The following is a 61,902-nucleotide window of genomic DNA, read 5'->3' as shown; positions in this document are numbered from 1 at the left end:
TGTTTATAAACATTGTGTTATTAGGTGTTTAACCACAGTACTAGTTTTATTATTTTATTATTCCCGGCTGAAAGCTAAATGTCAAAAAAAAAATTTGCAAAAAAAACGGCGTGGGGTTTCCCCCCAGGTTCATACCAGGCTCTTCGGGTATGTATGGATTCGGAGGGGAACCCCCACACCATTTTTTTTTAAAAATGGTGTGGGGTCCCCCCCAAAATCTATAAAGACTCTTATCCGAGCATGCCGCCCAGTAGGTCAGGAAAGGGAGGGGACGAGTGAGCCCCCCTCCTGAACCATACCAGGCCACATGCCCTCAATATGGGGGGGTAGGAGCTTTGGGGCAGGGGGGGCTCTGCGTCCCCCTCACCAAAGCACCTTGCTCCCAGGTTGATGGTGACAAGGGCCTCTTCCCGACAACCCGGGCTGGTGGTTGTCAGTGTCTGCGGGCGGGGGGCTTATCAGAATCTGGAAGCCCACATTATCAAGGGGGCCCCCAGATCCCGGTCTCCCCCTCTATGCGAATGATTATGGGGGTACATCGTACCTCTACCCATTCACCAAAAAAAGGTGAAATGTTAAAAAAATACAAGAGCCGGTTTTTATAAATGAGAAGCCTGGAGCCATCTTCTCCCGGAACCGTCATCTCCCCGTGTCATCTTCTTCTTGTGCTGTCCGCCTTCTTCCTCGCCACCAACGTCTTTTTCTTCTTCCTCGCCGCCATCGTCTTTCTCCTCGCCGCTGGTTACCCCCTAAAAAAAGACGGTCTTGTCCTGAAGCTGTCTTCCTCTGTTGTGATGTCCCCCGCTGTCCGCCACCTTTTATATAGTCATGGGGCGTGGCCATCCAATGACGTCGCTCGGAGAGCCTGCCCCCTTGTGACGACACAAGGGACAGGATCTACGGGTGACTTCATTGGATGGCCAAGCCCCATGGCTGTATAAGAGATGTCAGACTGCGGGGGACATCACAACGGAGGAAGACAGCCTCAGGACAAAAGCGGCCTTTTTTGTTTTTAGCAGGTAACCGGCGGCGAGGAAAAAGACAGTGGCACGGGAGAAGACAGCTCTGGTAGAAGACGACGCTGGTAGAGATGGCGGCGGGAGAAGATGGCTCAGGGAGAAGACAGCACCGGGAGAGACGGCTCGAGGAGAAGACGACTCTGAGCTATTTTTTTTAATAAAGCGATGACAATAGAGCTTGATGGCTTCACAATCGGCCAACCAAACTCAGGCATTCCTTCATACAGGAGGAGTTATACAAATCTCAACCAATGAACAATGACTAGGGCAGTGTATGGGAGTGCCTATGCAGGGGCAGTGTATATGATTTCCCGCCCCAAGTCCCTCTAAGCCATGCTCCTCAGCTAGACAAAGAAAGCCACATGTCTGGCCTTAGAAATCATGAACGTTGTCACCGACCAAAACGCATGCAAAGACTCCTATATATCCGACATCGCATATCCGGATTATTCTACCATTCCTGAGGATGGGAGATTATCTGCAGGGACATGCCATATCCCCTCCATGTGCTGATTGGACACACAGAGAGACACGAGCGTACATCCCCCCATAACGATAATGTCTTCGCTGAGTGAACACACACCCCCCCAGAGGATTGTCTGTGCATTGCACAGGGCCCCTTCGCTGGCGGACATATCCCCACTCTACAAACATTTCACTACATCTTTCAGGAAGCTTTTAACTACCAATGGGTCCTAAACTGATGTCGGTCTGCCCCAACTCGCTCTTTAGACCGGGCTGCAGCAGAACTAACACTGGGAGACACTGTGACAATACATATTGAATACAAAAAAATCTACCCTGTTGGAATATTAATCAGTGTATTCCAACAGGGTAGAGTCCCCATTGTCAATACAGTGTCCCTGCATCCACATTGCTTGTGTAGGTTCAAGAACCTGTCAGCTTGCGATCTGAACAAAAAACCTCTGCACTTGTACCAACTTAAAGGATGTATTCACGTTTTTAGAACATGTTTCATGTTACATTAGTATATAGGGTGAAACATGTTCTATTTGCCCCCTCTCCTCCTCTGTGCCCCCCTCCCACACAGCATCATCATTAATTCAGAGTCTGTGAATGTATAAACTACATTCCTTTTCACCACTGCAGCAGACAGACTTGTAGTTTAAATGAACTTCAGTACACTGATCAGCACGCCCTTAGTCCATCCACACTGCCTACAGCTCTGCAATGACAGTCATACAGAGGTACAGGCACAGAGCTCTAAGCACTGCAGGGGCCTGCACTATACCTGCAATCTGCTGATCTCGAGTGCAATACTTTTCCGGCTCCTGTTAAAAAAATAAATAAATGCACATTTTTCACTGGCATAATATGTGCATTTATTATTTTCTAGAAAAAAGGTGAACGGTGAACCAATCCTTTAGGTATAAGGTTTAAGTTTTATACCTTAATCCTCTCCCCCTAGACTAAACCCCAGACTAAACCCATGCAGTATGGGGGGGCCTACTGCAAGGATAGATTTTTTTTATTATGAACAAGAATGTCAGAGAAGACACTTGGGTCAGGCAGGCACATTGTCACGTACCTGACAGTAGAGCCTGATGTGCAGGGAATGGCCTCTCTTGCTCCTCTGATTCTGGCCCCCTGATAGAGTAGACAGGAGGAGCAGAAGTGCAGAGTCGCACAAGTGCCAAACAGTTCATCTTCACTGTAATGTAGAACAGCGGCAGGTGGCACGGTGCTGGAGCAGGGTTCTCCAATGAGCGGAAGATGCAGGTCGGGCAAGCCGGGTCAAACACTGGCAGGAACATCAGGAGCAGAAGCGGAGGCAGGTGCGTAGTCTGGATGCAGGCAGGGTCGGCAATGGGCTGGCAGCGTGGTAGTAGAAGGAGCAGGCAGATGCGGAGTCAGAACAAGCCGGGTCAGATGCAGGCAGCAGGTAGCAGAGTCAGAGGCAAGCCGGGTCGGTAAACAGGTGCAGGTATCACGGGTAAAGAAGGCAGGAACACACGGGAACGCTGTAGAACGGACAGCACTGGATGCAAGCACAGACCAAGTTTAAATAGCCTCTTGGTAATGTGCACACAGGTGAACCCAAGGTGTTCTGACAGAGGCTGAGGTCACAGGTCGACTTCTCCGTCGGTCATCTTGAGTACTGGCTGGTCTTCCCTGACAGGCTGAGGTCACAGGTCGACCTCTCCTTCGGCCATCTTGAGTACTGGCTAGTCTTCCCTGACAGGCTGAGGTCACAGGTCGACTTCTCCTTCAGCCATCTTGAGTACTGGCTGGTCTTCCCTGACATTGCCCCCCCCTAACGGGCAGCCTCCGGATGCCCAATCTGGCTACTTTGTCAGGATAGGTCCTCTTAAAGGTTCGGATCAGTTCTTGGGCATGAATGTTGGTTTCAGGTTCCCACGAATTGTCTTCAGGACCGTAACCCCTCCACTTAATAAGGTATTGAACTTGGCCTCTCCTTCTCCTGCAATCTAAAATCGCCTCTATTTCAAATTCCTTTTCGCCATCTACCACCACAGGTTCGGGTGGCTCTGTATTCCGATCCGGAAAAGAGTTGGGGATGGCGGGCTTCAGTAAGGTTATATGAAACACCGGGTGGATCCTGAAGGTCTCCGGTAACTCCAGCTCATAGGCAACATCGTTAATTCGTCTCTTTACAGGAAACGGTCCCACGAATCTGGGACCTAATTTCCTTGAAGGACAGGTTAGTTTCAGATTTGTTGTGGCTAACCAGACTTGGTCCCCCGGGTTCAGGATCAGGTCCCCTCTTCTCTTCTTATCGAAGATCTGTTTGTTATAAGCTTGAGTCTTGGCCATTGTCTCTTGTAGCAGCTTGTTGTTGGATCTAAAGAAATCCAATGTTTCAAGTACAGCGGGTACCGGGCATTCCGGAATGTTATTAAACAGAAAGTACGGGTGAAAACCGTAGTTTGCGAAGAAGGGAGATTGTTTCGTGGCTGAATGAGAAGAATTATTGTAGGCAAACTCGGCTAAGAGGAGAAGCAATGCAGATATTGTTCCAGTGTCTGGTTGGTCCTTTCTGTCTGACCATTAGTCTGCGAATTCTCTGAAGAGAATGAAAGTTCAATACCCAAGGATTCACACAAGGATCTCCAGAATCTGGAGGTAAACTGGACCCCTCTGTCTGAGACGATGTTAGCCGGAACCCCATGGAGTCTTATAACCTCTCTGATGAAGATCCATGCCGTCTCTTGTGCAGAAGGGGTTCTTTTCATAGGAATGAAGTGGGCCATCTTGGACAATCGATCAACGATTACAAAGATAGTACTGTATCCCTCGGATGGGGGCAGTTCCACAATGAAGTAAATTGAAATCATTCTCCATGGTCTGTTCGGGACAGGTAATGGCTTCAACAGACCCCAGGCTCTGGATTTGCTGTTCTTATTACGGATGCAGGTGGTGCACGATTCCACATATCTCCTACAGTCTCTTGCCACCCCCGGCCACCAGAAGGTTCGCTGCACCAATTCAGCAGTCTTGCTGACCCCAAAGTGTCCTGCCAGCACGTGGTCGTGGCACATGCTCAACGTGGCAGTTCGTAGATCCTCTGGCACGAAGACCTTATCCTCATACCAGAGTAGCCCTTCCTGTGTCCGTAAAGTGATCCCAGATGGTGTAGAACTTCTCACAGAGGCTTGTTTAATCTGCGTCATTAAGTTCCCTTGTAGGAGAAGGAAATTTCCCAGAGGACAGGATCGTATCCGGGGGAGAGATGTCTTGGGATTTGCTAAACATGCGTGATAGCGTATCTGGCTTTATGTTCTTGGATCCAGGTCTCTATGTCAGATGGAAGGTAAATCTCGAAAAGAAAAGTGCCCACCTGGCCTGGCGAGGTCTCAATCTCTTTGCTGTTCTTAGATATTCAAGATTCTTGTGATCTGTGTAGATTAAGATTGGATGTGCTGCTCCCTCGAAAAGGTATCTCCATTCTTCTAATGCTGCCTTAATTGTTAAAAGTTCGCGATCCCCAACGTCGTAATTCTTCTCCGCGCTAGACAGTTTACGCGAGAAGAACGCAACTGGGTGCAACAGGGCCTTGGGGCCCTGTCTTTGGGACAAGATAGCTCCCACCGCAGTTTCCGAGGCGTCCACTTCTAAGACATACGGTAAGGCCGAGTCTGGGTGCTTCAAGACGGGTGCAGATGTGAAAAACCTCTTCAGCGTTTCAAAGGCCGACTGAGCCTCTGGAGACCAGCGGAATCGGGACCCCTGTTTGGTAAGCTGTGTAATGGGGGCAATGATTGCTGAGAACCCCCGAATAAATTTTCGATAAAAGTTTGCAAAGCCTATGAAACATTGAATACCTTTCTTGTCACATGGAGTAGGCCAGTCCAGGATAGCCGTTACCTTCTGGGGATCTATCCGGATACCTTCGGTGGAAATGACCAGCCCCAGAAATTGGATACTCTGGCGTTCAAACTCGCACTTCTCGGGTTTGGCATATAATCCGTGTTGTCGAAGGCGGGTTAATACACTTCTCATGTGTCTGCGGTGGTGTTCTAGGGAGGAAGAAAAAATTAGCATATCATCAAGGTATACAATGACAAATAAGTCCAGGAAGTCTCTGAGAACATCATTAATGAAATGCTGGAAGGTAGCCGGAGAGTTGCAGAGCCCGAAGGGCATCACGAGATACTCGTAATGCCCAAATCGTGTGCGGAAAGCAGTCTTCCACTCGTCTCCCTCCTGAATGCGCACCAAATTATAGGCGCCCCGAAGATCCAATTTTGTAAATATGGTAGCGGAACCAAGTCTTTGAAAAAGTTCGGGAACTAATGGAAGTGGGTAACGGTTCTTCACCGTCACCTTGTTAAGTTCACGGTAGTCCCCACAGGGCCTTAACGACTGATCCTTCTTCTGGACGAAGAAAATCCCCGCCCCAGCTGGAGACGTGGAAGGGCGGATGAAGCCTTTCCTGAGATTGTCGTTGATATAGTCCTTCAGTGCCACCAGCTTGCTTTCAGACAGAGGGAAAATCCTCCCAAAGGGAACTTTGGCTCCGGGGAGTAGCTCTATAGGGCAGTCATAGGGCCGATGAGGTGGGAGGATCTCTGCCCCCTTCTTACTAAACACGTCTAGGAAGCTGTGGTAGGCTGGAGGCACAAGCTGACTGGTTTCAGAGTCCGTATCTAGACACAGCAGAGCGGGAACATCACAGGAGGTCTGTAGGCAGTGCTGGGAGCAGTAAGAGGAGACAAAGTTAATGCTTCCTTTAGACCAGTCGATATGGGGATCGTGGGCCTTCAACCAAGGTATACCAAGGATAACTGGGAACAGAGGGGAAGTGATGGCGTCTAGTCGTAGCAGTTCTCGGTGGTCCTGGGACATGATGGTCAGCAGAGGAATGGTTTCGTGAGTGACTGCTCCGGACTTAATGGTGGAACCATCGGCCAAGTGAACCGAGAGTTTCTGTGCTTTAGGCTGCAGGGGGATATGATGTTCGGCAGCAAAGGACAAGTCCACAAAGCAGCTGCAGGCTCCGGAATCAATTATGGCGGTAGTCTGAAGAGTCCTTCCTGGCAGCTGTAGAGAAATGGGAATAGTAAAGTGAGCGGAGTTGCTAAGCGAGCTTGGGGTTAGCGAGGCAGAAGTAGTGAAGAGAGACTTACGAGGTTTCACTGGGCAGGACCTCACGTAATGTCCGGATCCCCCGCAGTATAAGCATAAGTTCTGTTGGCGGCGGCGTTGTCGTTCTTCAACAGTAAGAGAGGGCCGCAGCAGGCCGAGTTGCATAGGTTCCGGGGCGTCAGGAGCCAGAGTGGCTGGAGCAGGTGGAGCGGGATAGGACGAGCTGGGTACCCGAGGTAACATCCACACTGGACGGGATGGAGTGGACGCTCTCTCTAGTCTTCATTCTCTCAGCCGGCGATCGATCTGGATGGATAGATCAATCAGAGTTTCTAAGGTAGGGGGTACCCCTACCCGCGCTAACTCATCTTTGAGTGGTTCGGAGAGGCATATACGAAATTGGTATCGTAGGGCGGCGTCGTTCCAGTTTGTGTCAAATGCCCATCGTCGAAATTCAGAGACGTAGTCTTCCACCGCCCTACAACCCTGTTGAAGTGCATGAAGAGCCGCTTCGGCTGAAGCTGTCTGCTGAGAATCTTCGTACAGCTGGGCCATGGCACTGAAGAAAGAAGTTAAGTCGGATAATCATTCGGCCTTCTGTTCCAGAAGGCGGAGGGCCCAGGACTGTGGCTCCCCTTGTAGCAGGGAGATTACAAAGCCGACCTTGGTAGCTTCTAAGGAGAATGTGCGGGGTTGAAGGGCAAAATACAGTTCACATGCGTTCCGGAACGCTCTAAACTTGCTGCGTTCACCCAGGAACCGGTCTGGGGTAGGTACCCTGGGCTCAGGTGGGAGCATGACCATGGCAGGAGCAGGAGAAGATCCCTGAGAGGAGGCTGATGCTGAAGGTGGACCCTGCGGAGTTGCAGCGCCCGTCAGGGTCTGTAGGCGTCCCTCTAGCTGAGTGTAGCCCTGCTGTAGGTCTTTGACGGCTTGTGCCAAGCCGGCCAGGTGCTGGCAAAGTTCATCCATAGGAGAGGGTCCCTGCGCAGGCTCAGACATGGCTGTCCGTTACTGTCACGTACCTGACGGTAGAGCCTGATGTGCAGGGAACGGCCTCTCTTGCTCCTCTGGTTCTGGCCCCCTGATAGAGTAGACAGGAGGAGCAGAAGTGCAGAGTCGCACAAGTGCCAAACAGTTCGTCTTCACTGTAATGTAGAACAGCGGCAGGTGGCACGGTGCTGGAGCAGGGTTCTCCAATGAGCGGAAGATGCAGGTTGGGCAAGCCGGGTCAAACACTGGCAGGAACATCAGGAGCAGAAGCGGAGGCAGGTGCGTAGTCTGGATGCAGGCAGGGTCAGCAATGGGCTGGCAGCGTGGTAGTAGAAGGAGCAGGCAGATGCGGAGTCAGAACAAGCCGGGTCAGATGCAGGCAGCAGGTAGCAGAGTCAGAGGCAAGCCGGGTCGGTAAACAGGTGCAGGTATCACGGGTAAAGCAGGCAGGAACACACGGGAACGCTGTAGAACGGACAGCACTGGATGCAATCACAGACCAAGTTTAAATAGACTCTTGGTAATGTGCACACAGGTGACCCGAAGGTGTTCTGACAGAGGCTGAGGTCACAGGTCGACTTCTCCGTCGGCCATCTTGAGTACTGGCTGGTCTTCCCTGACAGGCTGAGGTCACAGGTCGACCTCTCCTTTGGCCATCTTGAGTACTGGCTGGTCTTCCCTGACACACATGCATGGGTGGTTAAATTAGATGTGTAACTTATGTCCCTAAAACACCTAACGGTTCTCCTTGCATTTTGGGCCTCTGTATGTATCCAGGCTGTGTAAAAGTCTCACACGTGGTATCGTCATACTCAGGAGAAGTATCAGAATGTATTTTGGGGTGTCATTTGTGCTATGTACATGCTGTGTGTTAGAAATATCTTATAAATGGACATCCTTGTGTAAAATAAAAAAAAAAAAGCGCTTTCATTTTCTATCCACATTTTCCAAAAACGTGTGGAAAAAAATGACATGTTCAAAAGACTCATTATTCCTCATAAAATATATGTTGGGGTGTTTTCTTTTTAAAATGGGGTCATTTTGTGGGCGTTTCCATTGCCATGATGCTCCAAGGCCTTCAAATGTGTGATAGGTAGTCAGGAAATTAGATGTGTATTTTATGCTCCTAGAATGCCTGAAGGTGCTACTAGGATGTTGGGCCTCTGTATGTGTAAAATTCTCATACATGTGGTAGCACCATACTCAGGGGGTGTAGCAGAATGTATTTTGGGGTGTCATTTTTTCTATGTACATGCTATGTTAGAAATATCTTATAAATGGAGAACTTTGTGTAAAAAAAAAAAAAAAAAGCATTTTCATTTTCTATCCACATTTTCCAAAAATGTGTGGAAAAAAACGACATGTTCAAAAGACTTATTATGCCTCCCGCAATATATAGTACGTTGAGGTGTTTGCTTGCCAAAATTGGGTCATTTTGTGGGTGTTTCCATTGTCCTGGTTCTCCAGGGCCTTCAACAGTGTAATAGGGAGTCAAGATAATGTGTAATTTATGTACCAAGAACAGCTGACAATGCTGCTTGCATGTTGGGCTTTTGTATGTGGCCAGGCTGTGTAAAGTCTCACACATGTGGTGTCGCCATACTCAGGAGGAGTAGCAGAATGTATTTTGGGCTGTCGTTGCAAATGTACATATGAGAAATGAGAGACATAATAACCTGTTAATATGGCAATTTTGTGAGGGGGAAAAAAATCTTCATTTTACAAAGAATTGTGGTACGAAAAAAATTACAACTTCAAAAAACTCACCATGCCTCTTACTAAATACTTTGGAATGTCTACTTTCCAAAAAAGAGTCATTTGGGGGGTATTTGTATTTTCCTGGCTTGTTCGTGTCTCAAGAAATGAGATAGGCCATCAGTACATCAGGTGTGATCAATTTTCAATGATTGGCACCATAGATAGTAGACTCTATAACCTTCACAAAGACTAAATAATATATGCTGATTTTGGTTATTTTTACCAAAGATATGTAGCAGTATAATTTTTGGCCAAAATTTATGAAGAAAAAACACTAATTTGCAAAATTTTATAACAGAAACGAAGTAAAATTAATTTTTCACGACATTTTTGGTCTTTTTTTATTTATAGCGTAAAAAATAAAAAACCCAGTGGAGATTAAATACCACCAAAAGAAAGCTCTATTTGTGTTTAAAAAAAGGACAAAAATGTCATGTGGGTAAAGTGTTGCATGACTGAGTAATTGTCATTCAAAGCATGAGAGCACTAAAAAGCTGAAAATTGGCCTGATTAGGAAGGGGGTACAAGTGCCCAGTAGGCAAGTAATTAAGTAAATATGATGTATTGCAGACAAAAGTATTTTATTATTTATTATTTTAAAAAGAAAAATTGTGCTCAGTGCTGAAATTTACACGTACAGGTGGGTGAGTGACTGGACAGCTTCGTCTGACGTTTCCATCAGTGACAGCCTGCCCTAAATGGAGAATGCTTCTGTTGTCTCTTTAGCCAACCCATAGTGTTCTGGGTATCCTTTTTCGTAATATACATATTTAGTTGTAAAATATTTTTTTGTAAGGTAAACCTTTCCTGTGAGAAACATGGAACCAACGATTGCTGACCTCCTGAAATTACCAGCCCTCTGGCTGTCCTTCTCATCTTCTGCATTTAATACCGTCTTTGCGGCTGACCTAGAACAAGTGCGCAGATTAGGAGTGTCGGGGAAAAGTCATCAACTCCTGCATGCTTATTCTTTGCTGGTGAATCAAGGTACTGAAACTGCATGATTGGAATGACAACCAGGCTAAAACTCAGCAATGGCATTAATTTTATTTCCTTTAAGCACTGCTAAGTCATAGAAGAAATTAAAGTAGAACTGCAGACAGCTGTTAAAACACAAATTAATTCACTTATTTATTTCAAATATCATTACATAAAGGAATGTGTAAGTAATCAGACTGGCGAGGGAAGCTCTAGGGGCCAGTGAGGCTCCATTAAATTGTAAGGTGCTCTCAGTCTAACACTGAGAAGATGCTCAGTGGAGGGAAGAGCTGAGGGGTGACCTTATCACTGTGCTGTTCCCCTATTGTTCAGTCATAGGATGGGCTGGACCCTAGACCAAGCTATATTGCCTGACTGCAGTGTAGTCTTCGGAGAGGTCCAGGAATTGGCTGTTCTGTAGATGGGGGGGTGCCTGGATCACAAGACCAACCGAGCAGAATTTAAAATCTGACCAGCCAAGCAGGAACAACACTTCCCATGTATGTATTTTAAATGTGCATTTAGCTGTTTGCCTGGAGCTCTTGGATGTAATATAAAGTATAGTATGATCAGTATAAAATATAAGAACGCTTGATACATAGATGATCTTTTTTTTTAAGATTTAATAAGGTGGAGAGGACACTCTTCCCAAGTTTGCTTATATATTTTCCACAGCATAAATGATAAACCTGGAGAATATATAACTTTTCCTGTAACAGCTAGGTGACGACATGCCATAGACTTTGGCGCTACCCCCTAAGTATTCTTGTGTTCTACAGGAGGGTACTATCTCCAGACATATTCGCAACTTCTGTATGATAGGAAGAGGCAAAGAAACACAATTTAGCAAAGATTTATATAAAATATAGGCTAGTAGTGCTTCAAAGGAGACCCGGCCGTGATGACTGCTATTTAAAAATGTTGCTTTCCACAATCTCCTGAAACGAGGGTCGGCTATTCAGGTTCTGGTGCCAACATCTCAGCATCAAACTGTAGATGTCACTAGTACACAGGGGAGGCTGGGGCAGTCTGTATCCTGATGTCAACTTTGTACGCACTCCCTCCAAACTTTTAAGAGCTAGGAAGACAAAAAAATAACATTACAAGTTACTTGCCATACACCCGGATAGTTCGAAAGATGGAACAAATCATAAACAGAGGATTTCCTTTGAAAACCATGCCTAAAATGTCTCAAAGCCTAGGCAAATGAAGTTATATTTAAATCTCCATTTTCCTGTAAAGGCTGAACTCACCTCCTGATCCTCCCAACAAATTCCCTTTCTAGTGGGACATGAATCTTGTGTCCAGGTCCCAAAAAATCGTAGCTCTGGTACTTCTTTCTTGCAAAGCTGCTGCCACATGTTTTCTCTCCATAGAGCCACATGTTCTGGGTTCCCCAAAGTTTCCCCAGGAGTTTGAGAGAGACTTCACTGAAGGTTGCTCCCTTCTCTGTGAAGAGCAATCACAGTGATGGCATAATTGCCTCTGATTACTCCAGTTTTTCAAGTACACACAGCACCCTTTCCTCCCTTTACTAGAATTCCCAGTCTCTCTCACTTCCAATTGTGTGCAGGTTTTTATTTTCTCAAAAAATACTTTCCAACTTTCAGCTATTAAAAGGATCTTGTGCTTTTCCTATTAACAACAAACCAACTGGTTCACTTTAGAGCAGGAGTAGGCAACCCTGGAGAGGTGGAGACCTACCTGTGCAATATGGAAGAGATTTAAGATAATCCAGTATGCAGCATGCCCAGAGTTCAGGGAGAGTAGTATGTAACACATAGTGAAGGGGTCAGGAGTCAGACTAGGTATTGTGGAGGGGTTAGGAGTAATTAACGCAGAGCTCAGGGGAGAGTAGTATGTAACACATAGTGGAGGTGTCCGTAGTCTGTAAAGCAGAGTGGAGTGGTCAGGACTAAGTAACACAGAGTTCAGGGGTTCGTAGTATGTAACGCAGAGTGGAGGGGTCAGGACTAAGTAATGCTGAGTTCAGGGGTCAGTAGTCTGTAAAGCAGAATGGAGAGGTCAGAACTAAGTAATGCAGAGTTTAGGGGTCAGTAGTATGTAATGCAGAGTGGAGGGGTCAGGAGTAAGTAACGCAGGGTTCAGGGGTCACTAGTCAGTAATGCAGAGTGGAGGGTCAGAACTGAGTAACGCAGATTTCAGGGGTCAGTTTTATGTAACACAGAGTAGAGGGGTCAGGACTAAATAACACAGAGTTCAGGGGTCAGTAGTATGTAATGCAGAGTGGAGAGGTCAGGACTAAGTAATGCTGAGTTCAGGGGTCAGTAGTATGTTATGCAGAGTGGAGGGGTCAGGAGTAAGTAACGCAGAGTTTAGTGGTCAGTTTTATGTAACGCAGAGTGGAGTGGTCAGGACTAAGTAACAGAGTTCAGGAGTCAGTAGTATATAACACAGAGTGGAAGGGAATACAGGAATACAGTGCCTTGAAAAAGTACCACACCCCTTGAAATTTTCCATATTTTGTCATGTTACAACCAAAAACATAAATGTATTTTATTGGGATTTTATGTGATAAACCAACACAAAGTGGCACATAATTGTGAATTGGAAGAAAAATGATAAATGGTTTTCAAAATATTTTACAAATAAATATGTAAAAAGTGTGCATTTTTATTCAGCCCCCTTTACTCTGATACCCCTAACTAAAATCTAGTGGAACCAATTGCCTTCAGAAGTCACCTAATTAGTAAATAGAGTCCACCTGTGTGTAATTTACTCTCAGTATAAATACAGCTGTTCTGTGAAGCCTTCAGATGTTTGTTAGGGAACCTTAATGAACAAACAGCATCATGAAGGCCAAGGAACACACCAGACAGGTCAGGGATAAAGTTGTGAAGAAGTTTAAAGCAGAGTTAGGTTTAAAAAAAATCCCAAGCTTTGAACATCTCACGGAGCACTGTTCAATCCATCATCAGAAAATGGAAAGAGTATGGCACAACTGCAAACCTACCAAGACATGGCCGTCCACCTAAACTGAGAGGCCGGGGAAGGAGAATAATAATCAGAGAAGCAGCCAAGAGGCTCATGGTAACAGCTCAGGTGGGAGAATCTGTCCACAGGACAACTATTAGTCCTGCACTCAACAAATCGGCCCTTAAGACCCCTTTCACACCAAGGGACTTATTGCAGGCACTATAGCGTTAAAAATAGTGCCTGCAATCCGCCCTCAAACAGCTGCTCCATTGTCTGCAGTGTGAAAGCCCGAGGACTTTCACACTGGAGTGCTGCGCTGGCAGGGCGGGAAAAAAAGTCCTGCCAGCAGCTTCTTTCGAGCGGTGAAGGAGCGGTGTGTTTACCACTCCTCCACCGCTGCTCCCCATTGAAATCAATGGGGCAGCGATGGGATACCGCCGGCAAAACGGCGCATTGCGGGCGGTTTTAACCCTTTCTCGGCCGCTAGCGGGGTGTAAAAGCGCCGCTAAAAATAGAGGCGTTTTACCGCTGACGCTGCGGGCGGCCCGGTGTGAAAGGGCTCTTATGGAAGAGTGGCAAGAAGAAAGCCATTGTTGAAAGAAAGCCATAAGAATTCCTGTTTGCAGTTTGTAAGAAGCCATGTGGGGGACACAGCAAACATGTGGAAGAAGGTGCTCTGGTCAGATGAGACCAAAATGGAACTTTTTGGCCCAAAAGCAAAATGCTATGTGTGGTGGAAAACTAATGCCGCGTACACACGGTCGGACTTTCTATCCTACTTGGTCCGGCACACTTTCCGACGGACTTTGTCCGCCAGGTGCGCCGGACTTTAAAACGGACGGACTTGCCCACACACACCCGGACTTTCTGGCGGGCTAAGTCCGCCCGTCTTTCCGACGGACTTTCGCCGGAGTTCCGGCGGACTTTCAGAATGAACGGACTTGCCCACACACGGACAAGTCCGTTCATTTTGAACGTGACTCAGGTGCGACGGGACTAGAAAAGGATGTCAATCTTGCCGCTTTTATCGGCGAGATTGACACCTTGCGAGCCCCGTCGCGGGGCATACCAGGCCCTTAGGTCTGGTATGGATTATAAAGGGAACCCCCTACGCCGAAAAAACGGCGTGGGGTCCCCCCTAAAATCCATACCAGACCCCGATCCGAGCACGCAGCCTGGCCGGTCAGGAAAGGGGGTGGGGACGAGCGAGCGCCCCCCCCCTCCTGAACCGTACCAGGCCGCATGCCCTCAACATGGGGGGTGGGTGCTTTTGGGGAGGGGGGCGCCCTGCGGGGCCCCCCCACCCCAAAGCACCTTGTCCCCATGTTGATGAGGACAAGGGCCTCTTCCCGACAACCCTGGCCGTTGGTTGTCGGGGTCTGCGGGCGGGGGCTTATCGGAATCTGGGAGCCCCCTTTAATAAGGGGGCCCCCAGATCCCGGCCCCCCACCCTATGTGAATGAGTATGGGGTACATGGTACCCCTACCCATTCACCTAGGGAAAAAGTGTAAGTAATAAAACACACTACACAGGTTTTTAAAATATTTTATTCAACAGCTCCGGGGGGGGGGATCTTCCTCCGGCTTCGGGGGTCTTCTTCCGGCTTCGGGGGTCCCTCCGCTTCATCTTCTCCCGGCGTCCGGTTGGTTCTTCTCCGCTCTCTTCTCCCGGTGTTCCTGTTCTTCGGCCGGCTCCTCTGCTGTCTTCAAGTAGCTCTCTTGCCAGCAGAGGTCCGGACTTCTGGGCTTCTGGGCTTCTGGGCTTCTGGGCTTCTGGGCTTCTGGGCTTCTCTTCCCCAGATGTTGACACGACGCTCTCTCCTGCTGGACTGCTCTCCGAGGGCTGCGTTGTGACTTATATAGGCGGAGACCCCGCCCCCTTTTGATGTCACAGTCCCTGGGCATGCTGGGACTGTGACGTTTTAGGGGGCGTGGTCAACATCACCCAGTGACCACGCCCCCTAAAACGTCACAGTCCCAGCATGCCCAGGGACTGTGACATCAAAAGGGGGCGGGGTCTCCACCTATATAAGTCACAACGCAGCCCTCGGAGAGCAGTCCAGCAGGAGAGAGCGTCGTGTCAACATCTGGGGAAGAGAAGCCCAGAAGCCCAGAAGCCCAGAAGTCCGGACCTCTGCTGGCAAGAGAGCTACTTGAAGACAGCAGAGGAGCCGGCCGAAGAACAGGAACACCGGGAGAAGAGAGCGGAGAAGAACCAACCGGACGCCGGGAGAAGATGAAGCGGAGGGACCCCCGAAGCCGGAAGAAGACCCCCGAAGCCGGAGGAAGATCCCCCCCCCGGAGCTGTTGAATAAAATATTTTAAAAACCTGTGTAGTGTGTTTTATTACTTACACTTTTTCCCTAGGTGAATGGGTAGGGGTACCATGTACCCCATACTCATTCACATAGGGTGGGGGGCCGGGATCTGGGGGCCCCCTTATTAAAGGGGGCTCCCAGATTCCGATAAGCCCCCGCCCGCAGACCCCGACAACCAACGGCCAGGGTTGTCGGGAAGAGGCCCTTGTCCTCATCAACATGGGGACAAGGTGCTTTGGGGTGGGGGGGCCCCGCAGGGCGCCCCCCTCCCCAAAAGCACCCACCCCCCATGTTGAGGGCATGCGGCCTGGTACGGTTCAGGAGGGGGGGGGGGGGCGCTCGCTCGTCCCCACCCCCTTTCCTGACCGGCCAGGCTGCGTGCTCGGATCGGGGTCTGGTATGGATTTTAGGGGGGACCCCACGCCGTTTTTTCGGCGTAGGGGGTTCCCTTTATAATCCATACCAGACCTAAGGGCCTGGCATGCACCGCGCTCACCGCAATAGGAAAATTTGTTTTTCCTATTGCAGAGAGCGCGAGATGCAATACCCTGCCCTCGCGTCGTATCTGGTCCGTCGGACCAGCCTACACACGAGCGGGCTTTCCGTCGGGCCAGCACACACACGAGCGGACTTTCCGCCCGAGTCCTACGGAAAGATTTAAAACTTGTTTCAAATCTAGGTCCGGCGGGCTTTTGGGAAGAAGTCCGCCGGAAAAGTCCGCCGCCGCCCACACACGGGCGGATTGTCCGGCACACTCTGGTCCGCCGGACCAAGTATGCCGGAAAGTCCGACCGTGTGTACGCGGCATAACACTGCACATCACCCTGAACACCACCATCCCCAAAAAAACAAAAATAGAAAATATACACCATCCCCACCGTGAAACCATCCCCATCATGTTGTGGGGATGCTTTTTTTTAGCAGGGACAGGGAAGCTGGTCAGAGTTGATGGGAAGATGAATGGTGCCAAATACAGGGCAATCTTAGAAGAAAACCTGTTAGAGTCTGCAAAAGACTTGAGACTGGGGCGGAGGTTCACCTTCCAGCAGGACAACGACCCTAAACATACAGCCAGAGCTACAATGGAATGGTTTAGAGTAAAGCATATACATGTGTTAGAATGGCCCAGGCAAAGTTCAGACCTAAATCCAATTGAGAATCTGTGACAAGACTTGAAAATTACTGTTCACAGACATTGTCCATCCAATCTGACAGAGCTTGACCTATTTTGCAAAGAAGAATGGGCAAAAAATTTCACTCTCCAAATGTGCAAAGCTGGTAGAGACATCCCCAAATGGACTTCTGCAATGTATTGACTCAGGGGGGGTTGAATACAAATGTACCCCACACTTTTCAGATATTTATTTGTAAAAAATTTTGAAAACCGTTTATCATTTTCCTTCCACCTCACAATTATGTGCTACTTTGTGTTGGCCTATCACACAAAATCCCAATAAAATACATTTACATTTTTGGTTGTAACATGACAAAATGTGGAAATTTTCAAGGGGTATGAATACTTTTTTCAAAGCACTGTAAGTAACACAGTAAGTAATGCAGAGTTCAGAGGTCAGTAGTAAGTAACATAAAGTTCAGAGGTCAGTAGTATGTAATGCCGAGTTTAGAGATTAGTAGTACATAACACAGAAAGCAGGGGTCACTAGTATGTAATGCACAGTGCAGAGGCCAGTAGTACTTAACACCATGTATAGGTCAGGAGTAACTAACACACATCTTCCCCCATGTATAAAAATACCCTTCCAGTACAAATATCTACCCCTTTAAGCTGAAATCATCCACAATCTCCCCCATCCCTATGTAAAATTCACTTACCAGACCTCAGATGCAGCAGTGCCTGTCAGAGTGAAGAAAGTCCTCCTAAGTCCCTCTGAGCTGTGTCTTGTGACCCATCAGAACTGAGGAGGAACCAAGGACTTCCATCAGCTCTGCCTATTGCTGTTCTGATCTGAGGTCTGAGAGGCAGCGACCACTTCTGACAGAGGGGCGGTATGGCGGGGTAAACATCTACCTGTCACATGCTTGCACCAATAACCTTTTTTACGTAACACATACAGAATGTAACACATATGGACCATCCAATCCCTCCCCTGCTGCCCTCTGTTTTCCCACTGAAGTTCCAGAAAAACCTGGTGCTCCGGGGTATGGGCGCACACATGGTTCTGTTCTTTTCCTTCTTATAATGCAGAGCTCAGAGCTTAAATGTTCAATCTCCGGGCCAAGAACTGTTACATGGGGATAGTGAAAGGCTTATTATCCCTGAGAAAGCTCGTGTTGAATTAGAGTTTACTCAGTGGTTTTGCAGGGGGCTCTGGGAGGCACCCCCTTAAAGTTTCATTCAAATTAAAAACATTCTTCTTGAGCCTGACCAGTACATGAGTTTGGTGGTTATTATGTATGAACATCTCGCTACTTCTTATTTCTATGGAAAAACGTTACCATCGATGGGAATTTTAGAACTGCAGAAGAAAATGATCTTACTTGTGTACGGGGTTTGCCCCAGGGTAAAAAACTCATACAGGACAATTCCGAATGACCACACATCTGTTTTGGAAGAAAATATCCCCCTCTCTAGAGCCTCTGGTGGCATCCACCGTACTGGAGCAATAACACCTTCTAGAGTAACAGGACGACCCTGTAGGATGAAGAAAAACTTTCTTGTTAATGAAAATACTAGCTTTTAGGCAAAAAAGCTAAAAAAAAATGAGACGTTTGCTCTAAAATTTCTACTTCAATCTGCAATCTTCAAATGTTTCTTCGTGCCAATAAGGTAGCATAGAAGAGATATACTGTATGCACTTATATATATATATTATGTGATTGGATCAATGCTTTTCCCAGAAACCAACACCGAGCTGCAAATACAATTGCTGGCATCCCCTGCAATGGAAGGTTTTATTCCATGCCAAGACTTTCTAAGGCTAATCTTCTAAAGGCACTGCATTTTTTCACTTAATACCACAGAGATTATTCAGATAGTAAAAGTAATCTATGCAAAAGTAACCTAAGAAAGGCAAGGTAAGGCAAGTTTGAATTACTTGCAGACAGGGAAAGGAATAAATCTGTTTAGGGATTTTTTTCCCCTTTGTGGGCAATAGCTTTCTGTTCTGACTTAGTCATCTTTGGGTCAGACCTGTTTCTGGATGGCAAATCCAAATTGGGAGATTTTGCAAACTAGGTTGTCATCAACCAGGATGCTGCTACACGTCAAGTCAAGATGCAGCACGCGTTTTACTTCCAGGTAGGCCATGCCGTCTGCCACTTGATCAGCAATGCGCAGGAGTTCTTGGTCTGTTAGGAGGCTTCCTTCTTCCTCTACAGAGAGAAAGTGGTAATTAGAATATTTATACATACATGTTTTTTCTGTCTAGTCCTCAGGGGCCACCAAAAAGTTTTATTTTCTAGGTCACGATTGCAACTAGGTCCAAGGGCTCACAAGAGCCTCCCTGTTTCATCCAAGTGTTTTCAGCAGAACAGCCATTTGATGTAAATCTAAACCCAAAAACAGAAGTGGAATTCCCTGATGTATGGCTCTTCAGGCATAGGTCATCTGTTTCTGATGGCCAGTGGGGACCCCAACAATAAAAAGTGCAGACCTTGAAAATTGAAAAAATCACGTTCTTTACTCAGTTAAAGCACTGTTACACACGTCTGACATTATTCACCAAATATAGAAATGGGTCACACACTGTTCAATAATAAGCCACAGTAACCGAGATCCAAAAACTGGATTCAGCCCAAGATGCTTCCATAAGACACGTCTCTCTAATGTGTTTCACACCGATAAGGCTTAATCGTAGAGCAGAGGTCTCTAAACTTTTTAAACAAGGGAATAGTTTAGGGGGGTTGGACTATGGCCATTGGGAATAGAAAAGGTCTCGACGTCAGTGGGTAAAAATAATGCCCCATCTTTGGTGTCAGTGGGAGGATTTGTGCCCTATTGTCGGTATCATTGGGAGGAAATGTAACCCATCATTGGTGTCATTGGGCCCAATTGTTGGTGTCATTGAGAGGAATTGTGCCCCATCATTGGTGTGAGTTGGAGGCATTGTGCCCCATCATTGGTGTCAGTGGGAGGAATTGTGCCTCATTGTTCGTGCCTTTGGTCCCAATTGTTGGTGTCGTTGGGAGGAATTGTGCCCGATCATTGGTGTCATTGTGCGCAACCATTGGTGTCAGTGGGAGGAATTGTGCCCCATCGTTTGTGTCAGTGGGAGGAATTGTGCTCCTTCATGGGGGTCAGTGGATAAAATAGTGCCCCAAGGGCGGATAAAGGCAAGCAAAGGGCCGCATCTGGCTCCAGGGCCACAGTTTGGAGACCACTGTCGTACAGGACCTCTTCGAGAGGTGCTGGCACTGCGAGGGAACTGTGTGCAAGTAAGGCACTGGGCTGGCAGATTCTCCTATCTAATTTCTTGTCCACACCGACAATGTAATGATGTGTGGCATTTCCTGTGAACTGGCTGGAGTGGTTAACTCTTTGGGGGGGGGGGGTTGGTAATCACCAATGCCAATGATCCGATTTCAGTGCGGGGGGAAAAAGTCCCTGCACTTTTTTTCCTGCAAATCCAATGTGAGTTCAGCCATACAACGGTATGGCTGAACTCGCATCTCACAGACATTGCATGTGAGCGGCACCGCAGGTGCAAGTCACATGCAATATCTGTGATCGCAGTAGTGTGAACCTGGGCTTAAAGTGGAATTCCAGCTTAAAGCTAACTAGCTAGCAGTTAAAATATTTGTCCTGTTTTAAGAAAAAATTGTTTGCATTTTTTTTTCCATAAAAAGGCCCACCAAAATACTCAGCATCAGGCCCATGATGCTCCTAATCTGGTCCTGCTTTGAAGACACAGCAAGGAGCTGGTGGTCCAATATGGTCTCATCTTATTCTGAGTGAATGAGATTAGGTTTTTTTTTTTTTTCGTCCAACCTGGCTAATCAAAATCAAGAAGTGCAGTAGGATCTCTAAAGGGAAGAACCAATCAGCACTTGTGGGCTAACACAAATACTGTAACATAGTGGCCTAAATATTACATATACGAGAGGGCTATGCTTATGTTTATTTTCCACTTTTATACCTAAAATCAGAGGCTTTTACTGACCACGTAGAAAGCTGAGAAGGTCTCCTTTCTCCATGAACTCTGTGACAATATAGACAGGATCGTTGGTGGTACACAAGGCATACAATTCAATTATATTCTTGTGATTCAGCTTCTTCAGAATCTCAATCCCGTTTGTTACGTTTTTTCTTTCAAAAAACTCTGTAATGAGATAAAGAAAAGGAAGAAGTATTGACAAGACATACTTAGCTATTGGAAGACATTTCAGTGTAGATTTTTGCCACTGGACTTAGTGCAAGTTGCCCATAGCCCGCTGGCTAGGGGAACTGGTTAAAATTCTTACAGTATTTGTCTTGGGGGCTCAGGTGACTAAACCTTTGGATCAGTACAGTTACAAGGTCATTTAGTATCCAAAGCAAAAAGGCCTTTTCTGAAGCTTCAAAGGTGGTTACCTCTTCAGCTCACCCCTTCGCCCGAACCTGCTTTCGACTATAGTTCCCAGTTCTTTTCCTGCCCACTCTGGTGTTTTCCCAGTCGTCCTATTGCATACATCATACTATAAGTTAAATTTAAAATTTCAGTGGGGATGGAGAGATCCTCTTGTAATGGGCACAGCAGGTTTGCAAACTTGGAGCTCGGGACCGATAGCTCACCTTGAGCCCTTAAAGAGATAAGAAACTGTTACATGATTAACTCTCTAGGCAAATGAGCTTAGATTTCTTCAGCAGCCACATATTTGTTCATGTGTGCTGCTGGACTCAAAGGACTGGGCAGAACACTTCATGGAGGCAGATTAAAAATCCAGTAAGCTACAATCCAGAGGACCTAAGCTGCGTTTTTTCCACTTTCTCCATTTTGGGTCATTTGGTTATGAAAGAACTCTGTAAAACCCGTTCTTGTACAGTAAATTTTAAACGTAATTGCCATGACTGTGGGGAAACTAAGAGTGCACCAATTTATTCTGCCAGTCAAAGTGTTTATTGTTATGCAAGACACATGCTAATGACATACTGCAGGCATTAGCCACTGGCAACATAGTACAGGTGTGGTTTGACTTGCTAGCATTTGGGAACCAGTATACAAGTTCTTGGCCCACCTTACTACATTATCGTTACATAGTCATCCACAAACCTTTAGAAAAGGTCTGGATAAGGACTTTTCTCTTTCCCTCTGTCCACTTCCCTTTCCAGAGAGACATTTCAGGAAATTTAATCCAGTACACTTTTTCCTCCAAGGTAAAGTCTGATGAGGGCCTCTCCCAGGTGTCCTGCATGTGGCTGGAATCCTATTAGGACAAAACATCCTCTTGTAAATAAATTTAAAGTGATTCAAAATGTAATATAGAACAGCTTTTCAATTTAGACACATTCTCATTTCAGTGACCAGCCTTGTGGTATTTAAGTTCTAGGTTGTAAGGCAGCCTGCACACTTACCTGTCCACCGGTGTCCCTCAATGCCTGCTCCCATCTCAGCAGTGCCCTATGTCTTGGTTGCAGCACTGCTGCTCCTCTGCTTGGCTAGAATCCCAGTGGCAGGGCCAAAGGACACAACCTCCCAGAACCCCCCAGCAGTTACTTGCTCCTGTCTTTCTTGTCAGCTGCGGGGTAATGAGTCTGAGATTGGTCTGTAGTGCAGCAGACACCTTATTTGAAGTGCATTGGCTTGTGCCTCTGTGCTTGCCATTGTTTTGCCATCCTGCTGACCAAGTGTGTCTGACCTGTTTGTTGGTTGCTGACCTCTGCTATGTTCTCATATATTTTTTCTGCTGCTGACTTTTGCTATGTTCTCAGATTTCTCTATTGTTTGCTGCCTGCCCTGGCCTTTGCTATTTTCATGGATTATGCCTGCTGCTACCCGCCAGCCCTGACCCCTCCAGAGTCTTCCATCTTGTTTCTCCCATGCTGTATGGTACATCCATTCTCATCTACCTTGGGCCCTCTAGCAATATTCTACAGCCAGAGCATATTGTTTTGTGTATTAAGCCCTGAGGGCAATATAGTATTATAGGCCTGCTTTTCATAAGGAAAGGGGGGCTGGTAAAGTTGATGCTACACTTGCCCACTGTTAACTCTGAGTGAAGTTGCCTGGTTTTTGTGTTAGCGAGCTCTTGTAGAAAGCCAACTCGGGGTTCCCCATGCCCCAGCCTGCTTTTTTACCAGGGCCCCAGATGGTGGAGATGGACTTGCAGCAAGCTGGAGCCAGGTTGCAGCTCCAGATTTGCCCAGCTGACGATGCAGAGACCACTCATAGTAGTAAGTGATAGTAGTAAGTGATAGAGAGGAAAGGCATATAATTCCACAGTAGAGCAGACGATGCCCGTAGATGAACACAGAAGCCAGCAGCACATGTGAATAAGATCACAGGTCTAGCAGAAGCACTGCAGCAAGGAGGTAGGAATTTCACAGTCAGGAAACTACAGGCTAAACCGTGACAGTACCGCCCCCCCCCCCTCTTTTGAGGCCTCCTCACCCGTTTAATGCCAGGCTTGAGAGGAAGCTTCAGATTAAACATCTATAGATGGAATCCGCTGTCTTTCCTCAGGACCATCCCTTCCAGTCAATTAGGTATAAAAACAATTCTCTGGAGTATTTAAAATCCAAGATTTGCTTGATTTTATAATGACCTGAAGCATTGACCATTATAGAAAGATGACTAAGAGGATGGGAAAACCTACTGATGATATACGGTCTCTGGAGTGAAACATGGAAGACAATAGGAATCCTTAAGTGTAAAGGGAGACAAAGCTGGAAAGCGACGGGATTAACCTGGCAGAGGATTGTAACGAGACCAATGGAATGAGGTGCAAATTTCATTGAGGTTACTCTGAGATGAATGTTCTTAGAACAAAGCCAAACCTTGTTGCCAGGAACAAATTTGTGACTCATGCATAAACTATAAAGATAAACGTTATGGGTCAGCGATCATAAAAAATATATACATCTGAATCCATTGTATATGCTGTTTGTTATATGATTCAGATGTATATATTTCTTATGATCATTGATCCATACCGTTTATCTTTATAGATTTATCCTCCTGAAGAAGTGGTCCTATGATTGCGAAACTGTTGAGGATTGTATAAGTATTGTATTGCTGTATTGACCTTCCTCTATTGCTTTGATAATTAAGGTTGTGATTTATGTTTTTATATGTAATAAATGAAAATTTTATGTTAATAAAAACTCTGTGGTTGGTGCCGAGATAGTCCATTTTTTTTGGAGGCCATAGTAGACATATTAGAGTCAAGGACCACCACTGCGCCCCCCTTATCAGCATTTCTCATGACTATGCTTTTGTAAACATTCAGGCTTTTAAGCACTGGTCTTTCTGAGCCAGTGAGGTTGTCCGACACACATCCTGCCCGACAATTGCGGGCCAAGCTAGTCTACGGGAGCGTCCTCTGACGAAACGCGTAGGGCGTGGCCTAAATCTGACGCCTTGTATCATCTCTCAGTGAATACAGCTTTTTGAATCTGACGCTTTTTCTTGATGACATTTGGTTGCCTGTTTTAAACTACTAAGATGTGAGTACCACTCTGTCATCTACGTTAAATAAAAAGTGTTTATGGTTTTACGCTATGGGAATCTCCTCTTTCCTTTATGTTTAAACGTCACCTTGATCCTGAAAGCGCTAAGGACTGCCGCACAGTGGCATACACTGTGACTGCGTGTTACCCCCGCAGGGGTTAAGGAAGCTGGTGAGTGTCTGCATGATCACAATATGAGACACAAGCACCCGGTCACCATAATTAATATACAAGCAACAGATGCGTGTGGGATATACCTGCTTAGCTTTAAAGAAACGCCAAGAAATTTATAAGGAATGTATATTATCACCTATGTTGCACTGAGCACAAGTCACGGTCTATTCATACAGCTCATTATAAAATGTTTGATAACAACAAAAATGTTTGATAACAACATAATTTTCAATGTTAAGCAATCTATAAGGATTGTATAAGCATCACTTTAGCCGCACTGTGCACAAGTCACGTATTATATGTGTTTGACATTTTATTGATTGTATGGAGCACAAGTCACTTTAGCTTTACCAGCTGTAATTTTTCCCCCTTCCTTCTCCCCCCCCCTCCCCCCCACCTATAGTGGATCACTCTTTATATGGTTTTTTATATATGGTTTTCACATGGTACCTTTATGGAATTAACTCACCCATTTTAGGACAGCGCCACACCCATATATTAACCCTTTATTCACCTTCCGTTTTCTCCACTCCGGTGGTGATTACGTTTGTGGTGGCAGCAGTCCAACACTTCATCTCTATCCACTCATTTCCGGATACATCACTAATTTCTGCCATTTATTATGTTGAAAGCTATCTTCCACTCATCATCCTTTCGGATCCTAATAAAATTGTATGATTTATGGACGTCTGACTTTGTGATGAGAGAAATCGGAAATTGTGGAGGCAATGTGGACTTTTATGGTACAGTATAGACTTACACAATCTGGTTACAAAACTATAAAATTATTACACAAAAACATACATTGTAAAAACATAGACAAGTAAATACTAAACACCGGATGCTACTTTTTAGGGAGCACCCAATTCTTTGACACAACACAAATGAGCCATGATCATGATCATTTATTTCAAACTGTACATGTTGGCTTATTTGTGTTTTCTTTTGTAGATCATTCTCTGACAAGTATACTCCTGAGGAAGCGGGTAACCGTGAAACATGTAGAGTTTGCAACAGGAGAACTGTTTCCGTGTACACTATCGTGGAATTTGTTTGATAGCTCTTTTCCCAGATTGCGTCAGAGAATTGGCACTCCCTAAAAAGTAGCATCCGGTGTTTAGTATTTACTTGTCTATGTTTTTAACAATGTATGTTTTTGTATAATAAATTTATATTTTTGTATCCCGATTGTGTAAGTCCATACTGTACCATGAAAGTCCACATTGCCTCCAAAATTTCCGATTTCTCTATTCAGTTTTAGGACGAAGGTACGTTATTTATTTCTTTATTAAGCAGCTTTTCATATAGCTTTGTGATGATTCAAGCATCCCGAAACCGATCAAGAAGTTCACAAATCAAGAGTAGCACATACCAATTCTTAATGGTGATGATATTGAGGCCTCTATAATCCATGCAGGATTGGAGGGTACCATTGTTTTTATGCACAAAGAAGAAGCCAATCCCAGTGGGTAAATTGAACTTTCGGATTAATCTTTTTGTAGATTTTCCTGGATGTACTCAGACATGGCTTGAGTCTCAAGAATGAAGAGAAGTTGGACTTGACCCCAAGACGGAGTAGTCCCAAGTTGAAGATTAATGGCGCAATTGTAGGAACCAGCAGGAGACAGGCGGTCAGCAGCTTTTTTACAAAAAACAACTTAAAAGGCCCGGAAATGTTGAGCGGCATTGGAGAGGTGGTGATCTCAGCCACGGGAAAGACGAGGCAGCGCCCTTGAAAGACATGTCAGATGGCATTGTGACCACACCCAATCAGAGTTCCAATCTAGATAGGGCGAATGTTTTTACAGTCATGAAGACCCAGAGTGATGGGACTGGAAGACTCAGGAAGGAGATCTCCTTGTGATGTAGAACACTGACATGCATAACTACAGAGGTGGTTCGGAATTGCAGGGGTTCTAAGGCCAAGGTAGAGCCATCGACTGCAGATAACGAGAGGGGTATTGCCAAGGGAAAGAGAGGAATGCCCAATTCAGCATCCAGGGACTGCTCAATTAAATTTTTGATTGCCCAAGAGTCTACATATTGGTATGAGTTTAGGGCCCAATGAATGGAGACAGGTATGACAAATCGAGGGAAGGTGGTGGAATTCAAGTTCAGGTAGAGATCACCTACCTCTCAGCGACCTAGATCCGAGAGTTTTCCTCAGAGAACAGGGCAGAACGTAATATGTGACTGTTGACCCCGCAGTAAAGGCCAGGTTTCAGGCGATGAGATCACTCTTGTGGCATGAGGCGTGCTTGCCCTAATTGCATGGGTTCTTCTGATGCCAGCATAGTTGCAGAGGTGGGTTGTTCATGTAAAGGCTGCAGTGTCTCTGAAGAGCTCATGGCCTGAGCAAACTGTCAGGTTTCTGTGGTAGTGAGCCATTGTGGAAAGGCAATTTGGAGTTCCCCAAGGTGCGGAATCAAAGCTCCAGGCTGCTTCTTCACCAAGGCCCCTGATGGTGGGGATGACTGGGCAAGCTGGAACCAGGTCTCACCGCTAGGTACACCCAGCTGACGATGGTGAGACCACCTGCATATGCAGATTATAGATGGCAGGAGACAGAAGAGGATCCGGAAAACAAGCTGTGGTCAGGGCAAGTGGCAAGCAAGCAAAAAAAGGCAGAAGAACCCCTGGTCGGTACACAGAAAGTCAGACACAGAATACAAGTAATGCAAGGAAAACCAGGCACTCAGAAAAACTAGGAAGTTGCTCAGGCACCGTGGGCTGCATAGAGCATGTCTTATGTAGGGAAGCAGTCTGGGAAGCAGGCCAAGAAGTGAGAAAATGGAAAGGGATATAAATCTACAGTGGAGCTGGCTAAGCCCATAGGTGAACACAGAAGCCAGCACATGTGAATAAAATCACAGGTATAGCAGAAGCACTGCAGCAAGGAGGTAAACATTTCTCAGGCAGGAAACGGCAGGCTATATCGTGACAGAAGTGCCTGTGTCCAGACCTTGAACAGTGCAGCGCTAAAATAATAAACAACTAAAATAATCAATGAATGAAAAGTCCACAAGCTCGTATGTAAAAACACACATGTAGATAGAAAACCAAAGACGTCAGCGGTGATAAAGGGTGCTTCATGCAAAGTCTGAAGTGCTCCTTAGTCCGTGCTTACACCATTTGTTAGCCAAACTGCTCACCTTGCATAATAGACCCCTGAACTAACAGGAAGGTCATAAGGGCATTCACCACCTCTGGTGGTTATGGTAAACTTGTAGATGGAAGCCGGGCACCTCTTAAACTCCACAGATAGAACTTGTATCTCTCCCGTGACAACATAAAGTATAAAGAAAAAATCTAGTGCTCTCTGTATAACTTAAAACAGGTATCATTTATTAAAGACAGGTACTCACATCAATAGCACTTAGTCCAAGTGCTAGGATAAAAAACATATAGTGACTGGTAACAGCAAAGCAGATAAGGTGGCTGCAGTGACATTCAGGGGAACTCCCGCACGCATATCGTCCGAAGGACTTCCTCAGCGGTGATGGAGTCCCATGATGCCACTGTGTCTTTTATAAGTAGCCCCTTATCACAATCATCTGTGTAATTAAAAAACGAGCGGTAAGCATCCAATCAGGACGCACCACTCAAAAGTAGGAAGTGTACATCTGGTATGGTTACCATAGTGATCCCTAGAGCACGTCATGCGGTGAGGGACATACATGTTAATCCGACTATGAGATTGGAGAAAAAGCGAGCGGTAAGCTTCCAATCGGAGCGCACCGCTCAGACGTGGGAGGTATTTGATAGGCTGTGGCTCCATAGTGGTCACTACGCCATGACGGCGCGACGGTGGGTCACATGGCCGTCCGCGTCAGAGAGCACCTCCCACCTCGGACGAAAATGAACTACATCTAAAGGATGTTTATTCATTGCCATGGTGATCCGGCGTCACATACACACAGCGGCAGGTCACATGACAGTCTGCGTCACAGCATAACGCCCACCTGGGACGGAGGAAACATGCAGCCTCAAGCGTGTATGGTTGTCACAGCAACCAAAAGGAGGCTGGGCACCCACCACGTCGCTAGTGCTAATCGAATGCCATTCCAAGTATATTTAAAACATAACCAGGCATACAGGTAACCAACCTACATTATAGAGGGGTCACCCTGGGAACTAGCCTGGCTTAAAACTCCCTATAGCTAAGAGGTATATTTCAATGTCTGCAAAGTCTGTGGTCACTCATGGTCACCCAAAAGGCCAGCACCATAAATGCATATTAAACCTCAAAGTTAAAAAACCGGAAGGAGACTAAAATATAATAAAATAATAGTCCCCAAAGCAGTCAAAATAAAAATACCTAAACAGATGTCAATCACAGACATCCTTCATTAAAAAATTTTTAAAAGATTACAAAATATATTAGTCACTGCAGCCACCTTTTACAATCGCCCAAAAAATACACAATCACCAATTGAATCAAAAAAAAAAAAAAAAAAAACTACCGGTCAGAAATAAAACAATTCAAATCAAACTCGACATTGAGCCCCGTAGGTACTCCCACATGTGTTTCATATACCCAGAAAGACTCTCGGCGGCTCAATTGTCTTATAAAATTGCCGCCCCTCCAATGGGGTGTTACTTTTTCAACTCCCCAGAACTTTAGTTTAACAGGACTACATTTATGAAAGAGTTTGAAATGTTTGGAGACATTGTGGGAATCCAGGCCTTTCTTAATATTGGTGATATGTTCACCAATACGTATATGCAGGGACCTGGATGTTCTCCCCACATATTGTAGGCCACATTCGCATTCCATAATGTACACCACTCCTGTTGTCGAACACGTAATAAAATCCCTAATTTGGTAAACCTTATTCGTGGCTGTAGCTATAAACTCTTTGCGTTTTTTTAATATTGCCCTTGGTTTGTTTACATGGTGGGCAACGCCCACAGGCATAGAAGCCTGTCATAATGTTCGAAATCCTGTTTTCAAATGAGAGTGGTGGGTCAATTACCCCCGGGGCCAATTTGTCTCTTAAGGACGGTGCCCTCTTATAAACAAACTTGGGGTGTTCTGGGAGTACAGGGCCCAAAGTTTTGTCCTGTTTGAGAATGGGCCAATATTTACGGACTATTTTTTCAAATTTTTTATATTGAACATTGTAGTCCAAGATAATTCTAATATTACCTGTACCATCTTGTTTGACCCTAGGGCCATTGGATACCAATGTCTTTCTCTCTAAAGCTCGAACAGTCTCAATATGTTTATCAATATCGGTTTTGTTATAACCCTTTTGAACAAAACGGGCAGATAAGACCTCAGATTGTTCAAGGAAGTGATGCTCATGCGTACAGTTCCGCCTAATGCGTACAAATTGCCCCTTGGGAATGTTACACAGCCATTGTAGATGGTGACAACTTCCAAGGGGTATGTACGCATTGCGGTCCGTGGGCTTAAAATGATTTTTTAACTCCAACTGATTGTCCTTCAAAAAAATATCTAGATCTAAGAAGGTGACATGATCTTTGTCTATATTCCAGGAGAGAACAATATTTCTATTGTTCTCATCAAGTTTCCGCATAAAAGCATCCAAGTTAGATCTATTTCCGTCCCAAACCATAATGATGTCATCAATATAACGTTGGTAACATATGAGTTCAGAGGGTGTGTTCTTGTAGATAACCTCTTCCTCCCAGTGTGCCATGAACAGATTGGCAACACTGGGAGCAAAGCGGGCGCCCATCGCAACACCCCTGGTTTGAAGAAAAAAACGTCTATTGTACCAAAAATAATTTTTGGATAAGCAAAACTTTAAACAATCTAAGATATAATTTTTATGTCTTCTGGTAAGATCCGATGTTCCAAAGGCCCATCGAACTGATGCTAACGCATCTTCATGACTGATAATCGTATAGAGGGAACTAACGTCCGCCGTTATTAACAGACAAGAAGAGGAGAAAGAGAGGGCTTCTAGAGTTTGGATGATATGTTTAGTATCCTTAATGAAGGAACGGGTTCCCATAACTAAGGGTTGCAAAAAAAAGTCAATGTATTGACCCAGTCTCGAAGAGACTGAGTCTATACCATTGACTATAGGGCGGCCAGGTGGATTGGTACTGTTTTTGTGTATTTTAGGTAAACAATAAATAATAGGGGTACGGCAAAAAAATGGATCTAAATACGAAGCTTCTTTAGTATTGAGGACTCCAATATGTTTGCCTCTTTCTACAAGAAAGTGTAACTCCTCTTTATATTCAAACATCGGGTCTTTGTTGAGTAAAACGTAGGTGCTATAATCATTAAGCATGTTCTCCATTTCGTTGTTATAATAGGTTTTACTCAGAACAACCAGGCCACCCCCCTTATCCGCTGGGCTTATAACGAGATCCTTCCGTTCTAGGAGTGACTCGATGCCCTTTTTGATATATATTGGGTCTTGTACCTTCCGGATCTTAAGTGTATCGAGATCTCTAGCCACCATGTTTTTGAAAACTTCTAAAAACTTAGTGTCACGATTAGGGGGATTAAAGACCGATTTGTTACGAAGAGACGAATGGGTACCCAATGATTTAGAATTATTTGATAAAGTACGTGTTAAAGGGTTAGAAAGATGGTACTTCTTAATATTCAAACTTCTGATGAATTTTTGTAAACCTATATAGGTCTGGAATTTGTTTAGGTTGCGAATGGGGGCATATTTGAGGCCCTTATCTAGAACCTTAATCTCATCCTCACTTAAGGGAGAGCCACTTAGGTTATAGATACCGGCCCCTATTGTGGTTTGACTCTTTTGAGTTCGCCTGCCTCCTCTCCTTCCTCTAAGAGTTTTTTGGGGACTATTATTTTATTATATTTTAGTCTCCTTCCGGTTTTTTAACTTTGAGGTTTAATATGCATTTATGGTGCTGGCCTTTTGGGTGACCATGAGTGACCACAGACTTTGCAGACATTGAAATATACCTCTTAGCTATAGGGAGTTTTAAGCCAGGCTAGTTCCCAGGGTGACCCCTCTATAATGTAGGTTGGTTACCTGTATGCCTGGTTATGTTTTAAATATACTTGGAATGGCATTCGATTAGCATTAGCGACGTGGTGGGTGCCCAGCCTCCTTTTGGTTGCTGTGACAACCATACACGCTTGAGGCTGCATGTTTCCTCCGTCCCAGGTGGGCGGTATGCTGTGACGCAGACTGTCATGTGACCTGCCGCTGTGTGTATGCGACGCCGGATCACCATGGCAATGAATAAACATCCTTTAGATGTAGTTCATTTTCGTCCGAGGTGGGAGGTGCTCTCTGACGCGGACGGCCATGTGACCCGCCGTCGCGCCGTCATGGCGTAGTGACCACTATGGAGCCACAGCCTATCAAATACCTCCCACGTCTGAGCGGTGCGCTCCGATTGGAAGCTTATCGCTCGCTTTTTCTCCAATCTCATAGTCGGATTAACATGTATGTCCCTCACCGCATGACGTGCTCTAGGGATCACTATGGTAACCATACCAGATGTACACTTCCTACTTTTGAGTGGTGCGTCCTGATTGGATGCTTACCGCTCGTTTTTTAATTACACAGATGATTGTGATAAGGGGCTACTTATAAAAGACACAGTGGCATCATGGGACTCCATCACCGCTGAGGAAGTGCTTCGGACGATACGCGTGCGGGAGTTCCCCTGAATGTCACTGCAGCCACCTTACCTGCTTTGCTGTTACCAGTCACTATATGTTTTTTATCCTAGCACTTGGACTAAGTGCTATTGATGTGAGTACCTGTCTTTAATAAATGATACCTGTTTTAAGTTATACAGAGAGCACTAGATTTTTTCTTTATACTTTATGTTGTCACGGGAGAGATACAAGTTCTATCTGTGGAGTTTAAGAGGTGCCCGGCTTCCATCTACAAGTTTACCATAACCACCAGAGGTGGTGAATGCCCTTATGACCTTCCTGTTAGTTCAGGGGTCTATTATGCAAGGTGAGCAGTTTGGCTAACAAATGGTGTAAGCACGGACTAAGGAGCACTTCAGACTTTGCATGAAGCACCCTTTATCACCGCTGACGTCTTTGGTTTTCTATCTACATGTGTGTTTTTACATACGAGCTTGTGGACTTTTCATTCATTAATTATTTTAGTTGTTTATTATTTTAGCGCTGCACTGTTCAGTGTATTTAGTCTAAAAGGGTTTATATATTTGCCTTTAGTGTTCAGCTGCTGATAGTAGTCATTGGGTTTTGCGCTGACTGTTTGTTTCTGATTGTGTCCAGACCTTACATAGGTTTTCTCTGGTTGGCTGATGAAGGTACTGGCCTGGATACTCCAAGAGCAAAGTCTTTCTACCATAATTCCCCGCTCTGCTTCTGTCCACCTAGAATTTTTGGTGTTCCTTACAACCTTTGTGTTTCTCAACTCACAGTAGAGATGTGTGGGCTATTAAATGGAACCACATAGATTTGTGGGTGACAGGGCAATCGACATATCCACTAGTGTGGAATGTTGAATATTTTACCGACAGGTTTCAGCAGTCTTCTTATACAGATTGGTTTTATTTTAATTTGTTTTGTTTTAATTTGTCAATTAGGAAATCTCAATCAATGGGACTGACCATTTAAACACTTGCCTAACTGTAAATATATGTCATGTTTTTGACGATAAATACCAGGATTATGTCTGCAGCTAGATGCTAAGTACCCCAGTACCTTTTTTCCAGTTAGGCAGCCAGCTTTCCAAGAATTCGACGCAAGATCACTTTTATAGGGGCGGGAGAGGTCCCCCCCACCCTGTGCCACTTTCCGGTTGCTTCCAAGCTTACCGGAGCTGTCGGTAAACCCAGAAGCGATCCAGTGCGGCCGATGGCTAGGCAGGAAGTCAAGTGAGGGCAAGGTGGCCCCCACTTGGCTCTATGCCTTTGGAGGACCGCAGCACATGTAAATGGTGTTTAAACCACACATGTGAGGTATCTCCGCGATTGTTAGAGAGAGAGCAATAATTCTAGCACTAGACCTCCTCTGTAACACCAAACAGGTAACCTGTAAAATATTTTAAAATGTCGCCTATGGGAGTTTTTATGTACCGTAGTTTGTCGCCATTCCATTAGCGTTTGTAGTTTTAAAGTATTACATGTTAGGTATCTTTTTACTCGGCGTAACATAATCTTTCACATTATACAAAAAAATGGGCTAACTTTAGTGGGTTTTTTTTTTTTTATTCATTAAAAAATTGCGTTTGAAAGACTGCTGCGCAAATACAGTGTGACATAAAATATTGCAAGGACCGCCATTTTAATAATATATAATATTTAGGGGCTCTAAGTGATTTTTTATTAAAAAAAAATATTGATTTTTACTTGTAAACAACAAATGTCCAGAAAAGATAGTATAATGGGTTGTATTAGGCAGCCTTATAGTGACAGATGTGCAGGCAGATTTTTTAGATACCTCTTACTTTTATAATCGGTGTGAGTGATGGACAATCAAGGTCTTTTAGGTGATGTTGATAGTAAATGACCAGATCGTGCACACAGGTAAAAGATCTTTTTTTAGAGATGAAAAATCTTCCTGTATCTTCTCTTTTAATAGCGTAGTGGGTGACCACCTTGTTCTTCTGCACTGGAGAAAGGAGAAACAGCTGTAAGATGTGAGCTTCTAGTACCTGAGTCTCATGGTTTATGGGGAACTAAGAATGGCCATAGCAAGATTGGTTACTGACCATAAAGACTATATTTGCATAATTCAAATGTTTAGGAAGTACCTATACCTCACTCTACACACCACATCAACAAAGCAACCTGTGCTCGACCCATTGGTGCTGCTGCTGCACATTTCTCACCAATTACCAGAGTAGGCTTATTTCCATTTGCAGAGGTGCCTGCTTATCCTCCTTTAAATGCTAATATTTTCCACAGTGCCGTGCAGTATAAATATAAAATAAACTAAATAAAACTATAATAAACCAAGTGACTATTTGTCTCCTGTGTACTGTATCTCTAAAAATAGGAAATTACCTACTAATAGCACTAGGAATCTTATATCCAAAACAAAAACAAACAAATAAAATTCATTTAAAAGTCCTTTAATTATCACTGTGCATGTCCATCACTATTATTCATCCACTTGTGCAAGAATAAGCACTTGGTGTATCATAGTTTAAAGGAGAAGTACAGCCAAAGCTCATTTGGCTGTACTTCTCCTGTGGATCACAGGAGTGTAGTTCGTTCTGCACTCCTGTGACCCATTTTCAGCAGACAGCGGGCTGAAGTCCATTGTCTGCTGATGTCACAGAGCCGGTCCAAGCTCAGGCAAGATTGTGGCAATGGAGTCGGGATCCGCCCACATGCCTGGACTGGCACCCTGCTCAGCCTCTCAGCTAGCTCTCTAGCTGAGAGCCTGGGCTGGCCGCTCCCACCCCCTCCACAGCCCAGCACTCCGGTGAGCGAGGGGGGGGGTCAGAGCAGAGAGCTGCTGACTAACAGTCAGCAACTCTCTACTCGGCGAGCTCTGAGAACCAAGCGATCTGTTGTATTAGATCGCTCGGTTCTCAGTCTTAGAGGCGCCGAGGCGGGCGACCGACGGAGGAGCGACCCTCAGACAGGCGTGGCCCCGGGAGGAACCAGGGACCGCCCCGTCTCGCCCGCCCTGCCGGGGAGGTGGAGCATGAGTGCACGTGGCAGGTACATCCCCCCTTATGGAGAATAGAAATGGGGAAGGTGTTTTGTAATAATGCACTTCTTTGTTCAATGCTGACAATGCTGCTTCTCCAAAGATACAGTACAGTGTTTTAATGGTGGCATCGTAAGATGAAAATACAGGGGAACAATCTAAAATAAGTATTACAATCACTATATCTAAGGACTTGTAAGCTACATTAGATAAAATTTTGTGTTATTAGCTACAGAGCCTAAGACAAGGGGAGTCAGTCCCTTCGGACACAGATAAAAAAGACAACCTACTCTGATTGACTGACAAATGTAGGAGGAGCGGAGAAACTAATCAATAGTACTGTATATACTCGAGTATAGGTCGATCCGAATATAAGCCGAGACCCCTAATTTACCACAAAAAAATGGGAAAAAAGTATTGACCCGAGTTTAAGCTGAGGGTGAGAAAAGCAGCAGTAAGTTGAAAAAGAGGGTCAACAATGCCCATCTGCAGCTGCATACCTCCCTGTGTCCTGTGCATGTGTGCCTGTGTCCTGTGCAACCTACCTGTGCATGTGTCCCTGTGTCCTGTGCAACCTACCTGTGTCCTGTGCATGTGTCCTGTGCATGTGTCACCTACATGTGTCCTGTGCATGTGTCACCTACCTGTGTCCTGTGCATGTGTCACCTACCTGTGTCCTGTGCATGTGTCACCTACCTGTGTCCCGTGCATGTGTCCTGTGCATGTGTCACCTACCTGTGTCCTGTGCATGTGTCCTGTGCATGTGTCACCTACATGTGTCCTGTGCATGTGTCACCTACCTGTGTCCTGTGCATGTGTCACCTACCTGTGTCCTGTGCATGTGTAACCTACCTGTGTCCCGTGCATGTGTCCTGTGCATGTGTCACCTACCTGTGTCCTGTGCATGTGTCCTGTGCATGTGTCACCTACCTGTGTCCTGTGCATGTGTCACCTACCTGTGTCCTGTGCATGTGTCCCTGTAGCAATCTGCATCGTGTGCCGCTCTGCATCCACCAATCAGCGTGTGATAATAACATTCGGCGGCCATTCCACTGTTCAAAAGCCACGCCTCCTCCTCGTCTGTGATAGGCAGAACACTTAATTTCCCAGCAGTCAATGGTCAGCCTATCACGGACGTCCGCGCATCCTCATACCACGGACGAGGATGAGAGGATGTCCATGATAGGCTGAACGCTGAATGCTGGGAAATTGAGTGTTCTGCCTATCACAGACAAGGAGGAGGCGTGGCTTTTGAACAGTGGAATGGCTGCCGTCTGTCTGCATGACACGCTGATCATGTAGGCAGACGGCGATAACTCGAGTATAAGCCGAGGGGGGGCACTTACAGCTTAAAAAAAGGGCTGAAAATCTTGGCTTATACTCGAGTATATACAGTATACTGGTCTGACTCTTATCTGAAAGTCAGACCAGCTAAAAAGAGAAAGCATCCGTTTGTTGCAAATAAATTATATTCAAAATTACAATCTAGGTCTAACAGATCATTAGTATATTTCAAAAGCCGCAAACATCTATCCTTACCTGAAAGACAATAGTGTAAATCTGTGCTTGGCCTGACAAGAAAAGAACCGTTTGGTCCAGGCAGGAGGAGGATCTCCGTCTCTGCATCATCTACATCAGAAAACCAACTGGGAGGAGAAAACAGTAAATGACCAAAGCGTACCAACAAGAAATACAATGTGCATACTGGGGTCTGATACTCTACTACTAATCACCCGGCTAGCTCAGCTTTTGCTGTTTTTCTAAATTATCAACATGAGAGGTTGTTTCCTTTCAACAAGTATGATTTTTATCACATGTGCCTCTGGCTTCTTTAAGCAATAAATGTAATGCCAGGGGTGAATAGGAAGTATGCGAGAGGAGTCATGGTTTATTATTCTTTTTTGTTTAACTGGCACTGTAACCTTTTGAGGAGGACCTTTATTACTCCTGAGGAGGACCTTCATAACTTTTCAGGTGGACCTTCTTAATTCATGAGGTGGACCAGCATAACTTTTGAGATGAACCTTTATAATTTTTCAGGCGGAAATTCCTAATGTTTGAGGTGGACTTTCATAAGGTGTGATATGCAAATTCCTAACACTTGAGAAGGACCTGCATAACTTTAGAGGTGGAAGATCATAACCATTTATAATAGATGATCATAACCATTCATACTGTAACTTCTGAAGTAGATCTTTGTGATAGAACCTCTCAGAAATCTTAGTTTGCAGAGCCTTGCCAGTTTTATAATGAAATATTTTAATGTTACTTATTCAATCATCCTCCACCCCCAGGTCCAAATCTACATGCAGGACATACCTCTGCTTCTCCACTGACTTCTCTCTGATCAGATAATCACTAGGCACATATCCCCTTATAGCATCTCCTCCAGTCACATCCACCTTGCTCACCAGCCAGCGATTCTTTTTCATTGAATGGACTTGAAATCGTTCCTTGGCTTTAATACTGATCTCATCCTTACCCGTGGCTTGCCAGTCTTTCACACTCATGTATTTGTCAGAAATACCAAACCTTTTGTGATCACTAAATGAAAAGAGCCACAAAACAGTTAGATTGTTTGTACTGGTGGACCAAGCAGTAGAATCACAAATTAAACTTTTTGAGAAGTTGACTTTAGGAAGAATACAAAATAAGTATTTGGAAAGCTTGCACTGTAATGCCCCGTACACACGGTCGGACTTTGTTCGGACATTCCGACAACAAAATCCTAGGATTTTTTCCGACGGATGTTGGCTCAAACTTGTCTTGCATACACATGGTCACACAAAGTTGTCGGAAAATCCGATCATTCTGAACGCGGTGACGTAAAACACGTACGTCGGGACTATAAACGGGGCAGTGGCCAATAGCTTTCATCTCTTTATTTATTCTGAGCATGCGTGGCACTTTGTGCTTCGGATTTGTGTACACACGATCGGAATTTCCGACAACGGATTTTGTTGTCTGAAAATTTTATAGCCTGCTCTCAAACTTTGTGTGTCGGAAAATCCAATGGAAAATGTGTGATGGAGCGCACACACGATCGGAATTTCTGGCAACAAGGTCCTATCACACATTTTCCGTCAGAAAATCCGACCGTGTGTACAGGGCATTAGAGGTTTGATGAAGAAAATATTGTACAAACAAAACTGATCATATAGAGGATTGCCAAAAAGTAGATCAATGATCCCAGGACACCCCAACTGATACCTTTTAGCCAAATAAGTGCTTATTTACTGTGTCTGTACCCAGACCATCCATTGCATGATATTAAATAGAGTTGGACAAACAGTTCGGGTCGAGCAAAAGTGCGGCCCAAACATCGCCTGTTTGCCCGTTCAGAGAACACCTGAATTTGCAGGCCATTCGGCCCCCGCCGAACACCTTGCAATGCACTGCACACTGCACAGTGCATTGTAAGCCCTGATTGGGCAAAGTTTTGCCCAATCAGGGTGCAGTGAATAGCTGGTTGTTAAGGAGCGGTCCAGGAAGCCGGCCGTGATGTCCTTAACAGTTGAGTCATCAGCTGTCAAGGGGCTTCGCCCCTTGACAGCTGAATAATAAAAAAAAAACATTGCGGGATAAAAAAAGTTAAAAAATAAAAGGAGTGCCCCCCCAATCCATACCAGGCCCTTGGGGTCTGGCTCGAATTTTAAGGGGGAACACCACGCCCATTTTTTTAAAAAATAGCTTGGGGCCCCACAAAATCCATACCAGACCCTTATCCAAGCATGAAGCCTGGCGACGTCACCTGATGGCACCGCCCCCCTTGTGACATCACCAACTGGTGCATGTTGGGTCGGTGATGTCACAAGGGGGCAGTCTGCAGGTGGCCCCGCCCTTACCTATATAAGAACTGTCAAAAGGCAAGCCGGGCATTCGTCGGTTTGCCTTACCTTTTTTTCTTATTCGTGTCGGTGGCGTCGTGATTGACAATAGATTTACATCGGGGGGGACACTTTTTTTTTTTTTTGATAAAGGAATTGTCAAAAACTGTCTCTGTATTTTTATGAATTTTTGACACTTTTTTGGTAATGGGTAGGGGTACCCCCTACTCATAAAGTGGGCTTCCAGATTCCGATAAGCCCCCTGCCCGCATGCTCCCACAACCACAGCCCAGGGTTGTGGGGATGAGGCCCTTGTCCCCATCAACATGGGGATAAGGTGCTTTGGAGTGGGGTGGGCAGAGGCCTCCTGCCCCAAAGCAATCACCCCCCATGTTTAGGGCATGTTGTTATGGTTCAGGAAGGGGGGGCGCTGCCAGGCAGCATGCTCAGATAAGGGTCTGGTATGGATTTTGGGGGGACCCTACACTGTTTTTTTTTATTTTTTTAATGTGGCATGTGGCTCCCCTTAAAATTCATTCCAGACCCAAAGGGTATGGACTGGGGGGGGGGGGGGGGGCGCCACTCCTTTTTTCTATTTTCAGCAATGGTATTGTATTTCTGGCAATTTAAATGTCATTTCATTTATTTATTTTTTTTCTTTTGAAGTGTCGCTTTTTGCTGCAGCATGTTCTTTACATGCTACAGATGCGCCACTTTACAGGCAGACTAAAGGGACCCCCCAGGCACTATATTTAAAGGAATTTTTCATTTTTATTGTTGCAGTTTAAGCATCTTTAAAATCACTGCTCCTATAAAAAAACATCTTTAAAAAAAAATGTCATTGATACATGTCCCCTATGGCAGTACTCGGATCCCACATACCCTTTTTTTGGCCAAAAACTTGCATATAATCCTTCAAAATGGGAACATTTGATTTTTCAAGTTTGGGTCCCATAGGGTTCATCGTTCGGGTCAGAACTGTTTCTCTGATCAGGAGTTCTGGTGCAAACCGAACAGGGGGGTGTTCGGTCCATCCCTATTACTGATGCTTTTTCCTCACTTGAATGGCAACACCGAATAACCATAAGCAAAATGCTGGAGAAGGAGAGAGCTTGTAGGGGGTTCTGTTCAGGATTTCAACTCCCCTCAATGGCAAGAAATAGCAAATTAAGCAGATTCTTATTAACTAATTTGAAGACTGGCTATAATGAACGTTACTCAAATATTTTGCTTTCCACAATCTCTTGAAATGAGGGTCGTTTATCAGCGTCCTCGTTCCAACATTCCAGCATTAATCTGTAGATGTCATTGGTGCATAGCGGTGGCATTGGAAGCCTGTACCCCTTTACAAGCTTTGTTACCAGCTCCTTAGAAGGTAGACCTGCAAAAGTACAAGAGAGGAATACTGTTAAAACAGTCAGCCCCTAACTTTTTGTATTCTTCAATAGTGAGCTTGCTTTCCCTGCCATAATTCCAGCTTTGTGTGTCCCATCTGCTCCTGTTACATTCTCCATAATGTTAACGAAAAAATATAATTCACTGGGGATGACAAGATCCCCTCATATTGGGAACAGCAGGTGTCCAGACCTGGGATCTCAGCAACAGCAATGCAGAGATCCCGCAAAGAGAGTCCCCAAAAAGGAAGGAGAAGCTGCATACTGATGGGTCATACCTCTGCCCACTCTGTTTACAAAGATGTAAACATACAATAAAGATAAAATGTTAACTGAATCTACTGTAAGAAAATCCAAATAAATAGCTTCATTAAAAAAAAAAAAATATTTCTGCTATTCCTATGACATTGTTTCCTCTTTGCCTTATTTGATGTTTTAACTTTTGTCAGGGTCTGAAGGAAGAGTAGCTTACCCCAGGGGCGATTTTGGGAAGATGCAATCATCATAGTTGGGGACTCTGCTGATAGATAGAAGCCTCTGAGCCAGGAGAAGTATATTACCTTTATACGGATGCTGCCCCAGTGTGAAAATCTCGTACAGGACAATTCCAAAAGACCACACATCGGTTTTATCAGAAAATTCAGAATACTCCAAGACTTCTGGAGGCATCCATCTTATTCCCTGAGGGGTAAAGAAACATTTTATTGGGTAAATCAGGTTTCCTTTTTTGGTCCAGTCTCAAAGGGGTGTACAGACAAAATATAAAAATATGGATTGCTCAGTATATGGAGGTAAAAGATCTTGTCTAAATGAGTACTTAAAAAGCCCCATGTCATCATTTTCATAACACTCTGGTAGTAACATGCAGGAACACCAGAGAGAAGTGAGTTGCAGAGAGATTGGCCAATAGTATATGGGAAACAAGAACTCCCTCCTGTAGAAGTCTGAGTCACAGAGAGATTGGACAATAGTATATGGGGGGTGGGACCTCCCTCCTGCATATATCTGAGACACAAAGAGATTGGCTAATAGTATATGGGGGGTGGGACCTCCCTCCAAAAGAAAGAATCCCTTTAGCATTTGAGGCTTATTCTTTTCTTTTTCTTTTTTTATGGATCTCTGCCTGAGTCAAACCTTTTTCTGGACGGAAAATCCAAACTGGGCGATTTTGCAAAGAAGGTTGTTGCCAACCAGGATATTGCGACCAGCTAAGTCAAGATGACGCACACGTTTCACTTCCAGATAGGCCATTGCGTCTGCCACTTGCTGCTCTATGTACATAAACTCTGCTTCCTCTAAATGAAGTCCTTCTTCACCTGTAGAGAAATGAGAGGAAGCAATATGGGTATAGAGAACATTGCTTTTCTTTAATCATCAAAAACAAATGTAAAAAAAAAAAAAAAAGAGTTTCCCCTTACAACCCCAGACCAGTAACATGACCCTTAGGCCTGATTCACACCTATGCAGTTTTAGTGCTTTTTGCATTTTGCAGATTTGCACTACAGTCCATTTAACATGCTTTTCTATGGAACACGTTCTGTAGTGCAAATCTGCAAAATGCAAAAAGCACTAAAAATGCATAGGTGTGAATCCAGCCTTAGGCTGGATTCACACCTATGCATGTTGCTTTTGAGCGTTTTTGGAGGTTTTTTTTTCATGCTTGCCACGTTTTTGAGCAGCTTTTTTGCAGCGTTTTTGCCGCGTTTTTGCCGCGATTTGCGTTTTGCGTTTTTTTTTTTTTTTTTTTATTACAGTTTTTTTTACAGTCTTAAAAAAAATAAAAAAAAAAAAAACAGCAAAAACGCATCAAAAACGCTGCAAAAACGCTGCAAAAACGGTGCACTTGCGTTTTTGATGCTTGTCCATTGAATTCTATTACATGCAAAACGCTGCATTTTGCATGAAAAAAAGTCCCTGACCCTTTCCAAAAATGCAGAGAAACAAAAAGGCATTGATGTGAACATGTTCCATAGGAACCCATGTTAAAAAATTCCCGTGCATTTCTGCAAAATGCAAAATGCATCAAAAAACGCGCTAGTGTGAATGGAGCCTTAGGCTGGATTCACACCTATGCATTTTTAGTGCTTTTTGCATTTTGCAGATTTGATCTAGAGAACTTGTTCCATAGGAAACCATGGTGAATGGACTGTAGTGCAAATCTGCAAAATGCAAAAAGCACTAAAAATGCATAGGTGTGAATCCAGCCTTAGGCTCGATTCACATCTATGCATGTTGCTTTTGAGCGTTTTTGGAGTTTTTTTTGTGATGCTTGCCACGTTTTTGAGCAGCGTTTTTGTAGCGTTTTTACAGCGCGTTTTTGCTGCGTTTTTGCCGCTTTTAGCGTTTTGCTTTTTTTTTTGTATACAGTCTAAAAAAAAACAAACAAAAAAAAACGCATCAAAAACGCATCAAAAACGCTGTAAAAACGCTGCAAAAACGATGCACTTGCGTTTTTGATGCTGGTCCATTGAATTCTATTACATGCAAAACACTGCATTTTGCATGAAAAAAAGTCCCTTACCCTTTCCAAAAACGCAGAGGTACAAAAAGGCATTGATGTGAACATGTTCCATAGGAACCCATGTTAAAAAATTCCCATGCATTTATGCAAAATGCATCAAAAAACGCGCTAGTGTGAATGAAGCCTTAAGGAGAGTGAAGATCAGTGGTGTGGATGGCAGGGCAGGTAAGTATAAGATCTCTCATTTACAGGTGGTATTATTTTTCTAAAATTTACATCAGGGTTTCTTTTACCACTTGAACACCAGGCCTTCTCTGACACTTTTTGTTTACAAGTTTAAATCAATATTTTTTGCTGGAAAATTACTTACAACCCGAAAACATGATATTATTATTTTTTTTTTTAGCAGAGACCCTAGTGAATAAAATGCCGATCGTTGCAAATTTTTATGTCACACGGTATTTGCACAGCGGTTTTTCCAAATGCAATTGTTTTTGAAAAAATACACTTTAATGAATTAAGAAAAAAAAAAACACTAAAGTTAGCCCGTTTTTTAAATTTAATGTGAAAGATGATATTACCCCGAGTAAGACAATAAAAAACACAATATATACCCTAATTTTACTGTAAAATATGAAAGATGATGTTATGAGTAAATAGATTCATAACATGTCATGCTTTAAAATTGCACATGCTCGCGGAATGGCGACAAACTATGGTTCTTAAAAATCTCCATGAGCGTTGCTTTAAACATTTTAGCAGGTTACCTGTTTAGAGTTACAGAGGGGGTCTAGAGCTAGAATTATTGCTCTCCCTCTAACATTCACGGCGATAACTCACGTGTGTGGTGCGAACATCGTTTACATATGTGTGCGCCACTTACATATGCGTTCGCTTCTGCACACGAGCATGGAGTGATGGGGGCATTTTTTTATCATTTTTTTTTTTAATATTTACACTGTCCCTTATTTTTTTTTATGACTTTTTTTTCCTATTACAAAGAATGTAAACATCCCTTGTAATAGAAATAAGGATGACAAGTCCTCTTTAAGAAGAGATCTGTGGTCAAAATGACTCCAAATATCTCTTTTACTTGTAAAAGCAAAAGATTAAAAAAAAAAATATGATCTTTTGCTTTAAAAAAAAAAAGTGTTTACTTCCGCTCTAGACCGGAGTGACGTCATAATGTCACTCCAGTCCTACACAAGCCATCATGTGCTTAACAGTTATTCAAAATGACCCTTCCAACTCAGTCTGTATTTTTTATGGTTTTCTGAAGGTCCATACTTTGCAAACATGGCATTCATTCAGTGGTTGACCCACTGGCTTTCCCAAAATCCTGCAAAGAGCTTAAAGTCAATGGACAGGCATCCCTCAACAATAGCAACTTTACAGTTTGTAAGATACTTTTATGGGCTTTACTGTTCTACTAACCTCGCAAAAAGGTTTGGAGGTCTCCTTTCTCCATGAACTCTGTGACAACATAGACGGGATCCTGTGTGGTGCACAGGGCGTACAGTTTGGCGACATTCCTGTGACTTAGCATCTTGTGAATCTCAATTCCACTCATGAAGTTGTTGCTTTTAAAAAAGTCTGTGGGATAAGATGGAGAACAGGATAGTGGAATGAGAATGTGTCTCAGAAAACTTTTACAGTCTCTGACCTTCTCCTGTAATTTGTCTGTAGACTCTGACCATCTCCTCTGATCATTTCACAAAGCGCAAATCTACAGCAAACTAATTTTCAAAACACCCAACACACTCCAGATGACCTTGTTTCCCCATTTAGCTTTCCTTCCCCTCTGTAGCATGCGCTCTCTACCTCTCCTCATGGTTGTGTCCTCTCTCCTTGCACTCTTTCCTTCACCCCTCTTCCCCACCCCACAGCCTGTATATATCACCCTCACTTCTGTCCTCTCCTTATTAGTACACTCATCAACGCCTCCTAATTCTTAACCCACATGTTAATAAAACCCCCAGGATGCTGAGACATGTCCCTTCATATAAACCGCAATCCCATATTACCTACCTCACCCCTCTGCTTCTCCTGACCTCTGGAGAGATATGGGCTTCCATCATTTAACTGTACCCGATGTACCCATCACCCCACACCCTCTGGCAGCAGCCGCAATCCACACAATTTAGTTTCCATTCCTCTTCTTCGCAAAACCAGCCTCCCCTTCTCCGGCACTCTTTAGCTAGCCCACTCGGTCTGCAACAAACTCACCTCTGTCCATGACCTCTTTATCACTAACTCCTATAATCTACTTGCTGTTACTGAAACCTGGCTTCATAAATTCAACACCGCATCTCCTGCTACCCTCTCCCACGGTGGACTTTTCTGGACTCTCCGAGACCCAGCGGACAGAAGGGAGGTGGAGTTGGAATCCAATGCCCACAAAGCATATCACATACCTGGTAACAGAGCCTGATATTATTATTATACAAGATTTATATAGCACCAACAGTTTACGAAGCGCTTTACAATATAAAAGGGAGACAGTCCAGTTACAATACAATAAAATACAAGAGGGTTAAGAGGGCCTTGCTCATAAGAGTTGTGAATGGCCTTTGTATGTTTTGTTAGTATTTTGAAATTAATTCGCTGGGCGATCAGAAGCCAGTGTAGGGATTGGCGGAGAGGGGTGGCAGACACTGAGCGTTGGTAAGGTAGATAAATTTGGCAGCAGCACCCATGATAGACTGAAGAGGGAATAGCCTATGGAGAGGTAGGCCTATGAGAAGGGAGTTGCAGTAGTCAAGGCGAGAGATAACAAGGGAGTGAATAAGAAGCTTGGTGGTTTCATTAGTTAAAAAGGGGCGAATTTTAGAGATGTTACAGAGGTGAAGTCTACAAGCTTTTGACAACAATTGGATTTTGGGCTAAAAGGACAGGTCAGAGTCTAGGATTACACCTAGTACCCTGGCATGAAGGGAGGGAGTGATGGTTGCATTATTGACCTTGATGAAAAAGTCATGGAGGGGGGCACAGGCAGGGGGGAATATTATCAGCTCGGTTTAAGGGAGATTTCGTCTAAAGAAGTGGTGCGACATCCATACCGATATGTCAGTAATGCGAGAGTAGGCAGAAGGAGTGAGGAGTAGAGAGAAAGATTTGTGTATCATTGGTGTAGAGGAAGCTGTGGGAGGTTTTCAAGTGACCAAGGGAGGTGGTGTAGATAGAGAAGAGGAAGGCCTCTCTTACACCTCTGTGTCGGGGCCCCTGGTAATGTAAACAGGAGGCACAGGAGTACAGAGTGGTACGAGTACCTGTAAGTCTTGCTAGCAGAAGGGCAGCTGTCAACGCTGGGCAGGTGAAGTCGTTAGAAGGCTCCAATAAACAGGCAAGCTAGTAGGCAGCAGACTGAGGCAGGCTGGTACTGTGGAAAGCGGGCAGCTGAGACAGTTGCTGGTAGCAGACTGTAGGTCAGCCAGAACAGAAGGGTGCTAGGCAGGTACCGGTGACAGCAAGCAGAGTAGCAGAGTCAGGTAGTCCAGGTCATACACAGCCAGGATGGATCTGTTACAGGGCACAGACAGGAGCGTGGTCAGATCACAAGCCGGGTCTGGAACTGAACAGTGAAGCAGGAGCCAATGGATCAGACAGAAGTGGAGGTCATGGGACAAGCTGAGGTCAGTGCAGGTGGGGTTCAGAGAGTAGTCAAGACAAGCTGGGTCACCTCCTCCCCTGCTTGCCTCCAGGACTTCTCCCGAGCTTCTCCCGTCCTCTGGAACTCCCTACCCCAATCTGCCCAACTGTCTCCTACTCTGTCCACTTTTAGGTGATCCCTTAAAACTCTTTTCTTCAGAGAAGCCTATCCCACCTCCATCTAACAATTGTACTTTTTTTCCTCCATCAGCTCATCCCCCACACACCCCATATTAACTTATATCACTTGACCCTCCTTTTTAGATTGTAAGCTCTAACGTGCAGAGCCCTCTGATTGCTCCTGTATTGAATTATATTGTAACTGTTCTGTCTGCCCTAACATTGTAAAACGCTGCGCAAACTATTTGTGTTATATAAAACCTGTATTGAAAAAATCTCCTGTAGTATATGTGCAGTTTGTGCAGTACATCTACAGTCACTGACTATGTCCTGTAGTTTTCGTCAGTCTCTGGCCATCTCCTGTACTACATCTGCAGTCTCTATGTCCTGTAGTTTTCATTTGTCTCTCACCATCTCCTGTATTGGGCCTGCAGTCTCCGATTATTTCATGTAGTATGTCTGCTGTCTCTGACTGTCTCTTGTAGTGTGTCTGCGGTATTTGAACATCTCCTGTACTATGTCTGCAGTCTCTGACCATCTCCTGTAGTATGTCCACAGTCTCTGACCATCTCCTGTAGTATGTCCACAGTCTCTGACCATTCCCTGTAGTAAATCTCCAGTCTTTTACAATCTCTTGTAGTATCTCTACAGTCTGTGGCAGCTTTGTGTGACATTACATTTGCTAATAATTACATGTGGCCCTAGGGTGATGTCAGTGGCCACATTTGAGACCCTCTCTATTTTAGGTAAGTTGACCACCACAGGTGTAGGCCATGGATACAGTGGATTACACACGATGTGAAAGAATAAGCAATCAACACCTGGTTTCAAAGCATTGTCAGTGTTTATATCAATGACGTTGCTGATAACAGCCAATCACACACCTTCAGATATAGTCTGGATGAGGGCTTTCCTGTCTTCATCTGCCCATTTTCCCTCCCAGAGGCAAATTTCGAAAGTCTCAGCCTTATGGCTTTTCACTTTTTTCACCAATGTAAAATCTGACGAGGGCTTTTCCCAGGTGTCCTCGGTTTGGTTGGGAACCTGCCAAAACAAATGATTTGTGATCGTACAAATAAAGTTGATGGAAATCACAAAAATCTCATAAGATCTTTAACATGTTCATGTCGTTTCAAAAGTAAGTTTAGTCTTTTATAATCTGCAGCTTTCCATATAATAACATCTGGTGATCCTGCCATGAATGTGAGTTAGTTAGTTATATAGTTTGTTTGGTTGAAAAAAGTCCATCTAGTTCAACCAATAAAAGGGAAAAAAAGTACAATCCTATATACACAATCCTATACCCACAGTTGATCCAGAGGAAGGCAAAAAAGCCTGTGCGTGTTCCGGCATTTTCTGTTATGGGTTGGTAATGCTGTGTTCCTGTCTCTCAGTTGTGATGTCACTCTGTAGCACGAGTTTCCTATGCACACACAGATATGGTCCACTGTAGTCACCATCAGGAAACCCATCCTGCAAAATGCCATGCATGCCCTGATTTCCACCTACAACCCCAAACCCTACTGGTAGATCATTTCAGTTACAGGCAGGTATGTATGTCTAGTTGACTTTGACAAGGGCATAGTTGATTATAAGGTTCTTTTGATTCAGGGCTGATGTAAGTGGTTCCATGTGCTCTAAGATATGTCAGCCTCCTATTAAATGGTCAGTCAACACAATAATGTTATTTTAATTATTGATGGATCCTGGTGGGCAGAGTCAATCCTGGTTTCCTATATGTCTTGGATACACCAACAGTGAGAGTTTGGGTTTCTTCACCCACCGTTGTGTGTGTCCCAGCTCCTCCTATTACATTTTTCTTAATATAAGATTAATATAAAATTGAGCAGGTATGGTGGGAATCCCTTATAATGGGCACAGCAGGTGTACAGACCCAGGAAGGGATGGTGGGAACCCCTTATAATGGGCACAGAATGTGTAAAAAAATGGCAACTCAGCACAGAGATGGTGGGAACCCCTCATAATGGGCACAGCAGGTGTACAGACCCAGGAACTCAGCACAGGGATGGTGGGAACCCCTAATAATGGGCACAGCAGGTGTACAGATCTGGGAACTCAGTACAGGGATGGTGGGAGGTCCTCATAATGGGCACAGCAGGTGTACAGACCCAGGAACTCAGCACAGGGATGGTGGGAACCACTCATATTGGGCACAGCAGGTGTACAGACCCGGGAACTCACCACATAGATGATCTGAACCCCTAATAATGGGCACAGCAGGTGTACAGATCTGGGAACTCAGCATAGGAATGATGGGAACCCCTCATAATGGACACAGCAGGTGTGTAGACCTAGAAATGCAGGTTGACTCTCCAGCATCTATCTCAAATATACATTTTGGGTGGACTGATAATAATGAGCGGAAGTAAAGACAAAAAAAAATCTTCTCCCTGCAAGGTAAGGTCATAATGTGCTAGTATGCATACTAGCACACTATGAAAGACTTACTTTGAAACAAAGCCCTCCAGTGACACGCTGCCACCACTGACAGGGCTTCTATCTCCACCTGGTCTTCCTTTCGGGTTTGAGGGCTGCAGTCTTTTGAGTGGCCGTGCTGCGATGACGTCACTCCCACACATGCATGTGGGAGTGACTGTTTACGGCACAGGTCTCTGAAGGAATGGCACCGTTATGTCATTCCTTCAGAGCGCATGCGCTGGTGACTTCACCGGCTGCAGGGACATGGTGCATGTTTAGGAAATATTCTATATACCTACAAGTAAGCTTTATTATAATTGTCCAGAGGGACTTTACTACCACTTTAAGGGAATTGTCTTCGTATGTAGCATATTTTTGTGTTTAGATATCTCTTACTTTTAGAAACGGTGTGAGCGGTAGGTAGTCGTGGTCTTTTAAATGATAGCGGCAATAATGGACCAGATTGTGCATGCGGGTATAAGATCTTTCTTCAAAGATGAATACTTTTCCTGTATCTTCTTTCTTGATCATGTCATGGAGGACCTCTTTGTTCCTTCGCACTGAAGGGAGGAGAAGGAGATATAAGACTCGGCCATGACTTCTTGTAGCTGAAAATCTCACATTTTAGGCAAGTTTTAAAATGGGTGTTATAATTTGTGTGAAGTATTTTTTTTTTCTGTCTGTGACCGCATTGGGGAGATTTACTCTCACTATCTGTCCATGTGACATCCAAGGGCTCTCTAACTTAGACGTGTGACTATAATTTTTTTTAATCTAGTTCAACACACCTGAAAATAACTGTCACTTTTTTGAAAATAAGTGTCCTTATCCTTGTGATTTAGCTTTGTGAATTGAGCCACTGAGTGTTAAAAAGTCATAATCTGTGACAAACTGTTAGACAAGCACAAAGCAAGAGATTCACTATAAGCATCTTTACTCACCTGAAAGACAATATCCTGAGTCTTTGTTGGGTCTGACAAGAAAAGAACCATCCATGTTTGGTTCGGATAGGAGGAGGGTCTCTGCCTTTGCACCATCTATTTCAATAAACCAGCTGGGAAGACACAAACATGCATATCCTAAGCAAACTATCAGGAGTCACAATACTGAGTTTTGAAGTTCCATCACCAACTACCAAGCTAAGGAAATCAGCGCCAAAGCTAAGTGTAGCTAAAATTAAAAACAGAAAAATTAGCATAAGGGACAATATTTACAGTCAGTAGGATGTGTCCCTTGTGCTGATTCATCTTCTTTCAGTTGAAATCCTCTTATATCCCTGTCTCAGGCTCTCATCAAGAGAGCTCAGCTATGCTCACCCTTTCTGCCCAGCCGCTCCATTCCCTTACTACAGCTTCTATGAATGGAAATAACTATCCTGAGCAAACTATTAGGAGTCACAATATACATGCAGGGATCTGATGTTCCATCAGCAACCACCCAGCAAAGGAACCTGGATGCTAAGCTAAGTGTAGCTAAAATTGCATACAGAAAAAAAAAATCAACGTAAAAGACAAAACGTACAGACAGTAGGATGTGTCCCTTGTGCTGATCCCCCCCCCCCAAGGGGCTGTTACAGGCTCTCATCTTTTGCTCACACTTTTTGCCCAGCTGCTCCATTCCCATACTACAGCTTTTATGAATGGAACACAATATTTGAATTTAGGGGAGCAAAGCTATCAGTCACATGCCTGTCCTCCATCCTTGGATCCATTTTCTATTCACAGAAGCTGCAATGAGAGCTTCTCAGGAATGTGTACTATGCATTTTTTAGGCTAAACTAATTTACAATATGTCAGTAAGCCTGGCATAATGGGCTGTTGCTTTGAAAATGGCAGACTTATGGATGTTGATTGATATAATTATTTAGGCCTGGAAAACTAGAATGTTTTCTATACATCCTTTAAAATAGCCAATATTAGTTAATAATTAGCAATGAACTTGAGTTTGGCCAAACTCGGTAGGCAGCTGTCATTACTGAGCCAATGAACTGAGTCCAGGACATTCCCCACTCCACAGCTGCACATAAAGGGAAGGGAAGCTTATGACATAATTGACCTGGTGACCAGATTAGATCAATGATTTCTCAAGCATCCCTGCCCCTTGGTGTATGTGCAGCTGCTGGTAATATTCAATTTAGTCGATCACTGACAGCTGACTTCCAGGTTCAGGCCAAAGCCATATTTACAATGGGCTTCTAACCTGGTTGTACAGACCTGCTATAGTATTTTGTAACTTTTTTATTTTTGTATTAGAATCCTCATACAGTTTTGAGGTAGAGATTTAATAAGGGTAAACCATATCAATTTACTAATTAGCAAGACCTCCACACCCCAATCTTCTCTTTCTGCTTGACTGACCTCTGCTTTTCCATTGGCTTCTCTCTCCCCGGGTGAACAGAAGGCACATATCCCGTCACAGTGTCCCTTCTCCCAGTCACCCTCACCTTGCTCACCAGCCAGCGATCCTTTTCCATCAAAAGGACTTGTAGCCATTCCCTGGCTTAAGCCCTGGTTTACACCGGTGTGGCTTTGAAATCGCACTACTTCAGCGCGATATTAAAGCTACACATCAGTGCGATTTGCACAGACGATTTCATTACAGCTTGTGACCTAATTTAACAGAAGTCTATGCAAGATGCAATGAAATCATCAAAAAGTATTGCAGGAACCTTCTTCGTAATCTCTTTGACATGAGTCGTGGCGACATGAATGGTTCCATTGTCGAAATTAGGCTGTGTCTTTGGAACTGGCAAATCGCATGACAAGTCGCACCGGTGTGAACGGGGGCTTAACTGTGATCTCGTCTTCAGCCATGGCCTGAAAGTCCTTTATATTGATGTATTTATCCAAAAGGCCACTTAATATGTCATTCCTAAGTGGAGTGTTTTCTCTAAGAGCCCTTTCACACTGGGGCGGGCGTCGGCGGTAAAACCCGCTATTATTAGCGGCGTTTTACCGCCGGTATGCGGCCGCTAGCGGGCCGGTTTTACCCCCCGCTAGCGGCCGAGAAAGGGTTAAATACCACCGCAAAGCGCCTCTGCAGAGGCGCTTTGCCGGCGGTATAGCCGCGCCGTCCCATTGATTTCAATGGGCAGGAGCGGTAAAGGAGTGGTATACACTCCGCTCCTTCACCGCTCCGAAGATGCTGCTGGCAGGACTTTTTTTACCGTCCTGCCAGCGCATCGCTCCAGTGTGAAAGCTCTCGGGGCTTTCACACTGGAATGAAAGTAGCGGCACTTTCGGGTCGGTTTGCAGGCGCTATTATTAGCGCAATAGCGCCTGCAAACCGCCCCAGTGTGAAAGGGCTCTAAGTGGAAACGGCAACCATAATCTTTTTTTTTTTTTTTTACAAGCTGTTTTATTTAGTTTTAAGACATACAAGATACAAAGCACACATCATCTAGATCTCACCATGTGATGTAAATGAAATTATATGGCATATGACATCAATACCTACTATTACTACTATCAAAGTATTTCAACAATACCTGTCATTAGAGGAGCATTGTGTCTAGCCAAAATAATATATTTGATGCTGGAGGAGCTTTGTAACACCATCACATTTTTTTTTTTTTTTTGAGAAATTGTTATGTGATGGTGTTATTATGCAGCATATTAAAATTGCAAATTGTTGTTATTAATTCTGGTACAACAGCATAAGGTAGGTTGTGTACATCTTGATTATGGACAAGCGTGCAAGATAGTGTTTTGGTACTGTCAAAATCCATGCCAGGTCTTCCAGACCTCCTGCTCTCAGAATCCCTGCCAGGACTTCCAATGGTACTCACAGAATTCCTGCAAGGACTGCCAGAGTTCCCAGTAGTGACCCTGGGCTTGTCCTCTAACTAGTAAGGGTATTTAAGTACCAGCCTTTGAAGTGGCAGGTGCTTTGTTTTTATAGCTAGCTACAAGCCAGCTATAATACTTGCCTGCCAGCTTCCTGTTTGTTGATGAACCCTCTGCTCAGACCTGTTTTTACTTACTTTCTGCCTTGACATCTTCTCGGGGACCTCACTACTCTCTCACCTTCTGCCTGTCTTGACCCCTGCCTTGACCTACTCTCTTCTGCAGCCTTAGTACACCTAGACTCTACATTCAGCCATTCCCTTGGTGGGGTGATCCTGAGGGCTTATGACTCATAGCAAAGTAAACCTGGACCACTAGAGTTTCTGGCTCGTCTCCATTATTAAGAGTTCTTGTGAAGATCAAATGCCATCTCATTGATTTTCCTGGCCCATATAAACATTAAAAATCCAGTTCTTCAGGCCAAAAAGAACTGGATTTTGGATAACTCTTATGCCCCGTACACACGGTCGGACATTGATCGGACATTCCGACAACAAAATCCTAGGATTTTTTCCGACAGATGTTGGCTCAAACTTGTCTTGCATACACACGGTCACACAAAGTTGTCGGAAAATCCGATCATTCTGAACGCGGTGACGTAAAACACATACGTCGGGACTATAAACGGGGCAGTAGCCAACAGCTTTCATCTCTTTATTTATTCTGAGCATGCGTGGCACTTTGTGCGTCGGATTTGTGTACACACGATCTGAAATTCCGACAACAGATTTTGTTGTCGGAAAATTTCATAGCCTGCTCTCAAACTTTGTGTGTCGGAAAATCCGATGGAAAAAGTCCGACAACACGCTCCGATCGCACATTTTCCGTCGGAAAATCTGACCGTGTGTACAGGGCATTAGAGGAGGACGAAGCTTATGAACCACTATGTCTGCTACTTTTTGTGTTTTTCCATAATCCTCACTTGTTGGAAATATGGATCTTTACTGTGTTGTCATGAGAATAGCATGGAATTCTGGTCACTAAATTCTATTTCCATGACTTGTGTTATGTAACAGTTAATTACCTTATCTGTGATACAACACATCAAGCATAGGCTATAAATTTCCTTCTGGTTCAAGGCTAGAGACCACAAGTATCTTTAGATGGAGCAGAAGAAAGGGCCAATGTCGCCAAGACTTTGAAGAGGCAGCTTAGTCCTCCAGTGGGCATTCTGCTGTGAACCCTCAGAGGTTGGAGCTTCATACTGTGACTACTACAGATGAGGCATCATTTAGTGTGAGATTCCTATGACTCTCTCATTCTTCCGGTATTATCCCATGAAAGGACATTCTTCCAGGAAAGAAAGTGGCTACACTTAGCAGGTCATATACTGACAATTTTCCCGTTTTAACAGAGTTAAAAGGGTTTCCTCAGTCAAATCCCCTTTTAAGCCCTTTCCAGGGGCAGTGGTCGAATAAGTGTATTGTTGGTCCCAGGCTGTTTGCAATACATGGTTCCCCCTACCAGTTTAATGGGATCATATATGAGGTCTGTAAAGCATTTCCTGGAACACAGAATCTGAATTATGAATTGGATCTTTTGTAGCAGTATGATTTTTGCAATTTACGTATGCATTGGTGGCAGATAATTTCAAAACGATGCTTCCAGGTATGGTTAAGTGGAAGTTTTGTGTTATAAAGTGTTTACAGAGAATAGAAAGACTGCCATTGTTAAACCTCTGCTAAAATTGACTAACTCTAAATGGCACTGAAATTAACATTTTTTAGCAAGCCTATGAGCCCCATCTGCTGCCCCTTGTAATCATTCACCGACCAGAGTTTTCCTTTCATGTCTATGAGCACACCTCTCGTTTTTATTGTGTGACAGAGAATAACAAGGTCAGCTTTAACTGATATGACTGCCTGAGTCCAACAAAATAGGTATTTTCCGTTGTTTGCTTTCTGTTACCTACTAGGATACAGCCGTACCAGCTGCCTATGCTGATAATGGCTGTTTACAGGGTTTTTTTTTTTTCTTCCCACATTGCTGAATGATGGGTGTGGTAGGATGGATGACGGGGAGGCAAAATTTGATTGAACGAAAAAAAACTTATCGTCCATGGCCAGTTTATAAGGGGATATTCCTTACAAGATTTTCTCCTACTTCCTATTGTGTATTCATAACAGCAAGTAAAGGGAAATCCCTTCAGTAGGGCTACAGACAACAATAAAAACCCAGCAGGGGTTTTAACATTTCCTTACTTTAGGCAAAACAAAAATCTAGATATTATCTTACTTCTTAATATGTAAAGACAATGCTCTTGTAGGACTCTCCCCTGCTCTGTCTCCTAGCCTTCTTTTTATTAGAGAGAACATGGGTCAAACTTGCTTGTGGCACACTCTTTGTATGTGAACCCAAAGAATCGAACTTTATATAATGTTTAACATTTAAATAAAAAAAAGTCTTTGTTGCAGACAGTTGCAAGTACCCCAAGACACCTCTGTAAAGTGTGTATTGTCTAGGAATATGTATGGTTGGAGACTACATCAGTGCTCATCCCCAAATTATTGAAGTACATAAATAAAACTATAGGGTGGCGGCTGCTGCATCCTGGATGGGTGGTGGCGATCGGCCATGCCACAGGATGGGTCCAGTGAAAAACTTGTTTGAGAACCCCAGGGATTTCTGCCTTTGTTTGGCCGGGTTCCCCCACCCACCCTGTGATGGGTCAGATGGAGCACATAAACTACCATGGTTTTAAATTTTGATTACAGATTATTCCCACTTTGAGCTTTTGAGTTATTTGCTGACTATAACACGGTGTCTGTCTGATTGAACCTGAGGAAGAGCAAGTCTTGAAATGAGTCATGCATTTGGGCAGGAGTCTATTTGTTGTATACAGTGCCTTGAAAAAGTATTCATACCCCTTGAAATTTTCCACATTTTGTCATGTTACAACTAAAAACGTAAATGTATTTTATTGGGATTTTAGGTGATAGACCAACACAAAGTGGCACATAATTGTGAAGTTGTCAGGTCACCTGAGTCCAGGTGACAGATGCACCCCGTTGGGGTCTGGAGTGCACGGCAAGGTAGTGGACACTACGGCTGACTGCTGCGGATGGAGCTCTAGGATATACACTAGAGCAGGTACCTACACGGATGACACTGGGAGCTAGAGCATGAGATTTCCCAGGGCGTGGAATCTAAGAGCCAGCGGGAGTTCACCAGAAGCCCCTAGTGGTGGGGATGGATTTAGCTGCAGTCTGGCTCCAGGTTACAACCCCTAGGGCCTCCCAGCTCACGGTAGACAACAGGGAGGTAGAGTGGGAACAGCAGACTGCGACAACAAAGGATAGTCAGGAGATAGCCAAAGGTCGGGGCAACAAGAGGGTAAGGATAGTCAAGAACAAGCCAAGATCGGTAACTGGAATCAGACAAAGAAGACACAGCAAGTCACACAATTAAGCTAAACACAATATTGATCAGCAGAGCTGGCTTGCAGTGCACAAGTTAATATAGAGTTCCCTGATAGGCGCTGTGGTGGAGCCATGCTTTGAGGAGAGATTACTTAAGCAGCCAGGTGAGAGTGGCTGGCCTCTTAAGCAGATCACATGGAGAGGTAAGCTGACAAACAAACATTACGGCATACCCATGACAGAAGTGGAGAGAAAATTATAAATGGTTTTAAATTTTTTTTCCAAATAAATTTGGGAAAAGTGTGGGGTGCATTTGTATTCAGCCCCCCTGAGTCAATACTTTGTAGAACCTCCTTTCACTGCAATTACAGCTGCAAGTCCATTCTTTTTTGTAAAATAGCTCAATCTCTGTCAGATTGGATGGCGAGCGTCTGTAAACAGCAATTTTCAAGTCTTGCCACAGATTCTCATTTGGATTTAGGCCTGGACTTTGACTGGGCCATTTTAACACATGAATATGCCTTGATCTAAACCATTCCATTGTACCTCTGGCTTCTGGTGAAATGCAAACAGGACTTCTTATGGCTTTTCTTCAACAATGGCTTTCTTCTTGCAACTCTTCCATTAAGGCCAGATTTGTGGAGTGCACCACAAATAGTTGTCCTGTGGACAGATTCTCCCACCTGAGCTGTGGATCTCTGCAGCTCCTCCAGAATTACCATGGGCCTCTTGGCTGCTTCTCCGATTAATGCTCTCCTTGCCAGTCAGTTTAGGTGGACGGTCATGTCTTGGTAGGTTTGCAGTTGTGCCATACTCTTTCCATTTTCGGATGACGGATTGAGCAGTGCTCCATGAGATGTTCAAAGCTTGGGATATTTTTTTTATAACCTAAAACTGCTTTATACTTCTCCACAACTTTATCCCTGACCTGCCTGGTGTGTTCTTTGGCCTTCAAGATGCTGTTTGTTCACTAAGGTTCTCTAACAAACCTCTGAGGGCTGCACAGAACAGCTGTATTTATACTGAGATTAAATTACACACAGGTGGACTCTACTAAATAATTAGGTGACTTCTGAAGGCAATAGATTCCACTAGATTTTAGTTAGGGGTATCAGAGTAAAGGGGGCTGAATACATATGTATAACACACTTTTCAGATATTTATTTGTAAAAAATGTTAAAAACCATTTATAAGTTTGCTTCCATGTCACAATTATGTGCCACTTTGTGTTGGTCTATCACATAAATTCCTAATAAAATACATTTACGTTTTAGGTTGTAACAAGGCAAAATGTGGAATATTTCAAGGGGTATGAATACTTTTTCAAGGCACTGTATATACTGTATGCCTGTCCAAACTGGGAAGTTTGCAATATTATGGAATATTGTGTATAGTCTGTATGGACATATAATTATATATAACACATGGGGTATATTACAAATATGTGTCCAGTATTGTGGATTTTAGCTTTGCATGAATAAAGTTTTGTGTATGCACCAGAAGAAAGTATCACTACACAGAGTGGCCCTGTGGATACATGAAATATATATACGTGCCACATCCTATGACTGATTTGACAGAGAAGAAAATTTTAGGAGGGACTTTGGACTTTGTAGGCACAGTAACATCACGTAAAAAAAAAGTGATGTTACTGTGCCTACAAAGTCCAAAGTCCCTCCCAATAAAGTTTTGTGTAAATTTGGTCTACTTGCTTTGGTGCCCTATAAAATCCGCACTACCCGATGGTTTTATTTTTATGTATTCTGTAAAATGGGGCTCTACACTCATTTATGACAGTACCCAGACTAGGTCATACATATGATCACTGGTTGGGGCGAAGCTGGTAAATACATAGAGGGCAGGTTGTTGCCAGCACACCTCAATCTTCTGCAATCAATTTTTTTTAATGAACATTTACCCACCATGTCCTACAGAAAGTGCAGCCTTTCGGGGCCACCAGGGTTCCATTCATCAGGAAGGGGGGGGAATTTTGCCTTATGAAGGGACCCCTGGTTATACCGAACGACTGAACTTTTCTGTACGACATAATGAGGAAAATGTGCAGTAATACACATACTTGTGCATTGGAAAATGTATATTGTGAACAAATGTGTGGCACAAAAAAAGAATCACTGTATGAACATAGTGGACAAAGGGGCCTTACAGCTTACCTGTAGGCTGAATAGAAGTTTTAACTGGCTCTTACATTGAATATCAGGAATGTCTTACACTTGCCTGGTCACATTTGATATGCAAATCGTGACTCACTTACAAAGTCATCACTCTGCCCCCACCCACAGCTCCATTTTAAGCAAGGAGAAGGTAGCTGCCCATTCGGGGAAAAAAACTCTAGCCTTCCTGGCCTTTCCATGAACCCAGTTCTTCTACTTACGTCTTGTTCTCCTTCGTCTCTTCCTCCGCTAGATAGTTGGATGGTACAAATCCTTTCTCACCCGTTTTGCTGCCATCAGAGTTTATCTTCTCGGCTTGCCACCATCCTTGGTCTGTTTTCACAACCTGAAACCGATCCCCAGCCTTGAAACTTAAGTCACCCTTCATAGGGCCAATGAAGTCATACAGAGCGATGTACATATGTACTGACTTGCTCATGACCACTTAGCCTTCGGATGACCAAGAGAGAACCAGATCTGAATGGAAGTTACAAGGCCAGGAAGAACAAGTCTCAGTAATACCAGATGGAAAAATCCAAATGTGGTATCACTCCCAAGAGAGAGGTGCATAGATTGTGTAAACGGCTGGGTCAGTCTTAAATAATTACCGGTTGCAATTCTGATTATACTTCCTCATTGCTGTAAGATTTAGATCTCTTGGCAAAACAAAGGACAAGCCAGTAGGAGAAAGGGGAAAGAATAGGGGACTTCTTAAATCCAGGAAGGGTATAGGCATTTGTTGTTAGGGATGAGCTGATTTAATTGGAGTTGATTTTCCCCATAATTAACAGGAAAAATTATACATTTTAAATAAGGAGGTTGAGTTTTTCAGGGTATATAATTATTATACGTGATTTATAATAATGATCAGTGTTGTTTACTTTGTTTCATTCAATTATCCTTATATTTTAGTTTTTTCCTTTTTTGTGTGTATTCAATTGTTATTTGTGTAGTTATGTTTTTATTTTTTTTCTTCTTTTTATTTTTTTATTTTTTATGTATTTGTATGTCACTCTGACCGGCTCTCAATGGAGCTGGCTCACACATCTCCGGGGCGGCTGCGCAGCAAGTTGCACAGGAGTCCTGTGTGTCTTTTGTTCCGTTTCAGGTCCAAATTCAGCCAAAAAATTCAGACCGAAATCGGTCCTGAAACGCTGAACAGGGACGCACCGGACCCCTGCTGTGAGCCGCTCCGCACAGCATTGTGAACTCAGCCTAAAGGGTTCTATTTACAAAACAACCGCTCATCAATGCCGAATTCTGTCTGTGTTGTTCCTAACACAGTGGTTTCCAATAGCTCCATCTAGTGGCCATAATAATGCAATATTTATTCTAAAATACCTCAATCAGCAAATCGCAGCGTTCCTAAACCTGCTTTTCAGTCATGACACCATTTCCCCGTCAGCAGAACACAATAACTCTGCAGGAGGGATTCCACCATCAACACAGTCAGTTTTGATTGGGAAATTGAGCAATTTTCTTTTCTTCCACTCGTGGTGGAAGGAAAGAAAACTGTATCATCTTTGGCCTGCCTAAAGCCTGGTGCACATGGGCCGAATATCACATAATTAGTACAGGGAGCTACTCAGTTTTTTTTTTTTTTTTGTTCAGCTCGCAGGGCAACCAGGGTTCTGTGGAAACCTAGGGTTCATCCAGAGATTTCCAGGTGTTCCTTAAATTGCATAGTTCCAGGGCCAAGTCTACTTGGCCAAGCCAATAGTATGACCCAATTATCTTTTTAGCTGACTGTTAGGGTTCTATTCTTACTACTGGCCATCAATGTTAGAGACATATTTGCCATTGACCCTTGATGAACTGGTTTTAGTAAAGTTTCCCTGAGTCTTGAAAATTATTTTAGGGGTTTCTTTGGGGTAAAAAGGATGAGAAAATATGCTTTAAACTTAAATTGTAGGATTAAGTATATACTTTATAGCTAGCTGATCCCCTCTCAATATTGTGATGACAGCCACCTTGCTTTCACTATCTCTTGGGGTAGGCAACTTCACAGATAGGGGGGGCAGGTCAGATAGCAAGAGTGTAGACTGCAGACAAATTATGATGGTCTGTTCAAAGCACCCCCTGCATAGAATGCATTAAAGTGAAAAACCTCAAGGGTTTACAACCCCTTTAATGGCATCCCAGTCTTAGTCCGTAGGGTTCAATAATGAGTTGACCCACCCTTTGCAGCTATAACAGTTTCAACTCTTCTGGGAAGGCTGTCCACAAGGTTTAGGAGTGTGTCTATGGGAATGTTTGACCATTCTTCCAGAAGCGCATTTGTGAGGTGAGGCACTGATGTTGGACGAGAAGGCCTGGCTCGCAGTCTCCACTCGAATTCATCCCAAAGGTGTTCTATCGGGTTGAGTCAAGTTCCTCCACCCCAAACTCGCTCATCATTGTCTTTATCGACCTTGCTTTGTGCACGGGTCCAAACTATTTGGTGGAGGGAACTTTTAAAGCGTCAGCATACCAAGCCAGCCCTTCTCTCCAACATCAGTGCCTGACCTCACAATTGTGCTCAATTCAATATTGAACCCTACGGACTAAGACTGGCATGGCATATTGAACCCTACGGACTAAGACTGGCATGGCATTGAAGTTCATGTGCGTGTAAAGGCAGGCGTCCCAATACTTTTGATAATATAGTATGTATTTGTACGTTACATATGCGGTCTCTACTTCCTTGTTGTACAGAGCTTGTGCTGTCCATTCTTTTGGTTTAAGTCTGTGACTGTACTTTTCTTGTAGGCCGTGCAGGAAAACTGCATGTCACCTTACACATTATTCCTGATAGTTGTGTGTTACCCAGAGTTATTTTAAAGGGACTGTAGAGCAGTTTTGTGTATATCCTCTTTCTTTATGATAGTAAATATGGGAAAACAAACGTATTGTATTCTTCTGTCTAACCGGTAGGTGAAGCTTTTGACTTCTTTTCATGTGTTTTGTTTTTCAGTGTCTCAATATCTCCTTTGTTGTGAAAATGAAACTCGAGCTCAGTGTTTTTTTATTTTCAAGTTTGGAGTGAGTGGACTCTTTCAATTATTAGACAGCTTGGTCTGACGTTTCCATCAGTGACAGCCTGCCTCAAAGGTAAGTTCTTCTGCTGTCTCTTTAGCTAACCCTTGGTGCTCTGGGAATCTTTTCTCGTGAATTACATGTCTACTTGCAAAACAGCGTTTTTAAGTTAAAATAAACCTTTCCTGTGAGAAACATGGAGGCTGCCATTGCTGACCTCCTGAAATTACCAGCCCTCTGGCTGTCATTCTCATTCTTTGCTGTTGACTCAGAATAAGTGCACAGGTGTCGCGGAAAGGTCATCAACTCCTGCATGCTTATTATTTATTGGTAAAAAAAAGGTACTGAAACTACAGGATCGGAATGACAACCAAACTAAAGTTTAGCAATGCCATGCTTTCTATTTCCTTTAAGCACTGCTAAGTCATGTCATAAATAAAGGTAGAGCTCCAGAAAAATGTAAAACACTATTTAATCCAGTTAGATATAAATTTCAAATATCATTACATAAAGGAATCTGTCTTGATGTCAAACCTCTGTGCATAAGTATTCATACTGGTGGAGGGAAGCGAAGCTCTAGGGGCTTAGGGGACTCCATTAAATTGTGCAGTGCTGTTATTTAACACTGTGAACATGCTGAGAGGAGGGATGAGCA

At 44.2% G+C, this 61,902-nt stretch overlaps 1 protein-coding gene across 1 annotated transcript; it reads right to left on the bottom strand.

Moving 5' to 3' along the window:
• Window positions 1–10,444: 10,444 nt before the first annotated feature.
• Window positions 10,445–60,214, bottom strand: LOC141114015 (uncharacterized). The gene is made up of 16 exons (XM_073607437.1): window positions 58,454–60,214; window positions 49,799–49,911; window positions 49,254–49,417; window positions 47,303–47,462; window positions 44,085–44,243; window positions 41,324–41,505; window positions 40,750–40,870; window positions 40,014–40,176; window positions 37,288–37,512; window positions 36,508–36,614; window positions 33,755–33,918; window positions 21,781–21,934; window positions 20,692–20,850; window positions 18,723–18,904; window positions 18,071–18,224; window positions 10,445–11,394 (listed from the first exon to the last, which is right to left on the bottom strand). Exons 1-16 carry the CDS (start codon window positions 58,669–58,671, stop codon window positions 11,225–11,227), a joined length of 2,595 nt encoding a protein of 864 aa, XP_073463538.1. The 5' UTR covers window positions 58,672–60,214; the 3' UTR covers window positions 10,445–11,224.
• Between the last annotated feature and the right edge of the window lie 1,688 nt (window positions 60,215–61,902).

The sequence above is a fragment of the Aquarana catesbeiana genome, linkage group LG12 (assembly GCF_042186555.1).
Source record: "Aquarana catesbeiana isolate 2022-GZ linkage group LG12, ASM4218655v1, whole genome shotgun sequence".
Classification (NCBI taxonomy): domain Eukaryota; kingdom Metazoa; phylum Chordata; class Amphibia; order Anura; family Ranidae; genus Aquarana; species Aquarana catesbeiana.
Note: the sequence above shows the minus strand (reverse complement) of the source record. Positions and strands in the feature narration are given on the sequence as shown.

Bases quoted from the DNA above. Each gene is read 5' to 3' on its own strand.
- LOC141114015 (XM_073607437.1), bottom strand. From the start codon at position 58,671: ATGAGCAAGTCAGTACATATGTACATCGCTCTGTATGACTTCATTGGC. The intron at 33,919-36,507 runs GTAAGGATAGAT...TCCTTTCTCCAG, and splicing joins TTTACACTATTGTCTTTCAG to TGCAGAAGAACAAGGTGGTC. The intron at 21,935-33,754 runs GTAAGAGGTATC...TTGTCCTAATAG, and splicing joins CACTCACACCGATTATAAAA to GATTCCAGCCACATGCAGGA.